At 41.5% G+C, this 72,089-nt stretch overlaps 1 protein-coding gene across 1 annotated transcript; it reads left to right on the forward strand.

Annotated features, from left to right (window-relative positions):
* The first annotated feature begins 5,058 nt into the window (after positions 1-5,058).
* On the forward strand, positions 5,059-31,540 carry phb (prohibitin). The gene is made up of 6 exons (XM_063037965.1): positions 5,059-5,268; positions 8,569-8,730; positions 8,996-9,138; positions 13,549-13,665; positions 20,952-21,047; positions 30,410-31,540. Exons 1-6 carry the CDS (start codon positions 5,181-5,183, stop codon positions 30,623-30,625), a joined length of 822 nt encoding a protein of 273 aa, XP_062894035.1. The 5' UTR covers positions 5,059-5,180; the 3' UTR covers positions 30,626-31,540.
* The last annotated feature ends 40,549 nt before the right edge of the window (positions 31,541-72,089 follow it).

The following is a 72,089-nucleotide window of genomic DNA, read 5'->3' on the forward strand; positions in this document are numbered from 1 at the left end:
AAAGAAAAGATTGGTATGATGGGGAGTCAGTTCATTCTGAGTTCTCCAACTATGGTTCCTTCAGGCATGTTGTTGATGACTTTTTTGGCGTTTGTTGTTGATGTACTGGTCGGGGCTAAAACTACAACCAAGAGATCAGATATGATAAAAGTAGTTGTTGGAGCTGCAAAGAGATTCCTTGATATGAATCAGATTTTGCTGGAAAAATTACATGAGTATATGACAGACAAAGAATCACTGAATACTTCCCAGTTGTCGGGATCAGAGAGTACAGAGGAGCTTTATGTGGGTGAAGAGGCCAAGAATTAGTATTTCGATGTTTTTAATATTACAATGGAATGCAAGAAGTTTAACTGCAAATGGTCAAGAATTAAAAAGATTTGTTGGAACTTTTAAAGACAAGCCTGATTTGATGTGTGTACAGGAGACATGGTTAAAACCTCATTTAGATTTTGTGATCCCTGGATATGATAGATTGAAAGCTGACAGAATGGGTAAATCTGGTGGAGGATGTGCAACTTTCATAAAAACAGGACTCCAGTTTAGAAGACGTTTTTAAATCTAACCTTGAAATTGTGGCTGTGGAGGTTTGGCGCTCTTGTGGTCAAATAACTTTGATTAACTTTTATAATCCAGATAGTACGATGTTATCAGATTTGGATGAAATTATGAATAAAGTAAGATCCCCAGTAATCTGGGTTGGAGATTACAATGCCCATAATCCTAGTCAAAATAAAGATAGTAATGGAGCGGTAATAGAGGAGTTTCTAGATAAATACAACATGGCTAAATGACAGAAGACCTACAAGATTAAATATTGTAAAGAATACTTGTAGTCACTTAGACTTATCTATCACTTCCTTAAACATAGCTAGGGTTGGGGAATGGGATGTTATGGACAGATACACACTAGGAAGTGATCACTATCCTATATTATGGAGATTTGGTAGAAATTCGATAGTAGAAGTTGAGGAGAGGTCTGCTGGGTATAATTTTTCTTTGGCCCATTGAGATGAGTACCAGGAGAAAGCTGTGGATATAATAGAAGAGATTAATAGTGAGGGCTCCATAGACGATTGGAATGAATCCCTCTGTTCTATAATTCATAAAGTTGCTCAGTTGACTATTCCGCTACGGAATGTTCCTAAGGCTCGAGCATTAGTTCCGTGGTGGAATAAAAATTGTGATATAGCAGTAAGAAACAGAAATAGAGCTTACAGGAAATTAAGAAAGTACCCAGTGTTAGATAATGTTATGAAGTATAAAGAGGAAAGAGCAGGAGCAAGAAGAGTAATTAAAAATGCAAAGAGGGATAGTTGGAGAAGATTTTGTGGAACCCTATAAAGCAGCTATGGACGATCATTCACAGAATGTCAGGGATATATAGGAAACCATCTATCCCAGCTTTGCTGGAAGGAGATATTGAAGCTGTAACCAATAAAGAAAAGGCTGATATGTTTGTCGAGGTGTTCCAAGCATTACACAGTTCTGGAGAGCTAGGTGATTTGAGAAAGGGAACTATGTTAAAGGAAAGTTGGAAATTGGACAGGAGTTTGGATGATAATAGCTCCATAAATTTGTTTTTCTCCCTTCAGGAATTGCAGGAAGCTGTCCAATCAGGTTCAAGCACTTCTCCTGGTAGGGATAGACTGTGTCATGCATTGCTTAACCATTTAGATGACTCTGTATTGATCGAAATTCTAGTGTTGTTTAATTCAGCGTGGAAAGAAGGAGAATTACCAGTAGAATGGAAGCATGCGGTGGTAGTTCCAGTTTTAAAGCCAGGTAAGGACACGTCTAGTCCTAGTTCATATTGGCCTATAGCTTTAACGTCAGTGCTTTGTAAAATTATGGAACGAATGGTCACCAACAGACTTGTTTATTTTTTGGAAAATAAGGGACATTTTGCTGCCTATCAAAATGGTTTTAGAACTGGAAGATCAACAATGGAATATGTTGCCCTTTTAGATCATGATATAAAAAAGCATTTCAAAATAGTGAAGTAATGGTAAGTGTATTTCTAGATATTGAAAGAGCGTATGACTCACTATGGAAGGATGGCTTATTAATTAAACTCTATGGTGCGGGAATTAGAGATAGAATGTTTAATTGGATCAAAGGTTTCCTTAAGGAAAGGACAATTCAAGTAAGAATATGCGGAACGAGCTCCAAGTCCGTTAAAATAGGTAATGGTACCCCTCAAGGAAGTGTCATTAGTCCAGTTCTTCTTAATGTCATGATAAATGATATCTTTGATCAGGTAGGAACAGGATTTGGCAAATCATTGTTTACAGACGATGGTGCAATCTGGAAAACAGGAAGAAACGTCAAGTATTTATTAAGGCAGGTACAAAAGGCTTTAAGATCCGTTGAAAACTGGGCTAATAAATGGGGTTTCAGGATCTCTACTTCTAAGTCCAAATACATGATTTTTGGCTTTAGAAGAAAGATTCCCGATTGTGAATTGTGTCTATATGATTCTCCACTAGAGAGAGTCAAGGTATTCAAGTTTTTAGGTGTCTGGTTTGATGAAAGACTTACTTGGAGGGTTCATATAGATAAAACAATTGGAAAGTGTGAGAAAGGTTTAAATGTTATGAGAAGTATTGCTGGATGCGACTGGGGAGCAGGGCGGGAAACTATGTACTTAATATATCTAGCTATGATTAGATCAGTTATAAATTATGGTTGTATTGTTTATGGTTCCGCTGCTACGGCAGTGCTTGGAAAACTAGACACTGTGCAGTCTAAAGCACTTAGACTCTGTTGTGGAGCTTTTAGAACAACATCAGTCCCGGCATTATGTGTGGAGATAGGAGAAGTGCCTCTGCATTTAAGACGAATTCAGTTGGGCCTGCAGTATTGGGTAAAACTGAATGGATTCGATCACAGCTGTCCACCAAAGTGTCTTTTGCAGGGGAAGTCAGAGTGCCAAAGTAAAATTAAAAGATACCCATTTTTAGATTTGGTTAATAACTGGGCTGTGAAGTTGAAACTGACTGAGGAAGACATAGTTGACCAAATTTGCTTGCCTCCCGTCCCTTTTTGCCTCTTGCCAGAACCAGAAGTAGACCTATTCCTCCTTTTTCAGCTTCAAGGAAGCAGAGCAAATTCATCAGCGTTGATCACAAATGAATATTTAAATAATAAATGGGGATCTTATCTGAAGATTTTTACTGATGGCTCAGTGGACCCAGAGAACAGTAGGGCAGGATTTGGGATGTATGTGTCTCAATTTGGAGTTAAGATTGGACACTGGGTTTCAGATGGTGTTTCTGTCTTTGCAACAGAATTATTAGCAATCCTCTGGGCCTTATGGTGGATAGAAGACTCTCGAACATGTGGGGTTATCGTCTGTTCGGATTCTGCTGCTGCCTTAGAGGCTATGAAAGGGAATAAATCAAAAGCTCATCCTGACACAGTTCAAAGTTGCTGGTGAACGCAGCAGGCCAGGCAGCATCTCTAGGAAGAGGTACAGTCGACGTTTCGGGCCGAGACCCTTCATCAGGACTAACTGAAGGAAGAGCTAGTAAGAGATCTGAAAGTGTGAGGGGGAGGGGGAGATCCAAAATGATAGGAGAAGACAGGAGGGGGAGGGATGGAGCCAAGAGCTGGAAAGGTGATTGGCAAAGGGGATATGAGAGGATCATGGGACAGGAGGCCCAGGGAGAAGGAAAAGGGGGAGGGGGGAAAACCCAGAGGATGGGCAAGGGGTATAGTCAGAGGGACAGGGGGAGAAAAAGGAGAGAGAGAGAAAGAATGTGTGTATGTAAATAAATAACGGATGGGGTACGAGGGGAAGGTGGGGCATTAGTGGAAGTTAGAGAAGTCAATGTTCATGCAATCAGGTTGGAGGCTACCCAGACGGAATATAAGGTGTTGTTCCTCCAACCTGAGTGTGGCTTCATCTTTACAGTAGAAGAGGCCGTGGACAGACATATCAGAATGGGAATGGGATGTGGAATTAAAATGTGTGGCCACTGGGAGATCCTGTTTTCTCTGGCTGACAGAGCGTAGGCGTTCAGCAAAACGACCTGACACAGTTATTGAGATTCTCTTAGTGTTGTTTAGAGTAGGGAAGATGGGTTGTAGAGTCAGATTTTCATGGATACCTGGGCATGCTGGGGTGGAGGGAAATGAAATTGTGGATGGCATTGCAAAATCTTCCTTACAGAGCAGGCAAGTAGAAATTAGAGTTCCCCTAGGCAGAGCAGAATTGAGAAGTAGGATTAAAAAAAGGTATTGAGAAGAAGTGGCAGGAGGACTGGAAAAATGAATTAAAGGGCACGCATTATTCTTCTAGTCACCCACTAATTAAAAAGGTCTCAGATTGTTACCTTTTAAATCGTAGAGATATGGTGAAATTAACAAGACTTAGGTTGGGGCATTGTGGGCTAAACTATTATTTAAAGATAATAGGAAAACATCCTACTGGATTATGTGACGATGGTAGATTGATACAAAATTGAAAGAAGCATGTTGTTGAAGAGGCTATCTGGTTTATATGTATTTTGGTTTTCTATTAAATCCTTGTTTGGCCATCAAGAGAACCAACATCTAATTGAAGTGAGTAAGGGATTCAAATCCCTTACTCACTCTTCCTTCAGTTAGTCCTGACGAAGGGTCTCGGCCTGAAATGTCGACTGCGCCTCTTCCTATAGATGCAACTTTGATGTATGTTGCTTGAATTTCCAGCATCTGCAGAATTCCTGTTGTTTGCATCTAATTGAAGAGTTTATTATTCAGTTTATACGTGAGACTAGGTTGTATTCGAGAATTTGAGTTCCTTGAAGTTAATTATACATCCCGCAGAGGACGGTAAAATACCTAAATGCGTCTGAACAGCCGGAAATAGAAGAAGAAGAACCTTCCCAACGTACTGCATAATCACAGAATAACAGATTGCGGTCCGACGTCACGTGTCTGCCCTTGTCGTTGAGCATCCTGGGCGTTGTAGTTCTATTTGCATCATTCAACCTCGTCTTCCAGCAAAAAAGACGACATTTCCCATGATGAGCGAAAATCAACTGCAGTTGCGTTTGCAAAATGAAGATTAGGGGGTTGAGTCTGCGCAGTGGGAGCGTGGAGGTGACCGTGTGGCCTTGGTCATAGCAGCAGCTGGTGAACATTGTCTTATTCGTTTTTTCCTCATTATTTTGGGCCGTTTTCTGAAGCCAGGAATGGCCGCGAAAGTTCTGGAGACCATTGGGAAGTTTGGAATCGGGCTGGCTATTGCTGGAGGGATCGTGAACTCGGCGCTTTACAACGGTGAGCTGTCCCCAGCGTGTGGTTTTTGGCGGGGGCCCATTCCTCGGGCCTGCATTCACCTGCCGGAGCTCGGCTTGTCAGCTCTGGGCTAGGGGCTGTGTATTCGAAGCTCAAGCTGTTTCCCCACGTTGCGTCTCGCCATTATGCAATCTGCAGGTTATTCAAAAATTGCAAACTTATTCTTTCGGGTGTCTAACTTCCAATTTGGGCTGCCGCAGGATAAAGGGAAATTTCGTTTAATAGTTTGGAGTTTGCTGATTTGGAAGATCATGAGTCATTGTCCTGAATTAACATTGTTAACGTTTGATGTTCATCTGCCAAAGTGGCATGTAATAGCAAAATTTATTTAATAAGTAACAATAAAAGTATAAATGTTAAGATATTTCTTTTATGGTGTTGTTACAGCTATGGACCGAAACATCGACTGTTTATTCATTTCCATAGATGTTGCCTGACCTGCTGAGTTCTGAATGCATTTTGAGTGCGTTGCAATGGAGCTCCAGTGTCCTTCCCCTCTCCTCCCTTTTTATTCTGATGTCTCCCCCTTCCTTTCAAGTTCTGAAGAAGGTTCCTCCAGCATTTTGTGTGTATTTTGCTTTGGATTATCAGCATCTGGAGAATTTGTGTGTCATAGTCATACTTTATTGATCCCGGGGGAAATTGGTTTTCGTTACAGTTGCTCCATAAATAATAAATAGTAATAAAACCATAAATAATTAAATAGTAATATGTAAATTATGCCAGGAAATGAGTCCAGGACCAGCCTATTGGCTCAGGGTTTCTGACCCTCCAAGGGAGGAGTTGTAAAGTTTGATGACCACAGGCAGGAATGACTTCCTATGACGCTCTGTGTTGCATCTCGGTGGAATGAGTCTCTGGCTGAATGTACTCCTGTGCCCAACCAGTACATTATGTAGTGGGTGGGAAACATTGACCAAGATGGCATGCAACTTAGACAGCATCCTCTTTTCAGACACCACCGTCAGAGAGTCCAGTTCCATCCCCACAACATCACTGGCCTTATGAATGATATGACGTTTCTTTCTTTCTTTCTTTTTAAATCTTTTTATTGAATAAGTATACAAAAAGGTAAGCCATATAGGCACTAATACACTGTTAGAATATAATAAAATTACAAGAGATATTAATACAAAAAAAAGTGATACAAACAATGTAATTTAAACATAACATACTAAGGTAACATAATAGTATACTAATTTTTATATATATATATCAATAGAGAAAAGGAAACAAAACCCACCGTGCAACTAACTAAAAGCAAAGCAAAGCAATGGGCTAACTTGGAACCAAGCAGAGTTAAAAAACTTAAAATCACGTCCTCAATCCCGACCTCCATTAAAAATAGTAAAAAAAAACAAGAAGCGTATATAAATATGGAGCAAAAAAAGAGAAGAAAAAAAAATTACATTAAATGAAAATATTGAATAAAGATCTCCAGGTCTGTTCAAATTTAAATGAGGAGTCATAAAGATTGCTTCTAATTTTCTCCAAGTTCAAGCATAACATCGTCTGAGAAAACCAAAAAAAGGTAGTTGGAGCATTAAGCTCTTTCCAATGTTGTAAGATACATCTTTTCGCCATTAAAGTAAGAAATGCAATCATTCTACGGGCTGAAGGAGAAAGATTACTGGAAATTTTAGGTAGTCCAAAGATAGCAGTAATAGGGTGAGGAGAGATATCTATATTCAATACCTTGGAGATAATATCAAAAATGTCTCTCCAAAAAGTTTCCAGAGTAGGACAAGACCAAAACATATGAGTTAAAGAGGCTATCTGCCCGGACATTTATCACAAAAAGGATTAATATGAGAATAAAAGCGAGCTAATTTATCTTTGGACATATGTGCTCTATGAACAACTTTAAATTGAATTAGGGAATGTTTAGCACAGATAGAGGAAGTATTGACTAATTGTAAAATCTGCCCCCAGTTATCCACGGAAATGATAGACCCCAATTCCTGTTCCCAATCTACCCTAATCTTATCAAATGGAGCTTTCCGAAGTTTCATAATAATATTATAAATCATAGCCGATGCACCTTTCTGACATGGATTAAGGTTAATTATAGTATCTAAAATGTATGTAGGAGGAAGCATTAGAAAAGAAGAAAGTATAGTACTTAGGAAATTTCTAACTTGTAGATATCTAAAAAAATGTATTCTTGATAAATTATATTTATTAGATAATTGTTCAAAAGACATAAGGGAACCATCTAAAAATAAATCCAAAAACCGTGAAATACCCTTAGTCTTCCAAATTTGAAAAGCACAATCCGTAAAAAATACGTTACCTAAAATAGGAATCACTAGCCCAAATTGGTTAAGATCAAAACATTTTCTGAATTGAAACCAAATACGTAAGGTATATTTAACTATCGGGTTAGATACCTGTTTGAGGCGTTTCAAATCAAAAGGAAGAGAGGAACCTAAAATAGAGCCAAGTGTATAGCCCTGAACAGATTGTAATTCCAATGCTACCCATTTAGGAATGGATAGTATATCCTGGTCAAGTAACCAAAATTTCATATGTCGAATATTAATTGCCCAATAATAGAATCTAAAGTTAGGTAATGCTAAACCTCCATCTCTCTTAGCTTTCTGTAAATGTATTTTACCCAGTCTCGGGTTTTTATTTTGCCAAATAAATGAAGAAATTTTTAAGTCAACTTTATCAAAAAAAGATTTTGGAACAAAGATTGGTAATGCCTGAAATATATATAGAAATTTTGGCAAAAACAAACATCTTAACTGCATTAATACGACCAATCAAAGTTAGATATAAAGGAAACCATTTAGATGAAAGTTGAATAATATGGTCAATTAAGGGTAAAAAGTTAATCTTAAATAAATCTTTGGATATAACATTTATAGTTAATCTGTTAATTGTGGCGGTTTATGAATAATTTTTACTCGTGTTCCGATACCTCTGAATGCTAACTTTCTACAGACTACTTTAATATTGCACTGCAGTATTTTTCTCATTTGTGTTCAAGTCTTGGAGTGGGATTCCAATGTTGCTGAGAGTGCCAACTGAACTTGGTTCTGAGATTTTTTTCCCCCGGTCATTGATTAGAAGTGTTGAGCGTTAAGTCAACTAGAACCCTTGCAACTATAATAGCAGGCTTCCAGCTCGAGGAATGTGGTAATGATCAGATTATTGCATTCAGTGAAGGAGGCCTAAATAAACAATGTTTCTTGGGTGATATATATTAAAAATGCCACTTAAAATGAACCAACAAGCATTTTTAAAAAAAAAAGCTCCTGTCTTTCATTTCCATAGTTGATGCTGGACACAGAGCAGTGATATTTGATCGATTTCGTGGTGTTCAAGAAGTTGTTCGTGGTGAAGGCACACATTTCCTTATTCCATGGGTACAAAGGCCAATCATTTTTGACTGTCGATCACAACCAAGAAATGTTCCAGTTGTCACAGGTAGCAAAGGTCAGTATAAAAATTTTCTTTTTTTTTGGTCAGTGTTAATTGTTAAGAATTTGTGGGAATATACTGAGAATTCGAAGAATTAATGTGCAGTTGAATTGATAAAATGTTAATATAAATTTTTGCTGAGATGAGCAGTTCGACCTCTTCATATTAAATTATAAGATGCCAGCAGTGGAGTATAAAATTGAATGTGTCATACATTACTAAAATGATGAAATTTGGACAAAAGTCTTGAATTACACAACTTTGTTTTCCTGTGTTACAGATTTACAGAATGTAAATATCACACTGCGTATACTGTTCAGACCAGTGACTGACCAATTGCCCAGAATTTACACCACCATTGGTGAAGATTATGATGAAAGAGTTCTGCCATCTATCACAACAGAAATCCTGAAGTCTGTTGTTGTGAGTACCTTAACAGTTTATGATGATGGGGAATAAGGATAAATACTTCAAGAATTAAAAATGCTTGTACACTTATGGCACATTACAAATCTAGCGTTCTTCCATTGGATCTGTTAATGATGGGAATATTTCACCACTAACTCAATATTAAAGCTATATTTTAGCTGCTTTACTGTGCAATAGTTTTTGCCCCTTAAATTTTTTATCACCTACAAGTTGCAGAGCTGGAAACATGCATATTTGTTTCTGCAGTTGGTTATTGCACTTTGTCAACCTGTTTAAAAACAATGTTGTGCGGATCTTTTAACCAAGATCAATCTAACTCTTCCCTCCTACATAACCCTCCATTTTTCTTTTTATCCATGTGCCTGTCTAAGAATTTCTTAAATGCCCTTAATGTATCCCCTCTACCACCACCTCCAGCAATGTGTTCTATGCACTTACCATTCTGTGTGTGTACAAACACCTGTCTCTGATATTCCCCCCCTTCAGTCACCTTAAAAATCTGTCTTCTCATGTTAGCCGTTACTGCCTCTACTCAGAGACCTCCAGACAGAACACGCTTCATCTAGTACCACCCTGCCTTCTGTGGGCAATCCAATTCCAACTCCATGCAACCAAGTTTCCCTGGATCCTATGGCTCCTGACCTTCAAATGAACATGGAGAACCTTGTCATATTCTTAACTAAAATCCATACGCGCTGCATCCAGTACTCTACCTTCATCAGTTTGTTTTGTCATGAACTATCCTTCCCCCATATGCTCAAATGCGCTACAATAGTTTGCCCACCATTGATGTAAGACTTGTTGGTCTATAATACCCAAAATTATCCCTTTTACATTTCTTCAACAAAGGATAGCCATCTTCCAATCTTGTACTACTCCTGTGGCCAGTGAGGACATGAAGATTGTCTAGTGGCACAACAGTCTCCTCCTTCACTTTTTTTTTGTAGTAACCTGGGGCATATCCTGTCCGGCCCTGAGACTTGCCTATCCAAATGTACTTCAAAGTTCCAACACATCATTTTTCTTCACCTTGACATATTCCAGCATATTAGCCTGTACTAAGCTGACCTCATTTGTCAAGGTCCCATTCACTGGTGAATACTGAAGCAATATTCATTAAGGACCTCCCCTACTTCCTCTGAATCCAGGCATGTTTGTTCTTTTATCCCTGATCGGTTCTACTCTCTCTGTAGTTATCCTCGTGTTCTTCACGTACACGCTTAATGCAACTTCCCATGGCCTTCTCATGTCCCCTTCTAGCTGTCCTAAGTCCCTTCTTAAGCACTTTGCTGATTACCTTAATACTCTCAAGAGCACTATCACAAACAAGAGAAAATCTGTAGATGCTGGAAATCCAAGCAAGACACGCAAAATGCTGGAGGAACTCGAGGACTAAACAGTCGATGTTTTGGGCCGAGACCCTTCATCAGGACTGGAGGAAAAAATGAGGTCAGAGTAAGAAGGTGGGGGGAAGAGAGGAAGAAATGCAAGGTGGTAGGTGATAGGTGAAACCAGGAGTGGGGAGAGATGAAGTAAAGAGCTAGGAGGTTGATCGGTGAAAAAGATATAGGGCTGGAGAAGGGGTAATCCTATAGGAGAGGGTGGAAGACCATGGAAGAAAAGGAAGTGGGGGGAGCATCAGAGGGAGGTGATGGGCTGGTAAGGAGATATGGCGAGAGAGGGAAATGGGAATGGTGAGGGGGGAGGAGGATTACCAGAAGTTTGAGAAATCGATGTTCATGCCATCTGGTTGGAGGCTACCCATAAGGTATTGATTCTCCAACCTGAGTGTGGCCTCATCACGGCAGTAGAGAAGACCATGGATTGGCATGTTGGAATGGGAAGTAGAATTAAAATGGGTGGCCACTGGGAGATCCCACTTGTTCTGGCAGGTGGAGCATAGGTGCTCAGCAAAGCGGTCTTTCAATCTACGTTTGGTCTCACCAATTATACAGGGGGCCACACTGGGAGCACCAGACATTGTAGATCCCAACAGATTAACAGGTGAAGTGTTGCCTCACCTAGAAGGACTGTTTGTGGCCCTGAATGTTAGTGAGGGGGCAGGTGTAGCATTTGTTCTGCTAGCAAGGATAAGTACCAAGAGGGAGATCAGTGGGGAGGGACAAATGGGCAAAGGAAATACGTAGGGACTTTCTTCTGGCACTCGTTCTGCTTGCAAAATAAGTGTTACACCTGCCCCTACACTGCCTCCCTTACTACCATTCAGGGCCCCAAATACCCCTTCCTGGTGAGGCGACACTTCACGTGTAAGTCTGTTGGGGTCACCTGAATCTGGTGTCCTTGTGTATTGGTGAGACCCAACATAGAATTGAAACCGCCTCGCCAGGCACCTACGCTCCATCCACCAGAAAAAGTGGGATCTCCCAGTGGCCACCCATTCCAACATGTCACTCCATGGCTGCCTCTTCTGCCATGATGAGGCCACACTCAGGTTGGAGGAGCAACACCTTGTATTCCGTATGGGTGGTCTCCAACCTGATGGCATGAACATCGATTTTTCGAACTTCCTGTAATGCCCCTTGCCCACTCACCACTCCCATTTCCCTCCCACGTTATCTCCTTACCTGCCCATCACCTCTCTGGTTTTCCTCCCCCTTCCCTTTTCCCAATGGTCTTCTAATCTATCAGATTCCTTCTTCTCCAGAACTGCATCTCTTTCACCAATCGACTTCCCAGCTCTTTACTTCAACCCCCCACCCCAGGTTTCACCCACCTTCTTACTGGGATTCCTCATCTTTTTTTCCAGTCCTGATGAAGGGTCTCAGCCCAAAACATAGAATGTTTACTCTTCTCCTTGAGATGCTACCTGGCCTGCTGAGTTCCTCCAGCATTTTGTGTTTGTTTCTCAAGAGTCCTATTTGATTCATGCTTCATAAACCTTAAGTATCCTTCCCCCTTAACTCTTGACTAAATGTTCCACCTCTTGTCAACCATAGCTCCTTCAGCCTACTATTTTTTCCCTGCGTCAGTGGGACAAACCTGCCCAGAACCCCATGCAAGTGCTCCCTAAACAATCTCCATATTTCCCTGAGAATATTTGTTCCCAATTTACACACCCAAGTTTCTGCCTAATAGCATCATAATTCACCCTCTCCAATTAAATATTTCCACATACCATCTGCTCCTGTCCTTATTCAGGTCAACACTAAAGGTCAGGGAGTTGTGGTCTGTCTCCGAAATGTTCACCTGCTGAGAGGTCTGTCCCCTGACCAGGTTCATTGCCTCGTACAGATCCAGTATGATCTCTCCTCTAGTCTGCCTCTCCACGTACTGTGTCAGGAATTCTTCCTGGACACACCTAACAAATTCCACCCCATCTAAACCTCTTGTACTAAGGAGGTATTAATTAATATGAGGGAAATTGAAGTCACCCATAACGAGAACCTTGTTATTTTTGCACCTTTCCAAAATTTGCCTTCCAATCTGTTCCTCATTGTCCCTGTTCCTACTGGAGAGCCTATAGAATACTCCCAATAGTCTGATTACTCCCTTCCTGTTTCTGACATCTGTGCTGACTCAGTGCATCCAAAACAGGTATTGCAAATTGTTCCAATGCCATATAAATGCACTATAACAAAAGGAGATCAGAGGGACAAGATTTTCCCCACACAGAAATGATTATCTGGTATCAGCTGCCAGTGGAAGCAGATGCGATTGCATCTTGAGAGATGTTTAGGCATACTTTATAGGAAAGATGCAGAAGAATATTGATCTTATGCAGGCAAAAAGGATTAGTATAGGTAGGCATTACGTTGGTATCAACAGGGTGGGTTATAATGGCCCATTTCTGTGGTTCTGCTATATGTTCTCTGATATATAGCATACGAAGTTTCACTGACTTTCAGGTAGGTGGAAAGGGTTATGTATTCAGCCTTTTGCAGGATATTGGATTGGGCATTTTAAAATTTGTGCACTAGCCAGATGTGCTTTATTGTTTTCAAATGTCTCCTGAAAAAATTTGTATCTGCTCTTGACATTCCTGTTTATTCCAACAATATTCTAAATCATTTCAACTGTGAAGCTAACATTTCAAAGTCCACCATATAAAAGGACTGATTTAAGTTCTGCACAACAGCAATGTATTGCATCCATATGCAGACAGGCAGGAATGAGTATTAATCATCTGAACAAGTTTTCAAATAGAAATGAGCCATTCAGCCCAACCAGCTACACTGCACTCTTGTTTTTATCCATCAGTTTAAGCCATGTATGTGTTTGTCTTAGATCAGTAGTTTTTCCACATTTTGTCATTGAATTGTAAAATTTTAAATTGGAATCATTTGGATGCATTTATACAGACGACTTCAGAGTTAGCAAGTTTCGTATTGTCATTTCTAATCTATAATTATTTGCCAAGCAAATACAAAATTGTGTATGTTCCAGGCTCGGTTTGATGCTGGTGAGCTAATCACGCAGAGAGAGCTGGTCTCCAGACAGGTTAGCGAGGATTTGACAGAGAGAGCTGCGACTTTTGGACTCATCCTGGATGATGTGTCACTGGTAATATTTGCATTTTCATCTGCTATCTTCCCTGCATTCTTATGGCTTCTTGGGTTATTTAACCTTGATTCAGTATTTTAATTATCCGCATTCTTTAAGAAGAAATTTTAAATTATGGTCCAGTAAAGCTCAGTCTTGCAATTTCTGTGATATATTTTGTTCCGGTAATGAATTTGATTGCTTCTGTTATCTTAGGCATAGCTAAGAGTGGTAGGGAGGTGACAATGACACATGTCTTTGCTGAAAAGCTGCATGAAATATGTATTCCAAGCTTAAAGTCAACAACTTACAGCCATCTATCTTCAGAAAATACCACTGTAATCTGATTTTGTGAAAAATGTCATTATAACACTTAATTTCATTGGAGTCCAGATCTTTTTATGCCAATATAATTTGGTCTGAATTATCAACATTTGAAATAAGGAACAGCAATCTCATAGCTTTCAGTAAGAAACTTTGAGTTAAATGAAAATTTTAAAAATGTGCAAAAGCTGGAAATCTGAAATAAAGACAACTTGTTGGAAAAAAAACACAACAGGTCAGGCAGCAATTGTGAAAAGAGAAACAGCCAACATTTCAGTCACAAACAAGAAAAAACCTGCCAATGCTGGAAATCCAAGCAACACACACAAAATGCTGGAGGAACTCAGCAGGACTGGAGGAAAAAAAGCTGAGGAGTAGATTTGAAAGGTTGGGGGAGAGGAGAGAGAAACACCAGGTGATAGGTGAAACTTGGAGGGGAGACATGAAGCAAAGAGCTGGGAAGTTGGTTAATGAAAGAGACATGGGAGAAAGAAGAAAGGCGGGGGGAGAGGAACACCAGAGGGAGACAATGGGCGGGCAAGGAGATAACATGAGAGAGGGATAAGGGGATAGGACATATTGGAATAAGAAGGAGAATTAAAATGGGTGGCCACTGGGAGATCCCCCTTGTTCTGGCAGATATAGTGTAGATGCTCGACGAAGCCATCTTCCAGTCTATGTCGGGGCTCACCGATATACAGGAGGTCACACTGGGAGCACCAAACACAGTAGATGACTTCAACAGACTCACAGTTGAAGTGTCGCCTCACCTCGAAGGACTGTTTGGGGCCCTGAATGGTCGTGAGGAGGGAGGTGTAGCACTTGTTCCACTTGCAAGGATAAGTGCCAGAAGGGAGATCAGTGTGGAGGGACAAATGGACAAGGGAATCATGTTGGACACGATCCCCATGGAAAGCAGAAAGCGGTTGGGGATGGGGGGGGGGTGTGTTTGCTGGTGGGATCCGGTTGGCGATGGCAGAAGGTGAGGACAAGAGGAATATTCTCCCTGGTAACGTGGCGGGAGGATGGGGTATAGACATGTGTGAAATGGAAGAGGTGTGGTTGAAGGCGGCATTGATGGTGGAGGAAGGGAAGCCCCTTCCTTTGAAAAAGGAGGACATCTCCTTCATTCTAGAATGAAAAGCCTCATCCTGAGAGCAGATGCAGTGGAGTTAGAGGAATTGAGAGAAGGGCATGGCGTTCTTACAAGTAACAGGGTGGGACGAGGTATAGTCCAGGTAGCTGTGAGAGTCCGTGGTTTGTAATAGACATTGGTGGATAAGCTGTCTGCAGAGATAGAGACCGTAAGATCGAGAAAGGGGAAGGAAGTGTTGGAAATGGACCAGGTGAATCCTGAGAGCTAGGTGGAAGTTGGAGGCAAAGTGGATGAAATCAACAAGTTTAGGTCTGTGGTCGTTCATCTGGTTCTGAAGGTGAATGGACTCACCTAAAATATTTATCGTTTCTCTTCACACATGCTGCCTGACACACTAGGTTCTTCCAACATTTTTCTTTTCTAAAGTTCTGTGTTATTTCATCACTGAACTATATTCTGGACCACCCAACAGTCTGCGGGATTTAGAGGAACAAATTCACAGAGATTGTGGACAGTTGCAAGAAACATAAGGTTGTGATAGGTGATTTTAACTTTCCACATATTGACTGGGATACCCATGCTGTAAAAGGAGATTGAAAAGAGTTTGTCAAATGGGTTCAGGAAAGTTCCCTTAATCAGTACACGCAAGTCCCAACGAGAAAGCGTGCAATACTTGATCTGTTAGGGACTGTTTGTGTCAGGGAATACTTTGCATCTAGTGATCATAATTCTATTACTTTCAAGGTGATTATGGAGAAGGATAGGTCCAGTCCTTGGGTTGAGATTCTAAATTGGAGGAAGACCAATTTTGATGGTATCAGAAAGGATCTGGCAAGTGTGGATTGGGACAGATTGTTTTCTGGCAAAGGTGTACTTGATAAAGTGGGGTGCTTTCAGAAGTGAAATTTTGAGAGTATAAAGCCTGTCGGAATAAAAGGTTAAAAATAATAGGTGTAGGGAACCTTGGTTTTTAGTAGTAATGGGGCCCTGGTTAAGAAGAAAGATGAGCAGATGGCTCTTGGGGTTTAAGTTCATAGCTTCCTGAGAGTGGCTACATAAGTTGATAGTGTGGTTAAGAAGGCACAGTCAAGGCATTGAGTTCAAAAGTGAAGAAGCTTAATAACATTTTCGACAGCATCTGGAGTATTGCATACAGTTCAGGTCGCTCCGTTATAGAAAGGATGTCAAAGCTTCGGAGAAGGTACAGAAGAGGTTTACCAGGATATTGCCTGGATTAGAGGGCATGTGCTATCATGAAAGGTTGGAAAAATTTTGGGCTATTCTCTGTGGATTGAAGAAGACTGAGGGAAGATCAGATAGAGCTTTATAAGGTTATGAGAGGCATGGATAGACAATATCTTTTTCTAAGGGTTGAAATGTCTAATGCAAGAGGGCATGCATTTAAAGTGAGAGGGAGTCATTTGAAAGGTGATGTGAGGGGCAAGTTGTTTTTTTTAACCTAGAGTGGTGGGTGCCTAAAATACGCTGCCTGGGGTGGTGGTAGAGGCAGAAACATTAGAAACTTTTAAGAGATGTGTAGATAGGCACATGAATGTGAAGAAAATGCAAGGATATGAATGTTGTGTAGGCAAAAGAGATTAGTTTAGTTAGACATTTGATTGCTGATTTAATTGGCTCAGCACAATATTGTGGGCTGAAGGGCCTGTCCCTGTGCTGTACTGTTCTGTTATATCTGCAGGTGTAGGTTGGGATAGGTTGTTTTCTGGCAAAAGGATACTTGGTAAGTGGGAGGACTTTTAAAATGAAATATTGAGGGTACAGATTTTGCATGTTCTTTTTAGAATAAAAGACAAGGCGAACAGGTTTAGGGATCCTTGGGCTTTGAGGGGTATTGAGGCTCTGGTTAAGGAGGCACATATCAAGTATAGGCAGTTTGGATCAAATAAGTTGCTTGAGGAGTGTAAGAAATGTAAGAGAACATTTGAGAGAAATCAGCAGAGCTAAAAGAGAACACTTTGCTCTGGAGATGTGAATGAGGATCCCAAGGGCTTCTATAGCTATATTAAGTGCAAAAGGATATTAAGGGACAAAATTGGTCCTCTGGAAGATTGGAATGGTGAACTATGCATGGAGCCAAAATGGGAGGAATCTTAAATGGATTGATTAGGGATAGTCATCATGGCTTTGTGTGTGGCAGATCGTGTCTAACCAATCTTAGTTTTCTCAGGATGTTACCAGGAAAGTTGATGAAGGTAAGGCAGTGGATATTATCTACATGGACCTCAGCAAGGCATTCCACAAGGTCCCACATGGGACGTTAATCAAGAAGGTTCAGTCACTTGGCATTCTGGATGAGGTGGTAAATTGAAGCAGATGTTGGCTTTGCAAGAGACGCCAGAGAGTGGTAGGTAGTAGATGGTTGTTTCTCTGACTGGAGGCCTGTGACTAGTGGAGTGCCGCAGGGCTTGGTGCTAGATTGTTCGTCATCTGTATTAACAATCTGGATGATAATGCAGTTAACTGGATCAGAAAGTTTGGGGATAGCACCAAGATTGGGTGTATAGTGGACAGCGAGGAAGACTATGAAAAGTTGCTGCAGGATCTGGACTGGTTGGAAAAATGGCAGATGGAGTTTAATGCAGACAAGTGTGAGATGTTGCACATTGAGAGGACCAACAACGGTAGGCACATGGTGAGAGGACAGGCAATGAGGAGTGTGGTAGGTCAAAGGGATCTGGGAATACAGGTTCATAATTCATAGGGTTGTAAAAAAAAGCTTTTGGTGCATTGGCCTTCATAAATCAAAGTATTGAGTACAGGAAATAGGATGTTATTTTGAAGTTGTTTAAGACATTGGTGAGGCCTAATTTGGGGTATTGTATGTTGTTTTGGTCACTTACCTACAGGAAAGATGTAAATAAAGTTAAAAGAGAATGTAGAAAAAGTACAAGGATGTTGCCAGGACTGAAGGACCTAAGTGATATGGAAAGATTGAATAGGTTTGAATTTTATTCCTTGAAACTTAAAAGATTGAGAGGAGATTTGATAGAGGTATACAAAATTATGAGGGGTATAGATAGGGTAAATGCAAGCAGGCTTTTTCCGCAGAAGTTGGGTGAGACTACAACTGGAGGTCATGGGATAAAGGTGAAAAGTTTTAAGGGGAACATGAGGGGAAACCTTTTCAGTCAGAAGATGGGGAGAGTTTGGAACAAGCTGCCAGCACAAGTGGTGCATGCGAGCTTGATTTCAATGTTTAAGGAAAATTTGGATAGGTACATGAATGGTAGGGGTATGGATGGCAGATCAATGGAACTAGTCAGTTTAAATGGTTTGACATGGACTAGATGCGCCAAGAGGTTTGTTTCTGTGCCGTAGTTTTCTCTGACTCTTTAATTATAAGAAATTCGCAGAACAGAGAAGTGGTACTGGAGCTCCCATGCTCTGGAGGTGGTGTTTAGCTGCTTGATTAAGCCACTCAGCAGTAGTACAGGTTGACCACCACAAATCTGGAATGATTGGGACCTGTGGATTAGTGATTTTGCTGAATCACAAGTGGTTAGGTTAGGATTAAATAGATAAACACCTCTAACCCACTTGATGATCACCTCAACCTTGGATATTACAGAAAAAAGAAATGATAAGTGAAAAGCAATTTTTTCACTGGTCTGTCTGTCAACTGCACTTAGTAGCCACTTCATAAACAGGGAGCGATATTTAGCCTTCAAAGATACCATAAACATTATTCTTTACCAAGAGTTCTGTTTTTGGGTGCACAGAGTGGTTATCTAAAATCAGCATCCTCTGTAGTCAGTGTTCATCTTGGAGTACAGTGTTGGTTTCGTCCACAATGCTTGGGACTTAAATTTTCATCAGAAACTAACTTACTTGACGAACTCAGCAGCCACTTCCTTGTCTGCTGACAGTTTTTCACCATAGACTGCACGAAATTTTATGCCATGTCGCACTCATCACACTCGTAATCCAGTCCTAATTCTTTATGAAATAATTTTGCTTGTTCCTTCATCATCACTTCTGACAGTTCTACACCTTTGCTGATGTGAAGTTTAAACCACTTTATGATAACTTTGTCAATTTGTAAACATCTTCCATCTTTCATTGTTTTCCTTATGCGCATCTGTTTTTCTGATTCACTATCAGCAAAGAACTGGCACAATTTTTCTTTCTATTTCTTTATATCATAAACTGTGGAAGAGCAAGTGTTACACAAATGCTTTTCACAAACACACCGCTGTTGAGTTTTTCAGAACTTCCACCTTGTCTGCTATAGACAACGAATAGTGTTTGCACTTTACACCACGAGAAGTACTTCCCTTATTCAATGAAGATGTGACTGGGGCTAGATAAGCACAGGTTATAAAAGTAAATGTAGAATAACAAAGGAATGACTTGCTTCTTTTAAAGACAGTGCCAACAGCTGATTTTGTTAATAGCGCCACCAAAACAGTGGTGACGAGTTGGCACAGCGATGCGGGAAATTAGGCTGGCGAAAATTATGTTCGAACCAGCGGTGGAACTGGATTACTGAATGTCAGAGTTGAAGTGGTCGACCTGTATTATAATATGCTTCTCTTAAGATCCCCCACGCAGTAAATTTTGATTATGAACAGCTGTTTTGGTTTTCATATTTATTAAGGCGATAACACTAATCAGTACTAAAAGCTATTTTTAATTCCATTGTGTTTTTATTTCTCAGTTAATTCTGCAGTTTGTCTCATTTGAAAGTTACCATCACCAGAAATGCTCCTTGTCTTATTGTGATTTGATGCTATTGTTAAAACAGTCCAATATTAATCCTACTTATCCATGTTCTCTTTCCCATCCTGTATTTATCCAGTTTTCTCTTGAAAGTTGTAATAATCTTGTGTCTGGTGTCAGTATCCCTCAGCTCTCTAGTACTTTCAATTTGGATTGTATCCAGGTTTAGCAGAACTTGATCTCTCAATTTTCTATCACAAGGTTGAAGTAATAAAAAAAGTCCATCAAAGATCAGTAGCCTCGACTTGCACATATTCTGATGATTGTTACAATAATATTGAAATAAAGAGAGGTTTGTTATATTACAATAGCAATGCCACAGATGCATTGGGGAGGAAGGAACGTAGATTGAATTACTTCAAACGCTGCAGACTTGGAAAAGAGTGAGTGAAAAGTGCCTAAAGTCAGTGAAAAACATTTTAGCATTTGGGCTAATGAAGGCTGCTTTACTGAGCTTTCACTTTAGCTTGTTCTGGTGAAAATGGAAATTTTCAGAACCTGCATTTAGCTGACCTTTTAGATCAGAGTTACTTCAAATGCCGATTACTCATTGACAGCTATTGGTGCAAATTTTTTGACAAATGGAGTTGCGTATACGTGACTGTGTAATTGATCCATTACATGTATATAAGAAAGCTTACAGAGAAAAAAAAAACAATGTTGGTATTTTTGAAGTATTTAGCTAACCTAATATTGGGGTGTGTATGGTAATACATAATTATACCTTGGTTATGCAGTCTGATTCTCTGGTGAAAAAGTCTGATCAGTACAAGAAAATGTTTGACAATTCTATTTTGTGAGATTGTACCAATAGGGAAAAATGGTGAGAGTTTAAAAACTTAAATTTGAGAATGTTGAGTTTGAGATTCTAGTTCCTAAAATTCTATACCCCAGTAAATATATCATGACCAGCTACTACTTACCATTGTGACCATGAGCTCACAGTCTCTGCAAGAATTTTTCATTTAAAACTGCAGGATGAAAATGCATAAAGCAAATCCTCCTTCCCTCATTGTTGATCAACTGTGAATTCCAGCAATTACACATTCTGAAATTTCCCAGACTTGGTACAATTGGTTTGCTAGCAGTGTTTGATTATTCATTTTGTATTTTTGATCTTGATATACCTACCTTTTTTTCCCTACAGACTCATTTGACCTTTGGCAAAGAGTTTACAGAGGCTGTGGAGCTGAAGCAGGTTGCACAACAGGAAGCTGAGCGAGCCAGATTTATTGTAGAAAAAGTGAGTACTGGGTTGCAATACTAGTTACCTATTTGCAATCCAAACAAGAAAACAAATAGTTTATGAATGAAAAGTAAATCTAGTAAGAAGTTTAAAGCTCATTTGAAGTTGGTCAACCTGGACAATCATTCCCTCTAATCTTACAAATTCTAGCAGCTTGCTCCAACACAGTGGTTCTCAACATGGGCCAAAGGACCATGCTGCAAGTAAAAAAACAAAAAACTTGGAGCCATAGGGGTTTTTGGCCATTTTAATGAAATATTATTAAAATATATAAATAAATTGCATATTTTTTTTAATTGGAACCCTGAATGAACTCAATGGGAAAATATGTTAGATGATGCAAATGAGGCAGCAAAGCGGATTAGCCTGTGTGTGGGTGGAAGGAGGGGGTGCGGCATGTCAATATTATCTCTACTTCGGCTTGACCATGCACCAATCACCATTCACACCCTGCGGGACAGCCTGCTGAGCCCTGCTCCACATCCACCCCCAATCACAAACTGCACTTTGGGCAGGGCAAGGCCAATCAGTGAGTATGCAGCAAGATGCTGATTCTGTTCCACTGACCTGTGCGTGTTATAATACTTACAGAGCATGGCATAGAGGCAGTGGGGTCATCTGCCAGAAATGGCTAAACTGCAGAGAGGCAAGAATGTATGAAACACTATCTACCATTACAGCTTCCATTAAATCCCTGATGCTTGGCATATTTTGAAAGGAAGCTCAGTTCACTTTTCTTGATAGTATTGCAGCATTTCTAAGTGGGAAGATCACATCAGCAAACAACACAACCAGCGGCAACATCCTGCAGATATTTCACAAAAATTCTTTTGTATCTCCTTTCAAATATGATTCTACTATTAAGCTGCATGCAATTGGAACCTGTGAGTTACATTTTGATGGTGTGTAATTGGGCCAATTGAGCAATCTGGTGTTTTGATGTCTCCGAGGGAGTTCAGTGAGGTTTGGACTGGAGAGTGTAGCCTGGAAGCTTGGAGACCATTTTCGACTCCATTGCTCCCCTCCAATTGAGGGGTCAAGCAAGTTTGAAGTTGATGAGAACGAGAGTGGAGGATGGAAGGGTGTTTGCCATCTGCCTGCATTTGACCGGTCTTAATTTCCTTCTCACTGGCTGCTGTCGGAGGAAAGTTCAAGCCTTGGGTTCCGTGCTGCAAGGATTGATTGGCGAGGCTGTGGACTTGTTTTGGGGGGGATTTTGAAGATCGTGTTGCATGTATTTCTGGATTCTGGTTACTCTTTTTGTCGCTGTTTTTGAGCAGTTTGATCGATCAGGACTGGGGCACTTCACTGCTTTGTCTGACATTTTATCTGTCAGAAATACTTGAAAAACCAAATTTATTAAAGTTACAAGAAAAAAACTGCAATCTCATAATATGCAAAGAGGCTATTACTGCTTTCCTTAGAAACTGCAAGCTTTTCAGCAGCAATACTGAACCTTGCGAGTTTAAGTAATTTCCTTCACCGTCCACTCTTAAAATAGACAATAGGTGCAGGAGTAGGCCATTCAGCCCTTTGAGCCAGCACCACCATTCACTGTGATCATGGCTGATCATCCACAATCAGTATCCAGTTCTTGCCTCATCCCCATAATGTTTGATTCCACTATCTTTAAGAGCTCTATCCATCTCTTTCTTGAAAGCATCCAGAGACTTGGCCTCCACAGCCTTCTGGGGCAGAGCATTCCATATATCCACCACTCTCTGTGTGAAAAAGTTTTTCCTCAACTCCGTTCTAAATGGCCTACCCCTTATTCTTAAACTGTGGCCTCTGGTTCTGGACTCACCCATCAGCGGGAACATGCTTCCTGCCTGCAGCGTGTCCAATCCCTTAATAATCTTATATGTTTCAATAAGATCCCCTCTCAGCCTTCTAAATTCCAGAGTATACAAGCCCAGTCACTCCAATCTTTCGACATATGACAGTCCCGCCATCCCGGGAATTAACCTTGTGAACCTACGCTGCACTCCCTCAATGGCAAGAATGTCCTTCCTCAAATTTGGAGACCAAAACTGCACACAGTACTCCAGGTGTGGTCTCACCAGGGCCCTGTACAGCTGCAGAAGGACCTCTTTGCTCTTATACTCAATTCCTCTTGTTATGAAGGCCAGCATGCCATTAGCTTTCTTCACTGCCTGCTGTACTTGCATGCTTGCTTTCAGTGACTGATGTACAAGAACACCTAGATCTCGTTGTGCTTCCCCTTTTCCTAACTTGACTCCATTTAGATAATAATCTGCCTTCCTGTTCTTACCACCAAAGTGGATAACCTCACATTTATCCACATTAAACTGCATCTGCCCACTTACCCAGCCTGTCCAAGTTGCCCTGCATTCTCACAAAACATCCTCCTCACATTTTACACTGCCACCCAGCTTTGTGTCATCAGTAAATTTGCTAATGTTACTTTTAATTTCCTCATCTAAATCATTAATATATATTGTAAACAGCTGCAGTCCCAGCACTGAACCCTGCGGTACCTCACTGGTCACCGCCTGCCATTCCGAAAGGGACCCGTTAATCGCTGCTCTTTGTTTTCTGTCAGCCAGCCAATTTTCAATCCATGTCAGTACTCTGTCCCCAATACCATGTGCCCTAACTTTGCCCACTAATCTCCTATGTGGGAATTTATGAAACATAGAAACATAGAAACATAGAAAATAGGTGCAGGAGTAGGCCATTCGGCCCTTCGAGCCTGCACCGCCATTTATTATGATCATGGCTGATCATCCAACTCAGAACCCAGCCTTCCCTCCATACCCCCTGACCCCTGTAGCCACAAGGGCCATATCTAACTTCCTTTTAAACATAGCTAATGAACTGGCCTCAACAGTTTGCTGTGGCAAAGAATTCCACAGATTCACCACACTCTGTGTGAAGAAGTTTTTCCTAACCTCGGTCCTAAAAGGCTTCCCCTCTATCCTCAAACTGTGACCCCTCGTTCTAGACCTCCCCAACATCGGGAACAATCTTCCCGCATCTAGCCTGTCCAATCCCTTTAGGATCTTATACGTTTCAATCAGATCCCCCCTCAATCTTCTAAATTCCAACGAGTACAAGCCCAGTTCATCCAGTCTTTCTTCATATGAAAGACCTGCCATCCCAGGAATCAATCTGGTGAACCTTCTTTGTACTCCCTCTATGGCAAGGATGTCTTTCCTCAGATTAGGGGACCAAAACTGCACACAATACTCCAGGTGTGGTCTCACCAAGGCCTTGTACAAGTGCAAGTAGTACCTCCCTGCTCCTGTACTCGAATCGTCTCGCTATAAATGCCAGCATACCGTTCGCCTTTTTCACCGCCTGCTGTACCTGCATGCCCACTTTCAATGACTGGTGTATAATGACACCCAGGTCTCGTTGCACCTCCCCTTTTCCTAATCGGCCACCATTCAGATAATAATCTGTTTTCCTATTTTTGCCACCAAAGTGGATAACTTCACATTTATCCACATTAAATTGCATCTGCCATGAGTTTGCCCACTCACCCAACCTATCCAAGTCACCCTGCATCCTCTTAGCATCCTCCTCACTGCTAACACTGCCACCCAGCTTTGTGTCATCCGCAAACTTGGAGATGCTGCATTTAATTCCCTCATCCAAGTCATTAATATATATTGTAAACAACTGGGGTCCCAGCACTGAGCCTTGCGGTACCCCACTAGTCACCGCCTGCCATTCTGAAAAGGTCCCGTTTATTCCCACTCTTTGCTTCCTGTCTGCTAACCAATTCTCCACCCACACCAATACCTTACCCCCAATACCGTGTGCTTTAAGTTTGCACACTAATCTCCTGTGTGGGACCTTGTCAAAAGCCTTTTGAAAATCCAAATATACCACATCCACTGGTTCTCCCCTATCCACTCTACTAGTTACATCCTCAAAAAATTCTATGAGATTCGTCAGACATGATTTTCCTTTCACAAATCCATGCTGACTTTGTCCGGTCATTTCACCGCTTTCCAAATGTGCTGTTATCACATCCTTGATAACTGACTCCAGCAGTTTCCCCACCACCGACGTTAGGCTAACCGGCCTATAATTCCCCGGTTTCTCTCTCCCTCCTTTTTTAAAAAGTGGGGTTACATTAGCCACCCTCCAATCCTCAGGAACTAGTCCAGAATCTAACGAGTTTTGAAAAATTATCACTAATGCATCCACTATTTCTTGGGCCACTTCCTTAAGCACTCTGGGATGCAGACCATCTGGCCTGAAAGACTTTAAGTCCAGGTACACTACATCCACTGACTCTCCCTTGTCCATTTTCATAGTTACATCCTCAAAAAATTCCAGAAGATATAGTCAAGCACAATTTCCCCTTCATAAATCCATGTTGACTTGGACCAATCCTGTTACTGCTATCCAGATATGTGGTAATTTCATCTTTTATAATTGACTCCAGCATCTTTCCCACCACCGATGTCAGGCTAACCGGTCTATAATTCCCTGTTTTCTCTCTTCCTCCTTTCTTGGAGAGGGACAACATTAGCCACCCTCCAGTCCACAGGAACTGATCCTGGATCTACAGAACATTGGAAAATGATTACCAATGCATCCACGATTTCTAAAGCCACCTCCTTAAGTACCCTGGGATGCAGACCATCAGGTCCCAGGGACTTATCAGCCTTCAAACCCAACAGCCTATCCAACACCATTTCCTGCCTAATATAAATTTCCTTCAATTCATCCATTACCCTAGGTCCTTTGGCCACTATTATATTTGGGAGATTGTTTGTGTCTTCCCGAGTGAAGACAGATCCAAAGTACCTGTTCAACTCGTCTGCCATTTCCTTGTTCCCCATAATAAATTCACCTGCTTCTGTCTTCAAGGGCCCAATTTTGGTCTTAACTATTTTTTACCTTTTCACATACCTAAAGAAGCTTTTACTATCCTCCTTTATATTCTTGGCTAGTTTACATTCATACCTCAGTTTTTCTCTGCGTATTGCCTTTTTAGTTACCTTCTGTTGCTCTTTAAAAGTTTCCCAATCCTCCGGCTTCCCACTCGTCTTTGCTATGTTATACTTCTTTTATTTTTATACTGTCCATTACTTCCCTTGTCAGCCACGGCCTCCCCTTACGCCCCTTAGGATCTTTCTTCCTCTTTGGAACGAACTGATCCTGCACCTTCCGCATTATTCCCAGAAACACTTGCCATTGCTGTTCCACTGTCATCCCTGCTAGGGTATTGTTCCATTGAACTTTGGCCAGCTCCTCCCTCATAGCACCATAGTTCCCTTTGTTCAACTGTAATACTGACACTTCCGAGTTTCCCTTCTCCCTCTCAAATTGTAGATTAAAACTTGTCATATTATGGTCACTACCTCCTAATGGCTCCTTTACCTCGAGGTCCCTGATCGAATCCGGTTCATTGCACAACACTAGATCTAGAATTGCGTTCTCTCTGGTAGGCTCCAGTACAAGCTGTTCTAAGTAGCCATCTCGGAGGGACTCCACAAACTCCCTTTCTTGTGGTCCAGTACCAACCTGATTCCTCCAGTCGACCTGCCTGTTGAAGTCCCCCATAACAACTGTAGCATTACCTTTGCGACATGCCAATTTTAACTCTTGATTCAACTTACACCCTACATCCAGACTACTGTTTGGGGGCCTGTAGATAACTCCCATTAGGGTCTTTCTAGCCTTAGAATTTCTCAGTTCTATCCATACTGACTCTACGTTTCCTGATTCTATGTCCCCCCTCGCAAGGGACTGAATATCATTCCTTACCAACAGAGCCACCCCACCCCCTCTGCCCATCAGTCTGTCCTTTCGATAGGATGTATACCCTTGAATATTCATTTCCCAGCCCCTGTCCACTTGAAGCCATGTCTCTGTTATTCCCACAACATCATACTTACCAATTTCCAATAAAGCTCATCCACTTTATTTCTTATACTCCGTGCATTCATATACAATACTTATAATTCATTACTCCCCTCACCTCCCATATCAATTCCTATTTCACTTGGCCATACTGTACGATCCCTTCTTGAGCTTTCTGCTCTGTTGATTCTGCTTTTTTTCTTTTCTTATTCTCACTTTCCCTTTATCTCCATCCTTATATTTCCAGTTCGTCCCCTCCCTCCCCCCCACTACTTAGTTTAAACACACCGGTGTTGCAGAGGCAAACCTGCCTGCCAGAATGCTGGTGTCCCGCTTATTAAGGTGCAACCCGTCCCTTTTGTACAATTCATTCTTACCCCGAAACATACCCCAATGGTCCAAGAATGTAAATCCTTGCTTCCTGCACCAGTTCCTCAGCCACACATTCAGATCCATTATCTCCCTGTTCTTGACCACTCCAGCACGAGGAACAGGAAGCAAAACCGGAGATTAGGTACAGAAGTAGACCATTCGGCCCTTCGAGCCTGCACCGCCATTCTGAGATCATGGCTGATCATCTACTATCAATACCCGGTTCCTGCCTCGTCCCCATAACCCTTGATTCCCCTATCCATAAGATACCTATCTAGCTCCTTCTTGAAAGCATCCAGAGAATTGGCCTCCACTGCCTTCTGAGGCAGCGCGTTCCACACCTCCACAACTCTCTGGGAGAAGAAGTTCCTCCTCAACTCTGTCCTAAATGACCTACCCCTTATTCTTAAACCATGCCCTCTGGTACTGGACTCTCCCAGCATCTGGAACATATTTCCTGCCTCTATCTTGTCCAATCCCTTAATAATCTTATATGTCTCAATCAGATCCCCCCTCAATCTCCTTAATTCCAGCGTCTACAAACTGGAGATAACCACCCTGGGAGTCCTGCTTTTCAGCCTTCTTCCGAGTTCTCTGAAGTCACGCTGTAGCATGTCTTTCCTCTTCTTTCCCACGTCATTTCTACCGACATGTACCACCACTTCCGGATGTTCACCTTCACTCTTGAGGATTCCCTGCAATCGGTCTGTGACATCCTGGATCCTGGTACCAGGGAGGCAACACACCATCCTTAAATCTCGCCTGTTGCCACAGAAACCCCTTTCTGTACCTCTCACTATGGAGTCCCCTACTACCACGGCTCTGCCTGACGTCTGTCTCCTCGGCTTTGCTTCAGCACCAGTTGTTGACTCGCAGACTGGCACTGCCTTCTGTCCCGACAGCTTCCAAGAGGGAGAACCTGTTTACGAGAGGCACATCTCCCGGGGTCTCCTGTACTTCAGGCATCCTTTCCTTGCTCATCGTCGTCCCCCTTCTCTCTTCCGGTATCCTGGGTGTAACAACCTCACTGTAGGTCCTGTCCAGAAAACTCTCGTTCTCCCGGATGAACCTAACGTCATCCAGTTGCCTCTCTAGTGCTGCAACAGGGTCCTTCAGAAGCTGAATCTGGACACATTTTCCACAGGTGTAGGATCCAGAGGCACCATCAGTGTCCCTGACCTCCCACATCATGCACGCAGCACACTGAATCAGCACAGCGGTTATCTCCTCATCACCTCTCACCCTCTCCAACTGTGGTGTAGTCTCCTCTCTCAGCCTCCTCGCCAAAGATTCGCACTTTTCTGACAAGGCACTTCCCTCGACAAGGCCGCTCCCCTAGAGCGAGCCTTGCTTATATTAGCTGATAGTTTGAGTAATTAGCTTCACCTGCCGCGCCTCCTCTGACCTAGAATTGTAAGATGATCAAATTGTGTATCTTGATTATTTGAAACAACTGCACACTGATAATGGAATTTCGGTCCAGAGACCGGCTGGAGATGCATATTCCAGATTGGCTGGTGGAGCCATTTGGGGTGAATGTGAATGATGTCGACACCACATTGCAAGAATGTCTTATTGAGCTGAAGAGTGATATAACAGCTCAAGCGAAATTCAAACATGGCAAGGAAAATTTCTAAATAACCGGTGATATTCAAAATAAGTTTCCACAGCTTTGGGAGAAAGCCAAGTTGTTTTTAATTGGATTTCCCACCTCTTATCTAGTTGAATGTGGTTTTAGTCAAGCTCTTCACCTGCTATCAAAAGCTTGTAACTGTCTTGATATGAAAAGAGGAGATCTTTGATAATCTTTAACCAAGTTGCAACCAGATATTCAAAACCACGGTACTTTGCATCAGTCACAAGGATCCCATAAATACCCAAAGTAAAAATGTTATGTATTTTTTTGTTGGTTGGAAGAAAATTTTATATAATAAATGAAGTATCCTATTCAGAGTTTTAACATAGTTTTTATATACACCTGCGGTGCCGATGGTTGGCATCCGTTTGTCTCAAAGGACAATGCGTGATGATCATCACAAGTCTGGCTGGAAGGTATGGAGATTCTGAGATGCCCAGTCATCAAGATCCTCTTGGCCTCACCAGTGTAGTCCAAAGGAAAGCTTATATAGCAATACGTTTGGCAGCAGCTTGGCTGCAGGAGCTGACGGAAGGATGTTCATTGATGTCCAGCCTCCATAGGGGCTCTACTCCGGATTTGCTGTCTGGGTTCACTCCCGTAACCTTCGTCTCTCCCGACGCTGCCCACAAGGCAGTGGGGCAATTTACCCATAGCTAGGGATCTGGTTCACGAGCACCAGGGCGCGTCCACACACCAGTGGGCCTGCGTGCTACATGTGGGCCAGACCTCCTCCCTGTCCTCTGTAATTCAGCCTAAGTCTGAAAGGAGTTCAGTTTCCATGTGTCGCCAGCGAGGAGGCACTACATGAGGCTTGCTGTTGGAGAGGCTGTGTACTGGCAGGGAAAGACTTGCAAGTCGCGAGACCGCTAGCCAGTGGTGGAAGCTGAAACTGAGAGCAACACGCAGTGCCCACTACATTACTATAGTGGGCACATCACAACAACCATTTTGACACCTGTAACATAATATAATATCTCAACCTGTTAAAATATAAATATTGACTGAATAAGAATAATCAGTACAGTTGATCAAAAAAAATCTTAAGCATCTAATGGAGACTATAGAAGGTGGGAACCACAGAGGTAAATTGAAGTCACAAGTGGGCCACAAACAAAGGTTGAGAGTCACTGTTGCAGTTAATTGCCCAGTTAAATAACTACCTTGCAGAAAGGTAGTAGTAGATTTTCATGATAAGCATAAATTACAACAAATGTTAATGAAACCATGGGAGTTTTTTTTGAGGCGCTGCTCATGTTTTGAAGCATCTTTAACTTGAAGAATTTGGGTTAAATTTCTGTAGCCACAGTGGTTTGAATATGGAATTAGCTGCCAAATGGTGTAATTAAAATGAATAACAGATGCTTTTCGGGGAAGTTGAATAAATTTGTTGGGGAGAAGGGAATAGAACATGCTGATATAAACCGTTGTGGGAGAACGGTGTGCAGATTAGGCAGAGAAGTAATTTTCATTCTGTAACACATTGCAACATTGTTTTGTTGAATAGGCTGAACAACAGAAGAAAGCAGCTGTTATTGCTGCAGAAGGGGACTCCAAAGCTGCAGAACTCATCGCTAATTCCCTGTCACAAGTCGGGGATGGTTTGATTGAACTGAGAAAACTGGAAGCTGCTGAAGATATCGCTTTCCAACTCTCAAGGTCCCGCAATGTAACCTATTTACCATCTGGTCAGTCAACATTACTCCAGCTGCCCCCACATTAACAAAGAACTTTGTCACAATACATTGTGTGTCCAGAATAGCAAAATCTTATGTATGTCCTATCCCTCAATACCATCTTTGGTACCAAAAGTTTCATTAGTTGACCATTAGAAAGAATTACAAAAGGAAAAATTATCAATAATTTGTTCAATGTTTAATTTTTTAAGCATTCTTTCCTAATGCTGTAGTGTGACTTATTCTTGCTCTGCTGCAGGAATTGCCAAAATTTAAAATATACAAATAACCAAGATCCAAAGTTATGTTATTAGAGTTCTTGGAAAAGTAATGTTCCAGCAAGATGATATGCAATTTGTGATTAAAGCATGATGTAAAATTGAAATGTGGATTAAAATCAATGACAGCATTGTATTGATTGTTCTTTAAATGCAAACTATAGAAAATTCTGTATTCGTTCTGCTTTGAATACTCAGTATAGAAAATTATATTTAATGACTGTCATAATGGATGCGCAAGTAATTTTTTAATTCAATAAATGTACTGAAGTCATTAATATTTTGTACTCATCATTTAATTTTAATTGTTGTGGTCTACTGCTTTATAAATTGAATGTGCAGCTATGGAACTGAGTAGATGCAAATGTGCAGTGCCACAGTGAGATGGATTTAATGCTGATTTCTTTACCACCAAGTTCCTTTGTGGGGATGGTGAAGAAGATAGTTAAGATGAACATTTTAATTGTTCCTAGACGTGAAGGAGCCAAAATATCGTCCCAAAGATTCTTAACACTAGTAGCTGATTTAGAACAATAGTTCTGGACATGTAAAACCTGCCACTTGGTTGCCAATTATATCCTAGTGCATGGGTGGTAAACTTTGGCATACATAGGGATGGCATGCGCAAGGATTCTGTTGGCCCATAGTATGCAGTTCCGTCTTTTGATTCTGTAAGCCCAATTCTTAATAAAAAGATATATAATGATTATCTTCACTGCCAAACAAAGCAGAAAATTATTTTACAACTTAAGAGCAATCAGATGTTTTCACAGTAAATCTCTCATGCAGGAGTGTGATGTTGGATGATACATTTTGAAATGCTTGCAGAATGGGTGTACACATCAGTAAGCTGTTATAATAACAATACTATTTAGAAATGATGTTATTTTAAAAATCTTTTTAAAAGATTAATCATTTTTAACAGGTTTTCTAAAATTAATTTATTTCAAACTGTTATATTAGTACATATAAATGAGCAATGACTTGTCCTTCTTCCTTAACTTTCATAATTATTGTTGCTAATTCATCAATGATAATCTGTACTAAAATTGTCCTGGCACACAAGAATTTTCAGGTGATAGCCAATTTGGTCCCGCTCCTGTCCTTGGGATTGTGCAAGAAATCGTAAGAGGAATAGGCCGCTTTGCTATTCAACAAGATCATTGCCATCTTTAATCCTTATACTGTATATAATTTATCCCTATATCCCTTAATTAGTCTGAATTTTCAGAGATCTATGTATCTTAGTTTTGAATGCAATTCTTGACTGAGCCCACACAGCCCTCTGGAATATGGAATTTCAAAGATCCACCACCCTCCCAAGTAAAGGCGTTCTTCCTCCTTTCAGTATTAAATGACCTCTTATTTTTAAAATTGTATCTGAGTTCTCAGTGATTTGTTCAAAGAACATCTACCCATTGAGGTACATTTTAAAGGTCACTTCTTATCCTTGAAAATAGTAGCATGGTTGCCTCAATTTCTCCTAATTACGAAGCAGCAGTCCTAGGGAACCCCCTTGGTGAATCTTCATCATACTCCTAAAGCAAATAGATCTTTTTATGTTACGGTTATGGATCCCGCAACCCATCTTGGTCATAGGGGCCCTGAACAGATGAGCACTGTATCAGTTGCCTCCATCTTTCATGGTTGTGGGCGAGTGCCTGGGTTGTGGCAAAGCACTCTCCAGTCTACTCTGCAATGATATCTGTCCATTTCTTCCTTTGTCTGCCCCTTCTGTCTTTTTCCCCTGCACTGTTCCCTGAAGAATGGTCTTTGAAAGACAACTTGATCTTGTTATGTGGCCATATCATCTCAGTTTCCTTTTTACTGTGGACAGTAGATCTTCGTAGTGTCTCGTGCTGGATGATGGTTCTTCGTACTTCAACGTTTGAGACATGGTCTGTATAAGAGACATTGAGGAGCCGTCTGAAACATCACATTTCTACTACTGGGATCTTCTGTAATGCCCTGGTTCATATTTTTACTGTTATGCTGTATGTATTTCATTTAGCAGCTTTGTAAGAGCAGTCTGTTCTGTTTCCAGGCTGTTTGGGTTATTGTTAAAGATAAGAGATGAGAAATGTGTGCCATCCATTTAGGATGGTTGAATTTAGAGGAGGTTTCTCTGATGAGGGACACTAAGGTTGGGCTTGGGGCTTTTATTCAGCGGGAGATGAAGAGAGAAGATGCTGGGGAGAACCGGTCGTAGCATACGATCCAGTGGAAGACCGGTTTGTTCGAGGTGGATTGCGAGTGATGGTCAGAAGGTGGTGTGGGCCTTCACGCTGCCCAAGGAGCCCAGCGCGTGAGTGACAGAGAAGTTCAAGATGAGCTCCAACTTGTGCACATTTGACTGTTTAATTAGAATGGGCCCTTTTTGTTATTCTTTACTAACCCTTTAGTTAAGATTGATAAATATAATTCCTTTAATCGTATGCAGTGTACTGTCTGTTATTTCATGACACTGAGTTGTAACGGGGTAGCAAATTACACAGCATCCACACAAATGGGGATTTGGGGTGGGACGAGCCATCTCAATCTTACAAGTTTGGGCGGTTCTTGTGTGTGTCTTCCCTAGACTTACACAGCCAAGGAATCCAGGGTGTATCACTTCTTTTGCAGTTCTGCTGTCAAAGTCCATGATTTGTGTGCATACAAGAAGATGGAGAGTACAAGTGCATGCAGGAGTTTCAACCTGGATTTGAGAGCGATGTTATTGCCTCTACAGATTGGTTTTAGTTTAGCCAGGGTTGCTGTTGTTTGAGCTGTCTATCCAAGGACTTCAGGCTTTAATCCTTGGTTGATAATGGTACCAAGATACTTGAACCATTTGACAGTCTCTAGTTCTTGTTCATTGACTGTGATTTTTGTCGTAATTGGCTCCTCACTGTTTCTCATTATTTGGTCCAGGAAAATATTGAACAGCGTGGGTGAAAGGAGGCAGCCTTGTCGGACTCCAACTGATGTGTGGACCCACTCTCCAACTGTGCCTTGAGCAAGTACTAGCTTTGGTGTAGAGCTGCTTGCTGGTTTGGACCAGCTTCTGGCCCATGTTGTATCTCTTCATTGTGGCCCAGTGTGTATCACACCCTATCAAAGGTGAAGTTTAATGTCAGAGAAATGTATACAATGTACATCCTGAAATGCTTTTCCTTCACAAATATCCATGAAAACAGAGAAGTGCCCCAAAGAATGAACGATAGTTAAATATGAGAACCCCAAAGCCCCTCCCCCCATGCATAGGTGGCGGTGAGCAACGATCCCCCCTTCCCCCACCAGCAAAAATAAACGCACATCGGTGCAATCACCAAGCCCAAGTGTGTGCTAAACAATAGCAAAGACACAGACCAAAGTTACCCCAAAAGCTTTGCATTTCATCCAAAATTCGACAACCCACAGGTTCTCTCTCTCCCTGGCAAGGGAGAGGGAGATGTCCCCCATTTTTCACAGCGAGCAGGAGGCATAACAACAACCCGCTGGTTTAGGATGTTAAAAGTCTGTATGGTCGCTTTTTTCGAACTCTGTGTCCGAAGATCACAAAGATCTCGGGTCTTTGGGCCCACAGCGAAAGATTTTCCGGTCTCCCCAACGACACACGAGTCTCCTACCATGACACTGACCCTCGATCTGCCCATCTCCAAAGCCCTGAGATCTTGGGCTTCCGAATTCGAGCTGGACTCTCAGGCCAAACCCTTGGCTTGCCGAACAACAACGGCTGGTCCTGAAACCCCGAGAATGGGTCCCATTTACGCAAAGAATCGAAGTCTGCGTGTAACTCCAGGTCACGGTCTTCAAAAGTACCCCGAAAGGGAGAAATAAAGATATTAAAGGTAGAAATAGTACCTTCTTGAAGTCTATAAACACATAGAAAATACCCTGTTGGTTTTGGTTGTATTTCTCGCACAGTACTCAAAGGCCGAATATCTGTTCTGTTGTACTTCTTCCACTTCTGAATCAAGCCTGCTCTTTGGCGATTATTTCTTCTGCCTGTGGTTTCAGTCATCACTTCGCTTTCAGGGCTGATAAGACCTGTGGTTCTAAAATTCTGGCACTGCTGTAAGTTGCCTTTCTTGGTGAGAGTGATAATGAGTGATTTTGTCCATGGGTGTTGACCCTTCCCCAGTCTGCCAGATTTTGTTGCAGATATTGGTGAGGAAATATCTGCGAAAATCTTTTTTATGTACAGAGATCAAAGTTGTACGTAATACTTAATCTGTAGTTTCACTAAGACCCTACATAGTGGTAGAAATTTGGTTTTGTACTCTTGCAATAAAGACTAACGTGTCATTTGCCTCCAAGTTTCCTGCTGCATCTGTATGCTAGCTTTCAATGACTTGCATGTGAGGATGCCTGGTTTCTTTTGGATCAGGTGAGAGGTGTGTTGGAATATAAGGCAGAAGTGATCTAGTCTGAAATGATTAGTAGAGGGAAAATGAATAATGTTCCAAGGATCACTCTGCTCTGCACAAGCAAATTATTCCTCTACATCAGTAAGACCCGACACACATTGGAGGACAGCTTTGTCGAACAGATTCACTCTGTCTGCTATAAAAGGTAGGATCTCCCAATGGCTACCCATTTCAATTTGACTTCCCATTCCCATTCTGACATATCTGTCCACTACTGCCATGATGAGGCCAAACTCAGAATGGAGGAGCAACTGCTCATTCCAACTGCATAGCCTCTAAACTGATGGTACAAGCTTTGATTTCTCTAACTTCCAGTAACTTCTTCCCCCTCTCTCTTTTTCCATTCCCCATTCTGGTTGCCCTCTCCTCACCTTCGTATCACCTCACACTAGTTCCTTTCCTCCTTCCCCTTCTTCCATAGTCCACTATCCTCTCCTATTCCTCCTTCAGCCCTTTACTACTTCTACCTGTCACCTCCTAGCTACTGGCTTCATCCTCCTTCCACATCCATCTTCTTGTCAATTTGTCCCACCAATCACCTGCCATCTTGTACTTCTTCCCCTCCCCCCCCACCTTCTTACTCTGCTTTCTGACCCCTCCCTTTCCAGTCCTGATTAAGGGTCTCAGCTTGAAAAACGTCAACTGTTTATTCCCCACCATAGGTGCTGCCTAACTTACTGAGTTCCATCAGGATTTTTATGTGTTACTCAAGATCTCCAAAAACTGGAGAATGTTCTGTGTTTATTCCTTGCCTTTGTTGGCATTTTCTTTGGGCTAACCCAGGAAGTGAGGTTTTGCAAGAACTTGTGATCTAGTAATTACATAAGTTTATTCAGTAGGTTTTGAACTTGTCACTACAGTAAGTAGAATTTCAAGTAACTGTGCGATAGGGGCCTATTATTTTTCTCTGTTAGGTAACCAACAAAGGTGGAGGGGATGTGCTGGAGGCTCAGCTTGAACATCAGAGCCTTGAGTATAATCACAATCCAAGATGAGCTTTAATTTGTTGCTGAACTTGTTTATAAAGATCAGGAACTCAATTAACTTATGCAAGCAATAGTTTGTTTTGATAAGATGTAGTGAAGGTTTTGTAGAATTCTGGGAATTCTTTACTTGGTTATGCCTGTTGAATATTTACGCAGTGCTTTTGTTTCACCACACAGTGGCACCAGAGGTTTGAAAATGAAAAGTAGTTGCGTTCCTTGCTTGGGAATATATGTATGAATGCCCACTGTTAATATTTTAGAAGAACCATTCCATTTCAAAGAACCATTTCAAAGTTATTTGAAATAAGCAAATATATGAAAGTAAGCCCCAACCGATTGTGTAATCTCTAATCCAGAATGCAGTGACATTGGTGCCTGTTCTGGCTAATTTGGAGAAATCATCATATTCCAGATTCAATGAGTTTTTGAATGTAATAAGAATCACAATTATAGGGGATCCACTGGGTGGAGCCAGCCACCTTGTATATTGCTTCTTTTAAGAGATGGAAAGTCTGTGATTTTTAAAGTTCTAACAACTTATTCTGATCCCTTTTGTTAACATTCATGCGGAAGACAATATTTCTCCATTTGAATCGATTCTCATAAGGGTTGAAGGATCACGTGGTATGCAAATGTTCTAATTTATGTATTTATTGAGATGCAACACGGAAAAGGCCCTTCCGGTCCTTCGATCCTTAGCCTAATCATGGGACAATTTACAATGGTCAACTAACTTACCAACCAGTACGTCTTTACACTGTGGGACGAAACCAGAGCACCCAGAGGAAACCACACGGTCACTGATACTATGTTACTATGCCGCCCCAATTTTGACTTGTGACTGGTTGCAATCTGACTGCTGCCCTTGAATGCACGAGATCATTTAACTAATTCCATTACTATTCTTCCTCATCTATATTTATACAGTTTCTTCTTCTATCTTAAAGATGCACAGGTGGGTGAGGTTAATTGGTGGCTGACAGGTGTGTCAATGGAGAGTGGGGTGGGGTAATTGATTGGTATGTGCAAGCGAAAAAATCCTTCTTCTTAAGGCCATCATCCCTACTGGGGCGTAGGCCGCCAACAGCAGCTTGCCAGAATCCTCTGTCCTGGGCCGACAGAGGGTTGATCAGCCCTGTGGCTATCGCTTTCAACACATGACTTCAATATGTCTTCTTGGCGAAGATCCTTCCTCTCCCAGGGATAAGATCTTCAGAGCTTCTATTGACATTTCTGTAGCACTGGATTTTTACAAGATGAGGCTGTTAACATTTCACAGCCTGGCTTCGGACTGTCCACGGTGCAACTGAAAGTGTAATTTTTCACAAATAAAATGTCATAGCAACTCATTTTGAACACCAACAAACTGAATGCAAAACCTTTTATTTAATTACATCATCAGGTCAGACCAGCCTCTTAAAGTGAACCCCAACTTTAACCCCGGTTGTGAATCCTGTACATTTACACCAATTACATTACACAACACAGGCACCCCCTTTCCCCTAGAATTCACTAAAACCAGCATTGTGAACCTGTCTGGAGCTCAGACGAGCCACCTGGCTCGCATCCTGTGTTCCATGGGTGAAGGAAGAGCAGGTCCCTCCTGCTTTTCCAGAGGTGTGTTGACACGCTCCTCATCATGTCTTGACGGCGGGGCATAGGAGTGGAACCTTTGAATCTTGGTGGGCCAGTTTAAGGCAATCTAGCGAAATACATTCAGGTTTACCCCTCTTATCTATGATAAAAGTATTTTCTCCCCATTCCAAATCATGGAACAGTCCATCATAAGGGGGCCTAAGGGTTTGTCAGTGTGTGGCATGATGGATGGTCAGTCAACAGGAACCCAAGAGTGCTGTATGCCATGATGGGAGGTTGGGATTGGTGAAAAGGAATTGAATTTGCTGAGGATGGTAGAATGCTCTTGAGAGGACGACTCAGGCATTTGTGGCATCAGGAATGAAATCACTGGGCACTTGTAACAGCTGCCCGTATACTAACTCAACCACAGATGACTGCAAGTCCTCCTTTTAAGCTGTTATGAGCCACAGCAGGACCCACAGGGGACAATCATGCCTGCCTCCAGTTTGATGGCACAGTGGGGCAAGGGCACAACATCCGGTTGAGACATCGCACAACAGAGAAATCCCAGCTTCCCTGAGCTTAATGTCAGCCAACCACAGGCCTGTGACTGCTATTCAGTAAGCCTGGACCTCTGGGTCAGTAGCTTCGTCAGTTGCCATGCCAGCATAGTCAACGCTGATGTGGATGGCCTCAATGGCTGGTCGTGAGAGGCAATCAGCTACGGCATTATTTTTCCCCCTTAATGAATTGTATATCTGTTGTGAACTCTAATATGTAGGCCAGTTGGCGTTGCTGGCGTGCAGACCAAGAGTCTGCTATTTTGGCTATCGTGCTTACGAAGGGCTTGTGGTCAACGAACACTGTGAAATGGTGACCCTCTAGAAGAAAATGGAAATAGCGTACAGCCAGATAGAGACTGAGAAACTCACCGTTAAATATACCGTACTTCCTTTCGGGGGGTCGGAGCTGCTGGCTGAAGAAGATGAGTGGCTGCCACATGCCTCCGACCAACTGTTCATGCTCAGCACCCACAGAATAGTCAGAAGCATCAGTAGTAATGGCTATGAGTACAATGGGGACCGGGTGTACCAGTAGGGTTGCATTGGAAAGAGCTCGTTTGGTATCACCAAATGCCCTGGTTGTGTCCACAGACCAGTCAAACACTTGATTAGGGATATTGCCTTTGAGCGCACTATACAGGGGGAGCATAAGTTCAGCAGCTCGCGGAATGAAGCCGTGATAGAAATTCACCATGTCTAAAAATTCATGTAGCTTTTTTGTAGTGTGAGGTGGTGGGAAATCCATAATAGCAGCTACTTTCGATGGGAGGGGGTTCTCACCTTTTGTGGGGATGCAATAGCTGAGAAAGACAATGGTTGACAACACAAACTGCCACTTAGCAGGGTTAATGATCAACCCATGTTGGCTTAAATGCTCGAAAAGTGTGCAGAAATGAGATACGTGTTTGGATTTGGACGCACTGGTGACAAGTATGTCATCTAGGTAAATAAAAATAAAATCTAAGTCTTTTCCTACAGAGTCCATCAACCATTGGAAAGTCTGTGCTGCATGTTTCAGCCCAAATGGCTTGCACAAAAGCTCAAAGAGGCCAAACAGGGTTATCACAGCTGTTCTGGGAATGTCCTCCAAGCACATGGGCACCTAATGTTAGCCCCACGTTGGAAAATATTAATTTTCTGGCTAAATCTGCTGAAAAGTCTTGGATGCATGGACCGGGTAAAGATCGGGGGTGGTGGCCTCGTTAAGGTGTTGGTAATCACCATGTGGGCAGCAACCACCATTGGACTTGGGGGCAATATGGAGGGGTAAAGCCCAGGGGCCATTCAACCAGCATACAATGCCAAGTCTTTCCATGTTGGCAAACTCAGCCTTCATGGTTGCCAGCTTTTCTGAGTCCAGTCTAAGCCCGGATATGGACTAGCAGGCCAGTTGTGGAAATGTGGTGCTTGACTCCATGTCTTGTGACTGTAGTGGAGAATGTGGGCTTGGTGAGGTTTGGGAATTCACCCCGGTGGTCGAATAAACTCACATGCGGAGGTGCATGTGACTCACAGAGTCATTGTGGAGAGCTTACTGGGGGAGCAGGGTAACGACCCAAAGTCCTTGACATCCACAAGCCATGTCCTTGGGTACACAGGAAATCTTCATTGAACAGAATTCCCATGTCCCATGTGTAACATCGCCCACCGAAGCAGAGTGTCATCCATCATGACTCGTAAATCTGGATCCTGCTGCCATTGATGGCCTCCAGCGAGATTTCATCGCTCTTTACCTTCTGATCAACAGGCGATGCTGACAGCACACTCACTTGAGCACCCGTGTCATACAGGGAGCGTCGCCCTGAAAGGGTGTCTGTAATGAACAGTAGATGACCCTGGCAGCTGGAACCCATGGTGTTCATAGGCCTCTGATGTCCCAATGCACTGGCACTGTCACAGCTGCAAGGCGGTCAGCATTTCCGAGCATTCATACCAAAGCAAGTGTAGTAAGAACACAGGCCCAGTGTCATCTGTTTCTCAGCTGCAGGCATCCTTATGTTGGGGGCCTTGCTGACCTGGCTTATTGAGGTAGAGAAAGGAAGAGGAATGATGCATAGTCTACACTCAGCCAGGTAGCTATCAGCCATTTTAGCAAGCTCCCTAGAGTCATTCATGGGTACACTAGCAAGGGCTATGTGAACTTGTTCAGGCATCAACTGCATGAAGAGTTCTTTAAAAATAAAACAAGGATGGTGATTTCGCAGGAGAGACAGCATGTGGTCCATTAGCACCAAAGGCCTACCATCAGCGAGGCCAGGAAAGGAGAGCAACTGTTTGGCGTACTCAGTCTCCTGTAGTCCAAAATTCTGTAAAAGGTAAGTTTCCAGCGATCGGTATTTATTGGGTTCAGGCTGGTGTTCTAGTAGGCTCACTGCTCTTGCAGCCATAGAATTACTGAGCAACGCAACCACATAAAAGTATTTGGTGTCGTCAGCAGTGATTTCTTGTAGAGTAAAGTGGGCCTCGGCTTGTACAAACCAAGCAATGGCATTTTGCTCCCAAAACTCCAGCAGTTTCAAAGCAACTGTGTTGGCCAACATGCTCAATAACTCCAGAATCATCCGGGAATATCAGGGTCACCAATATAATTTTTCACAAATAAAATAGCAGAGGCAATTTATGTTGAGGAAAACTGTAGCAACTCATTCACCGAACACTAAAAAACTGAACATAAAGCCTTCTAAAACCCTTTACATAATAATGTCATCATGTCAGACCAGCCTCTTAAAGTGAGACCCCAACTCAATGTCAGTGGTTGTGACTTATTACCAATTATGATACCCTACAAGAGAAAAGTTTGCAGGGAAAGTAAGTGGGGGACAGGTTTTGGAACCATGATCAACTTGATGGGCTTAATGAACTATATTGCAGGACTATAAGACCATAAGATATACTGTAGGAGCAGAATTAGGCCATTCGGCCTGTCGAGTCTGCTCTGCCATTTCATCATGGCTGGTTTATTATCCCTCAACCCCATTCTCCCACCTTCTCCACATAACCTTTGACACCCTTACTAATCACGAACCTATCAACCTCTGCTTTAAATATACATAATGACTTGTCCTCCTCAGCCATCTGGGACAGAGGCCACAATAAACCACCAATGGCACTTGCCTCTTGGAGATTATGGCTGCAAGCCTCATCCTGTGATTAACATGCAGTCAATTACAGCTCAATTACAGTATAGGTCGAGCAGCAGTGTCAGAGATGATATCTTATCAATCAACTTTTGACTTCAATCCTTTCTAGAAATGTTTGTAGGATTATGCAGCATCTTTGATAAAGTAGGGTGATAATATTCTTAATCAATAGCTAATTGGGCTCAGTGAACAAACAAGGAAGATGATGTTGAGTTGGGCTGATGGTATAGGTGTGCTTCTCTGTTAGTGCTACTGATGAACAGGAAATCAAAGGTCTGATGGTATGAAATGTAAGTGGTATTTAATGAGAGGGGATCTGATTGAAACGTATAAGATCCTAAAGGGATTGGACAGGCTAGATGCGGGAAGATTGTTCCCGATGTTGGGGAGGTCCAGAACGAGGGGTCACAGTTTGAGGATAGAGGGGAAGCCTTTTAGGACCGAGATTAGGAAAAACTTCTTCACACAGAGAGTGGTGAATCTGTGGAATTCTCTGCCACAGCAAACTGTTGAGGCCAGTTCATTGGCTATATTTAAGAGGGAGTTAGATATGGCCCTTGTGGCTACAGGGGTCAGGGGGTATGGAGGGAAGGCTGGGTTCTGAGTTGGATGATCAGCCATGATCATAATAAATGGCGGTGCAGGCTCGAAGGGCCGAATGGCCTACTCCTGCACCTATTTTCTATGTTTCTATGTTTCTATGACAAAAGACATGAGAGTCCATTTCAAAAGTTAATGGTGATGATACACCCTAACAAGCAGGTGAATGTGGAGAACTTTAAAAAGGCTAAAGTTTATACAAAAGAAATAGTGCTCATAATTTGTAACAGTGAGTAGCTCTTTTTGAAATGCAATGGCAATTGTATCTTTAAACTTTTGTAATGCATACCTTCTTGGGTAGTAAATTCCTTCTGCACTTTGCACTACTCATTCGACATAAGTTTGATGGTGGTATGTAGCAACAGACTAATTTGTTGGATCTGATGGTGTGCATATTATCAGGCATACTTAAGCTGATAAGACACAGAGTCACTACATTGGTTGTCATTTGTTTTGGGGATGTCCTGAAATCAAAGAGTTGCTGTATAAATACACCCAGGCAACAAAACTGCAAATACACTTCCACAGATTAGGGTAAGCCATCCAATCTTACTGCTGCAGGAAGTTTTTCTGAATTCCAATCAGACTGATTCAGAGCATTTTATCAAAACCATAGCAGCTATCAGAGCTGGGTTCTGGCATAGAGTGTAACACTATCAGCTGGGATTATCAAACACGTGCCAGTTCAAATTTCAGCAACAAATTGGTAATTAGAACTGTAACACACAAAATGTCATCGATGAAAATGCACTCCTGACACCTACAGGTTTCTTCAAACAAGCTTTGCCTTGGGAAGTGTAAAGCTATTGTGTAAGGTTGTAAAGTTGTAATGTTCTGGGTTCATGGGATTGTATTTTAAATGTTGCAATGATTGTAACCAAACTAGTTAAATGAAGCCTTTAACGAGGTGTTTGCTGATGAAGTAGAAGTAGACTGAGCTTGAACTGTGGTTTGGGTCTTAAAAGGAATTATGTATTTGGCAAGAGTATGCACGTGAAATAGTTTCTCTTTCATTTGTGACTGTTATTACTAATTGTGAAGCTAATGCTAAGTGCTTCATAGCAAATTGACAGAGTGGAATTAACTTAAATCCATATAGTTATCAGGGTTGTACAACTCCATATGAAGATTACAGCACAATGTGCAAATTTCATTTCTTTAGCTGTGGTCAAGATTTTTGGTATCATGAAATATCAAGTAATGAAAGTTTCTTGAAAGTGGTTGTATAACAGAGATTTTGTGTGATTACAACAGACTTTATATTATGACACAAATCCCAGATTGTATTCATTGCTTGTAATGTGCAATTCACAATGTAACTTTTCTTAAGATATTCCATAGCATAATAAACCAACAACCATATTCAAGGCTTCTCAAAACTAAGAAGAAAAGGACCAAATTACAAATCTATGAAATGCTGAAAAGATAAACAATAATTTTAAAATTGCTGGATAGATGGAGACATTTATTTTATATGTTTGAGTTAGTTTAGCAATGTAAATTTATCTTTCAACATGTACTTTGTTTACACTGAGTAATTAAGTCAAACAAATTGGAGAATTTTAAATGGAATGGTGTGTAAATTGTGCAGTTGCTATAATTGATGTTTTGATTTTGAATGCTCACCTGGTGTTAGTTCTGATACATTGTGTTTTTCTAATTAGAATTCTGCAACAGTGTAGCTAATCTTAGAACTGAAATAAGTCACGTTGCAGTCATCTGCCTTTTAATAACACCCAGGACAGTTCATAATTGCTTCTTTGTTCCTTTGTATTGTTACCGTAATGAACCAGCAATAACTTGAAGAAGAGTCCAGTTATAGGACATAAGTTATCTAAATCACTGTTTCACATTGCCAGAATCATTTTGAATCAGTAAAAAGTCAGTGACATCTGATACCAGACCAGTTCTTTAAGTCCATGAAGTGAATACATGTGAGTGGGTTTGCACCAAGAGCACAAGAACAACAGATGGCCTTTGTTGGTCTGCTTCCTTGCTGCAACACTTCATTGCTAATCATCCAAGCACAAAGAGGATTCCAAAGGGAAAACATTCAGCATCAAACTTACTGCATACCATTTAATAAAAATCCCCATCTGGTCCAAGTTCCCCTCAAACTAGGCTTTGTATTTATATTGCTTTCCTTCACTAAGGGGCTCTTTTCCTATCAGGAGTCTTCAACAATTTGTCTTCAACCTAACTTTATTAGTCAATGGCCGTGCCCCCAACCTTTTGGTTGCAGGTTCCCTTCTTGCCATAAAAATTAGAAAAAGACAGAGTAAACATGGTGTTTGATAGTGGGAATGAGTCACAGTATTTACAAAGTACCTAAATGGGTGAGGCAGTTAGCTTGATTGATATGCTTCTTATCGCTTGATAAATATCCATGTTTACGTCATGTTACCACCAGAATACATTGGATTGTCTCTGAAACAGTGTGCGGTCATAAATGATATTTCACAAGTTCAGTAAGTACTGAAAACAAAAATAGCATTTAGAACATAAATTTCTGTATGTCAAAACATTTACTGTACTACTCGCATGGGTCCCAGCTGTGCCAGTCTTTCTTTCCGCTATGTGGAACGATCTATGTTTCAAGCCTACAACGTTGTCACTCCCCAACTTTTCCTCCACTACATTGACGACTGCATTGGTGCTGCTTCATACAAACATGCGGAGTTCATCAACTTCATTAACTTTGCCTCCAACTTCCACCCTGCCCTCAAATTTACCTAGTCCGTTTCTGACACCTCCCTTCCCTTTCTCAATCTCACTGTCCCTATCTCTGGAGACAGCTTATCCACTGATGTCTAGTACAAACCCATGAACTCTCACAGCTAGCTTGAAAGACTGCTTCGCCGAGCACCTACGTTCCATCTGCCAGAGAAAGCAGGATCTCCCAGTGGCCACACATTTTAATTCCTCTTCCCATTCCCATTCTGATATGTCCATCCATGTCCTCCTCTGCTGTCACAATGAGGCCACACTCAGGTTGGAGGAGCAACACCTTATATTCCATCTGGGTAGCCTCCAACCTGATGGCATGAACATTGATTTTTTGAACTTCTGGTAATGCGCCCATCCCCCCCCCCCGCCATTCCCCATCTCCTTTTCCCTTTCTCATCTTATCTCCTTGCCTGCTCATTGCTTTACTCTGGTGCTCATCCCCCCTTTTCTTTCTTCCATGGTCTTCTGTACTCTCCTATTAGATTCCCCCTTCTCCAGCCCTGAACCTCTTTCACCAATCAACTTCCCAGCTCTTTACTTCACCTCTCCTCCCTCCCGATTTCACCTATCACCTTGTGCTTCTTTCTCCCCTCCCCCCACCTTCTAGCTCTGACTCCTCATCTTTTGTTCACCAGTCCTGCTGAAGAGTCTCGGCCTGAAACGTCGACTGTACTCTTTTCCATAGATGCTGCCTGGCCTGCTGAGTTCCTCCAGCACTTTGTGTGTGTTGCTTGGATTTCCAGCATCTGCAGATCTTCTCTAGCTTGTGAGAAGTCAAGATGAAGAAGGCAGCCAAGTGAATTTTTGAACACAAGCTCAATCCATAACTCTGTAAGGGCCTATGTGTCAAATTCTGCACTATAATGCAGAGCTACAGCAGAGAATGACAAGCTATAGTGTGCCTATATATCCTTGAAAATACATGGGCTACCTCAGGGGTGAGGAGAAGGGAAGGGCGTGGGTGATGGAGAAATGGTGTCAAGCAGCTTTAGGGAATTTGTGAGTGCTGGTAACTAGATGGGATGGCAGATGCTGTTGCTTGGGGTTGGAACTGCACCCAGATGCCACAATATCGGAGCAGCTTCTTTGAAGGTTCCAAGATTTACATATCCTAGTTTTGGATAAAAGTTTGAGGTAAAGTCTTATCCCAAGTCCATGGATCCTTAGTTTGGCTGTGATTGTGCTGAGTGGGGTGATAACTCTCTCTTGGTTTAGTGGCAATTCCAGTGGCTAAACTTAAAGAATCACTGGGGCATATGGGCTAATAAATTAAAAGGGTGGATTGTTTGGGCACTATTAAAATGTTCTGGAAGTTTGCACGTTTTCCCTGTGACTGCATGGGTTTCTTCTCACATAACAAAAGAGTGTAGGTCAGCAGGTAAATTGGCCACTGTGAATTGCCTCAATTGTGGATGAGATGGAAAATTTGGGGGCATAGGGGTAAGGTAATGTGTAGGTGGGAAGAACAAAAGAGAATAGGGTAGGATTAGACATAAGACATAAGACAAAGGAGCAGAAGTCGGCCATTCGGCCCATCAAGTCTGCTCCGCCATTTTATCATGAACTGATCCATTCTCCCATTTAGTCCCACTCCCCCGCCTTCTCACCATAACCTTTGATGCCCTGGCTACTCAGATACCTATCAATCTCTGCCTTAAGTACACCCAATGACTAGGCCTCCACTGCTGCCCGTGGCAAGAAATTCCATAGATTCACCAACCTCTGACTAAAAAAAATTTCTTAGCATTCCTGTTCTGAATGGGCGCCCTTCAATCCTTAAGTCATGCCCTCTTGTACTAGACTCCCCCATCATGGGAAACACCTTTGCCACATCCACTCTGTCCATGCCTTTCAACATTCAAAATGTTTCTATGAGGTCTCCCCTCATTTTTCTAAACTCCAAGGAATACAGTCCAAGAGCGGACAAACATCCCTCATATGTTAACCCTCTCATTCCCAGAATCATTCTAGTGAATCTTCTCTGTACCCTCTCCAACGGCAGCACATCCTTTCTTAAATAAGGAGACCAAAACTGCCCATAGTACTCCAAGTGAGGTCTCACCAGCACCTTATAGAGCCTCAACATCACATCCCTGTTCTTATAGTCTATTCCTCTAGAAATGAATGCCAACATTGCATTCACCTTCTTCACTACTGACTCAACCTGGAGGTTAACCTTAAGGGTATCCTGTACGAGGACTCCCAAGTCCCGTTGCATCTCAGAACTTTGAATTCTTTCCCCATTTAATTAATAGTCTGTCCGTTTATTTCTTCTGCCAAAGTGCATAACCATACACTTTCCAACATTGTATCTCATTTGCCACTTCTTTGCCCATTCTTCCAATCTATCCAAGTCTCCCTGCAGACTCTCCGTTTCCTCAGCACTACCGGCCCCTCCACCTATCTTCGTATCGTCAGCAAACTTAGCCACAAAGCCATCTATTCCATAATCCAAATTGTTGATGTACAATGTAAAAAGAAGCGGACCCAACACGGACCCCTGTGGAACACCACTAGTAACCGGCAGCCAACCAGAATAGGATCGCTTTATTCCCAGTCTCTGTTTCCTGCCAATCAGCCAACGCTCTATCCACGTATGTAACTTTCCTGTAATTCCATGGGCTCTTATCTTGTAAAGTAGCACCTTGTCAAAGGCCTTCTGAAAGTCCAAATATACAACATCCATGCATCTCCCTTGTCTAGCCTACTGGTAATTTCCTCAAAAAATTGCAATAGGATTGTCAGGCAGGATTTTCCTTTAAGGAATCCATGCTGAGTTCTGCATATCTTGTCATATACCTCCAGGTACTCTGTAACCTCATCCTTGACAATCGACTCCAACAACTTCCCAACCACCGATGTCAAGCTAACAGGTCTATAATTTCCTTTTTGCTTCCTTGCCCCCTTCTTAAATAGCAAAGTGACATTTGCAATATTCCAGTCCTCCAGAACCATGCCAGAATCTATCGACTTTTGAAAGATCATCCCTAATGCCTCCGCAATCTCCACAGCTACTTCCTTCAGAACACGAGGGTGCATTCCATCTGGTCCGGGAGATTTATCTACCTTTAGACTATTCAGCTTCCTGGGTACTTTCTCTGTCGTAATTGTGACTATGCACACTTCTCTTCCCTGCCACCCTTGAGTGTCCGGTATACTGCTGATGTCTTCCTCAGTGAAGACTGATGCAAAATACTCGTTCAGTTCCTCTGCCATCTCCTTATCTCCCATTACAATTTCTCCAGCACCATTTTCTATCAGTCCTATATCTACTCTCACCTGTCTTTTACTCTTTATATACTTGAAAAAGCTTTTAGTATCCTATTTGATATTATTTGCTAGCTTCCTTTCATAGTTAATCTTTTCCCTCTTAATGACCTTTTTGGTTTCCTTTTCTAAGCTTTTAAAAACTTCCCAATCCTCTGTCTTCCCACTAATTTTTGCTTCCTTGTATGCCCTCTCCTAATGTAAAAATGAATGCTGATGGTCAGTACGAGCTCAACGGGTTGATGAGCCTGTTTCTAAGCTGTATCTCTTCATGACTAAGTCTCTATAAATGGGATTTCCAGTAGTATCCGCACCTTAAGAAATGGTGGAATTCTCAAGCTTCAATTCCATCATATTTTAAATTGTTAAAATAATAAAATAATGTTGGAGCCAATTTTTACCCTCATCTCTCAGATTAAGACTAATTTATTGTTATATACACATATATTACAGAGTAAACAGTATACTGTACATAATAATAAATACAATGACAAGTGCAAACTGAAATAGTGCAAAAAGAAATGCTAAAGTAATAATAATGAAATAAGTGAGAGAGGTAACATGAAGTATATTAGAACATTGAGAAGGGATTGAGAATGGGATTCAGAAGTCTGACAGTAGAGGAAAGAAGCTGTTCTAAGTCTTCTTTTCCCTAAAGACTACTGATGCTGACAATACAACACCAATTTGAAAATGAAACTAAAGGATGTTCAACACAACGTCTAAGGTCAACACTACACAAAGACAAAGAACAACCCACAACTTGTTCATTCTCCTGCAGAAATGACAGAGTGAGCAGAAAGTGAAAAATTACTTAGACCATAAGACCATACGATATAGGAGCAGAATTAGGCCATTTGGTCCATCGAGTCTGCTCCACCATTTCATCATGGCTGATCCATTGCCCTCTCAGCCCAACCTTCTGCCTTCCACCCGTATCCCTTCATGCCCTGACCAATCAAGAATCTGTCAACCTCTGCCTTAAATATACATAAAGACTTGGCTTCCACAGCGGCCTATGGCAAAGAATTCCACAGATTCACCACTCTCTGGCTGAAGAAATTCCTCCTCATCTCCATCCTAAAGGACGTCCCTCTATTCTGAGGCTGTGTCCTCTGGTCCTAGACCCTACCACCATAGGAAACATCCTTCCCACACCCACTCTTTCCATATATGTATGAAATTCTTGTGACCGAGTAAACTATACCTTTTCACTAAGTCATCTGATTCTGCTAGTTCAATCAAATATACAAAACAGCTAAAGTAGTTACTTGTGGAGGGTGAACATTGCCCCCTTGTCTTTGGCATGTTTTGTGCAGTTAATTATTTCTGGGTTATTATTACACTTTAATAAGTTCCGTATTGCATATCTTCCCATCAAAGATGCTGTTTTCCATATTACAAGTCAGTACTAAAAAGACTTCTGAGCTGTATTTCATCTGTGAAGTTCAGATTTGTGGAAATCTGGATCATATTTTTAACGCGTTTGATTTAAGAACTACAATATAGTTTGTAGTTGGGTATCACTTTGCAGTTGGGTATCACTTTGCTTTTCCACGTAAATGCTGCGGTTTGTAAGTGCTGAAACCAATAAAGACCTCTTATCGTAATTCAAGCTTAGTAATACTCAGAATTTTCCAACTCTCTGAAGCCACTTCCTGCATCAGCAATTTCTGAAAGCTGCTGAAAGGAAGTTTAAGTGTTTTTATCAAAGGAAAGAGGGCAGCACTTTGCCACAAGAGAGGTTAGAGATGTGCACATTTCATGCCTCTTGAGGACTATCTCACAAAGCTGAAAATCACTTCAATAATGAAGATCATTATTCTTAAACTGTTTTGTTGTGATCCAGTGTTGTAACCCCTTCATCTGTTTCTCAACAGCTTTTGTGAACTCAGTCTTGTGATAGTTTACAAAATCTGAATCAGCCATTATTGTTACAGACAGAGGGCACATTCTGTGCTCCCTTGAACTGGATGAAAGAAAAGTTATCACAATCCTCTTACTGCTCAAAACCATAGAGTTGCTTAGATCAGTATTTTCTTCCTCTAAAAGTTTGCAGGCTTAATGTTAGTACCACATTTATTCCCTCGTAGATTTCTGTTCAAAATATAATTTCATTCAGTTACAGAATGAGGCCAACAGTCATTGCTCACCTCTCACTCCTTTGAGAAGGTGATAGTTAACAGCCTTATTGAAGCATCATTTTGTAAGTATCATCCCGATTTCACAACTGGAAGGTTTCAAAAGGAAAAATTATTAAGGCAAGCCTTATTCTTGAGTTCTGACTTCATTGATGTGGAGTATTCTCTGTCTCAAATGTAGAACACACAGAAGCTTCCATGACTTTTCACCATGTATTCTCTCGAGCCATTTATTTCAATAGTTGTATTTGTCACAGAACAAAAACATAACATGCTCATGGAATCAGGCACAGGATGTGACAAACATTTCTGCTTTTATTTCAGATTTCCACCATCAACATTATTTTAATTTGAATTCTACTTGTGCCATATTCAGATTTACATAATCTTACATATTTAAGTCAGTTAATAGATAGAAATTTCCATTGACTGCGTGTAAACAAGGGCAGTGCATCTAACCCCTGCAACTATGCAATGCATAGAAGAAGAAGAATATCCTTATTGTCATTGTTGTGGAGCAATGAAACAGTTTAGCAGCTCAACGTTTTGCAGCATGACAAAGAATATATACATAAAATAAACTCTAAAACCTCAGGAGTGCGTCCAAAATTAATAATATATGGATGGGGGGTAGGACTATTGCACACCTGCCATTCCTGGAAGTGTGATGCATTTAGCTGCCGCCGTCTTAGGAAGGGGGCAGGAGAAGGAAGGTGGTGTTATACATTTCACTGCTTGTGGGTAGAAGCTGTTAAGGAGTCTCTTTGTTTTCGTCCTTAATGCTCTGTATCTCTTCCCAGAAGGTAGAGGGGAAAACAGGTGATGTCCAGGATGAGTGGGATCCTTTGAAATACAAGTAGCCTTCTTTTGAAGTCTGCCAGTATAAATGTCTCTGAGGGAGGGTAATGTTGTGCCAATAACCCACTCTGCTACCCTCACCACCCGCTGCAAATCCTTCCTGTTCTGTTATGTGCAGCTGGCAAACCACACTGCACAGCAATACGTCAGGAGGCTCTCTATAGTTGTCCGATAGAAGTTGATCAGCAGGTGATGAGGGAGGAGAGCGTGCTTTAGCTTCCTTAGGAAGTAGAGCCTCTGTTGGGCCTTCCCCACCTGATAAGAGATATGGGCAGTCCAGGTGAGGTCAGCCGAGATGTGAACGCTGAGGAACTTGAAACTCTCTACTCTCTCCACCTCTTTCCCGTATATGTGCAGAGCAGAGTGCTTGACGCGCTTTGATTTCCTGAAGTCTACTATCAGCTCCTTGGTTTTTGTGATGTTCAAGTCCAGGTTATTATGACAACACCATTCTGTCAAATGCTGTACCTCCTCCCTATAGGCTGTCTCATCACAATCTGATATGATACCTATTAGGGTGGTATCGTCAGCAAATTCGACAATGGTGTTGGTGGAGTGAATGGTAGAGCAGTCATGGGTGAAAAGAGAATAGAGGATGGGGCTGAGAGCACACCCCTGTGGAGTACCGGTGTTCAGGATGAGAGTAGATGATGTGTGTTCTCCCATCCTGACCCTTTGGGGTCTGTTACTCAGAAAATCCAGTATCCATGAGCACAGTGAACTGCCGAGGCCCAGGTTGCTCAATTTCTGCTCCAGTTTGTAGGGGATGACTGTATTAAAAGTTGAGCTGTAGTCCACAATCAGCATTCTTACACAGGTGTTACCCTGATCCAGGTTTGTAAGGGCTGTGTGGAGAGCTGTGATGACTGCATCCTCTGTCGATCTGTTTGCACGATACGCAAACTGGTACTTATCAAGGTCAGCAGGTATGGCAGATTTAATATAAGACAGTATGAGTCTCTCAAAACATTTCGTGATGATAGGAGTTAGAGCAACTGGGCGATAGTCATGAAGGCAGTTCACTGTACTGTTCTTTGGTATGGGTATTATTGTGGCTGACTTAGGGCAGGTGGGGACTACAGACTGTAGTAGCGAGAGATTGCAGATGGTAGAAAACACTCCCGCTAGTTGATCTGCGCAGTCCTTAAGAATCCTCCCAGTGACTCCATTTGGGCCAGCTGCTTTCCTCGCATTGACTCCGGGCAGGGCGGATCTGACCTGGTGTTGGTGTAATTGTATAGGGTCATCCTTCTCTGTTAGTGCTGACTGGATGCCAACTTCTCCATTCTGGCTGTCAAAGCGAGAAATGAACTGGTTCAGAGTGTCTGGCAGTGTCCTGTCTGAGGAGTTTGTGACTGTATAGCATATGTAATAAGGGCAGCAACATGCGATCTTAGCTTCAGATTAGGTATCTGGGATGTGCTATCCACAGAAAAATATAGACAGCTTACATTGATTCAAACAGGTCTAGTAAAGTTTGGAAAAAACTAACAAAAGGATGGCTCCAGGCACTGCAATACACTGTAAACTGCAGTTACACCAATACTTCCTCATTGGTATTCCAGGTGACAAGAATATCAGTACAGAATCAGGTTTGTTATCATTGATATATGTCATGAAATCTATTGTTTGCTGCAACAGTACAGTACAAGACATAAAAGTTATAATAAGTTACAAAAAATAGTGCTCCTAAATGGAAAGAATCTATTTTCCAGTTGGAAATTAGCAATGGTCTTTTGATTAAAATAATTGACTTTTATTTGCTGAATCCTACATTATATTGAATTTTGCATGAATCCATTTTTGTTAATTTTACTGAATAAAGACTTTTTTTACTTGCTAGTTGGCATGTGGCCAAGTGGTTAAGGCATTCGTCTAGTGATTTGAAGGTCGCTAGTTCGAGCCTTGGCTGAGGCAGCATGTGGGTCCTTGAGCAAGCCACTTAACCACACATTGCTCTGCGACGACACCGGTGCCAAGCTGTATGGGTCTTAATGCACTTCCCTTGGACAACATCGGTGGCGTGGAGAGGGGAGATATGCAGCATGGGCAACTGCTGGTCTTCCATACAACCTTGCCCAGGCCTGTGCCCTGGAAACCTTCCAAGGCGCAAATCCATGGTCTCATGGGACTAACGGATGCCTATAACTTGCTAGTGTCAAGCTCTTTTTCTTTATTTTAAAATGCTTTTCAATAATTCGTTATTGAAGTTGAGAAGTTACTTTCATTTTGAAAAAACAACTGAATATCAAGATGGAATTTAACTTCCTATTGAGTATATTCTTCCATTGTTTCTTTCTCTTATATCCACGGAGTAATCTGGTGGAATTTGAGATTGGTTAAGGGACATGTTGCTCTGCCACTAAACTGGTTTATTTTGGTTATATTTCAAACTTAGTAAAATTTGTCATCTTACAAATGAGGAAAATGTGAAAACTGTACTTCAAACAGTATAAGCAGGTTTCTCATTGAGTTGGGAGTCTTTCGAACACTGTCTTTCAAAAGATAGTGAAAATTAAGTCTATGAATAATTTAAAGGTAGAAGCAGACAGATTCTTAATGAGCAAGGGGGTGAAAGGCTACCAGGGTAGATGGGAATGCAGAGTTGAGGTTACAATATTCCTTGGTCCAGGTGTGAGTGCTGGATTGGTTTAATCCAGCTTCTCTGTGTGTTTGTGAGTCACCATGTTAATGAAAGTTACTGTGATAATTTGCTATCCCATACAGTCAAATCCATCCTAAAAGGGCACTCCAGACACAATTAATAGATATACCGAGCAACTCTTCAATCAACTGCTTTATCCACAGCACCTTTCTTTTCTATCCCAGTTCACTTTGACCTTATTTCTCCTCTTTCAGTTCATCATCCCTGTTTACTAATTCTCAGATACTCTCTTCAATGGCTCTGACTGCAGTTCCACTTTTGCCTTGAGCCTGATGCTCAAGCATCAGTTGGCTTCTCAAGCTCCATTGTCCCATTCCTTTCTTCACCTCAATATCCAACACACACAAATAATGGCTTCAAGCTTCTCATTCCCTGAGGCACAACTCTTAAGCCCTGAAGTGCCCCTGATTGCCATATCCCATAAGCAACAATGGCTTGAAGACTTGAAATCACGCTTGTAGTGTGTGGTAGCTCCAAGTGTTCTAAATGGTAGCAGTTCATGGATAGGTCCTTCAGCCCACTGAGTCCATGCCATCCCATATATTTATATAGGTCCTACATTAAGATCTTTGTTTATTCTTCCTGCATTGTACTGCATCTAAATATGACATGTACACGATATATGATGCGCACACATGTGTTACAGGCTTGTTGGTACAAGGAGAATAGCCAAGAAGCAGAAATTTAATCAATTTTCTATGTTTCTTAGTGATTCATTATATTCCCAGTAGAAACCAGAGATTGTTGGCATAGTTAAAATCAGATGGAGTTTGCTGATCTGCCAAACAAGGACCGGATTTTTGGCCTACACCCACCTCTGGGCTCAGCAGAGGCATATTTAGAATCTACAAATCATGTATTGATCAAAATTGAGTCCTTAATTGGTGCAGAATGGTTGTTCTAAATGAAGAGATCAGCATCTTTAGGGGATATTAATGAGACTTTCCTCAACTAAATTTGACTTGTTTTTAAATGTCTCTTATCTGGACTTTGGGAAGCATACAAGGTAAACAGAGGTAGGAATAAGTGGATATTTAAACATGGATGATTGATTTGATTAAAGCCTCAACTCTCTGACACTTGATAGATGGTTTCTGTGATAAGATAGCTTTGCCTCACCCAATCAGGTACTTCCAAACAAATCTACTATTTTTATTAATTCCTTTTTAGTTGACTCTGGAATTTTAGAAGTTCGGAGGTTTTCTCATCCTAATGATAAAGAGTTCTCATTCTTTTCTCATGTTTATCACAATTACTCTAGAATTGATAACTTTTTTATTGTCTCTCGATTAATTTTGGTCTGTTACTGCCTGTGAGTTCGATGTAATCACTGTCTCTGATCATGCACCCTTGAAACTTTCAATCAAATTAACTGATGTAACTTTCAGCACTAGACATTGGCGGTTCAATTCTACTCTGCTTCAGGACTTAAACTTTGTTAACTTTATTAAAGAACAGATTGCCTTTTTCTTTTCAACTAACTTTACGGAAGAAATTTCCAGTGGGATAATATGGGATACTTTCAAAGTATATATCCGTGGGCAAATTATTTCATATTCTGCTGGATTGTAAAAAACGAATTATTAATGAAATATCTACATTGGTTGATAAGATTAAAGAAATTGATAAAAAAAAATATTCTGCTGTTCCTAATCTGGTGCTTCATAAAAAGAGAGTTGAATTTCAGATGCAACACAGTTTGTTATTAACATCCCCGATTGAAAATCAATTACTTAAAACTAAGAGTCAATTTTATATACATGGTGATAAATTGTGTAAATTACTCACCAATCAATTGAAAGCTGCTTCGGCTAAACATCAGATTATTAAAGTTCGTAAACGGGATGGTATTTTGATAGTTGACCACGATGAAATGAATAAATCTTTTCAAAAATTCTATACCTCTTTTTACCAATCAGAATTTCCTGACAATTCTACCATAATGCATGAATTATTAAGGAAATTGAATATTCCAAAATTACCACTTAATGAATGTTTAACACTAGATGCACCCATTACGGAAGAAGAAATAATGAAAGTAACTTCCTCGATGAATTCTGGTAAAGCACCCGGTCTGGATGGGTATACAGTAGAATTTTTAAAATCTTTTTCAAATCTACTTTCTCCTTGGTTATGTAGAATCTTTAAGGATGCCTTATTTGTAGGTAAATTACCACAGTCCTTTTATGAAGCATCTATTTCTTTAATTCCTAAAATAGATAAAGACCCCACTGAATGTGCATCATATAGACTTATATCCATGTTGAATGTGAACTCCAAAATCTTTTCCAAAATATTAGCAATTAGATTGGAAAATGTATTGCCACAAATTGTCTCTGATGACCAGACAGGATTTATTAAAAATCGTTATTCGTATTTTAATGTTAGGAGGTTAATGAACATTGTATATACTTATGTCTCCCCTTCCCCCACCACCACTCTGCAACCCCGTCTCCCTCAGATCCCACCGTCAGCTCCTGGGCCCTCAGAGGCTCCATCTTCCTCTCACCCGAACCATCCCCTCTCCACTGACACCCCCAGCCTCCCCCTCCCCCCTCTGATCCGAGCTCTCAAGATTCCAGCCTTGAACTCCAGGCCGGGTCTTTATGTGCTGCTATTGTGACTCCCGTCTCCCCTTCCCCCACCAATACTCTGCAATCCCATCTCCTTCAGATCCCACCATCAGCTCCTGGGTCCTCAGAGGCTCCATCTTCCTCTCACCCCAACCCTCCCCTCTCTATTGACACCCCCAGCTTCCCCCCTCCCCCCTCTGATCCCAGCTCTCATCTGTGCCGGGTCTTTACCATCCCCTCCGACCTTCAACTGTCGGAGGCAGAACGCTCTGTCCTCAGTAAGGGCCTCACCTTTGCCCCCCTTTGCCCACACCTCAGCGAGTTCCGCATTCGCCATGATGCGGAACTTTTCTTCCGCCATCTCCGTCTCCGAGCCTACTTCTTCGGCAAGGACTCTTCCACCCCCACCGATGACCCCTTCTCCCGTCTTCAACCCTCCTCTTCTTCATGGACACCCCGCTCTGGTCTTCTGCCTGCTCTGGATCTCTTTATCGCTAACTGCCGACGAGACATCAACCGTCTCGACTTCACCGCACCTTGTCCCCATTCCAACCTCACTCCTTCGGAACGCTCTGCTCTCCACTCCCTCCGCACTAATCCTAACATTATTATTAAACCCGCTGATAAAGGGGGTGCTGTTGTAGTCTGGCGTACTGACCTCTACCTTGCCGAGGCACAGCGACAACTCGCGGATACCTCCTCTTATTTACCCCTCGATCGTGACCCCACTAAGGAGCAGCAGGCCATTGTCTCCCACACCATCACCGACTTTATCCGCTCAGGGGATCTCCCATCCACTGCTACCAACCTTATAGTTCACACACCTCGCACTTCCCGTTTCTATCTCCTACCCAAGATCCACAAACCTGCCTGTCCTGGCTGACCTATTGTCTCAGCTTGCTCCTGCCCCACCGAACTCATTTCTGCATACCTCGACACGGTTTTATCCCCCCCTTGTTCAATCCCTTCCTACCTATGTTCGTGACACTTCTCACGCTCTTAAACTTTTCGATGATTTTAAGTTCCCTGGCCCCCACCGCTTTATTTTCACCATGGATGTCCAGTCCTTATATACTTCCATCCCCCATCAGGAAGGTCTCAAAGCTCTACGCTTCTTTTTGGATTCCAGACCTAATCAGTTCCCCTCTACCACCACTCTGCTCCGTCTAGCGGAATTAGTCCTTACTCTTAATAATTTCTCCTTTTGCTCCTCCCATTTCCTCCAAACTAAAGGTGTAGCTATGGGCACCCGTATGGGTCCTAGCTATGCCTGCCTTTTTGTTGGCTTTGTGGAACAATCTATGTTCCGTGCCTATTCTGGTATCTGTCCCCCACTTTCCCTTCACTACATCGACGACTGCATTGGCGCTGCTTCCTGCACGCATGCAGAGCTCGTTGACTTTATTAACTTTGCCTCCAACTTTCACCCTGCCCTCAAGTTTACCTGGTCCATTTCTGACACCTCCCTCCCCTTTCTAGATCTTTCTGTCTCTGTCTCTGGAGACAGCTTATCCACTGATGTCTACTATAAGCCTACTGACTCTCACAGCTATCTGGACTATTCCTCTTCTCACCCTGCCTCTTGCAAAAATGCCATCCCCTTCTCGCAATTCCTCCGTCTCCGCCGCATCTGCTCTCAGGATGAGGCTTTTCATTCTAGGACGAGGGAGATGTCTTCCTTTTTTAAAGAAAGGGGCTTCCCTTCCTCTACTATCAACTCTGCTCTTAAACGCATCTCCCCCATTTCACGTACATCTGCTCTCACTCCATCCTCCCGCCACCCCACTAGGGATAGGGTTCCCCTGGTCCTCACCTACCACCCCACCAGCCTCCGGGTCCAACATATTATTCTCCGTAACTTCCGCCACCTCCAACGGGATCCCACCACTAAGCACATCTTTCCCTCCCCCTCTCTCTCTGCATTCCGCAGGGATCGCTCCCTACACAACTCCCTTGTCCATTCGTCCTCCCCATCCCTCCCCACTGATCTCCCTCCTGGCACTTATCCGTGTAAGCGGAACAAGTGCTACACATGCCCTTACACTTCCTCCCTTACCACCATTCAGGGCCCCAAACAGTCCTTCCAGGTGAGGCAACACTTCACCTGTGAGTCGGCTGGGGTGATATACTGCGTCCGGTGCTCCCGATGTGGCCTTTTATATATTGGCGAGACCCGACGCAGACTGGGAGACCGCTTTGCTGAACACCTACGCTCTGTCCTCCAGAGAAAGCAGGATCTCCCAGTGGCCACACATTTTAATTCCACATCCCATTCCCATTCTGACATGTCTATCCACGGCCTCCTCTACTGTAAAGATGAAGCCACACTCAGGTTGGAGGAACAACACCTTATATTCCGTCTGGGTAGCCTCCAACCTGATGGCATGAACATCGACTTCTCTAACTTCCGCTAATGCCCCACCTCCCCCTCGTACCCCATCTGTTACTTATTTTTATACACACATTCTTTCTCTCACTCTCCTTTTTCTCCCTCTGTCCCTCTGAATATACCCCTTGCCCATCCTCTGCGTCCCCCCACCCCCCCGACCTCTTTGTCTTTCTTCCCGGACCTCCTGTCCCATGATCCTCTCGTATCCCTTTTGCCTATCACCTGTCCAGCTCTTGACTTCATCCCTCCCCCTCCTGTCTTCTCCTATCATTTTGGATCTCCCCCTTCCCCCAACTTTCAAATCCCTTACTCACTCTTCCTTCAGTTAGTCCTGACGAAGGGTCTCGGCCTGAAACGTCGACTGCACCTCTTCCTAGAGATGCTGCCTGGCCTGCTGCGTTCACCAGCAACTTTTATGTGTGTTGCTTGAATTTCCAGCATCTGCAGAATTCCTGTTGATTGTATATACTTCTTCATCTAAAACTCCAGAATGTGTTATTTCGCTTGACGCCAAGAAGGCGTTTGATAGAGTTGAATGGGAATATTTATTTAACACGCTTGAGAAATTTAATTTTAGCCCAAAATTCATATCTTGGATTAAATTGATATATCATACACCTTTGACTTCTGTACTTACCAATAATCAGAGATTCCCCCTTTTTTAGGCTTTTTCGATGTCCTTTAAGCCCTTTACTATTTGATATTGCTTTGGAGCTCTTGGCAATCGCTCTTCATGATTCACCCAATATATTTGACATTATTTGTGGGAATGGAACGCATAAGGTATCACTATATGAAGATAACTTGTTACTATATATCTCTAACCCAGAGAAATCCATCCCTGCAGTAATATCAGTTTAGTAGTTTTTCTGGTTATAAATTGAAACTTAATAAGAGCGAGTTTTTCCCATTAAATATGCAAATTCCACTCTATAGACAATCACTATTTAGACTGGTTACTGATTATTTTACTTATTTGGGTGTTAAAATTACTAAGAAACATAAGGATCTATTTAAAATAAACTTTTTACCCTTAATTGATCATGTTAAACAACTGCTTACTAAATGGTCCCCATTGTCCTTATCATTGATTGGTCGAATCAATGCTGTTAAGATCATTATTATACCTAAATTTCTGTGTCTATTTCAGGCAGTATCAATCTTCATCTCTAAATCCTTTTTTGATATTATTGATTCTAAAATTTCTTCATATATATGGCAGAATAAAAATCCTAGGTTAAGTAAGAAATATTTACAGAAATCAAAAAAGGATGGCGGTTTGGCATCGCTGAACTTTAGATTCGATTATTGGGCAATTAGTATTCAATATCTATTGTTCTGGACACAAGAGTTGTATGAAATTCAATGTCCACGATGGGTGAACCTCGAGTGTAAGTCCGTACAGGGGTTCTTATTGGCTTCTATTTTAGGGGCTCTGCTTCCCTTTGCACTTACTAAACTGAATAAACAAATGATTAATCCAATAACTAAACATACAATATGATTATGGTTTCAATTTCGTAAATTTTTTGGATTGAATAAATTTATCCTATCAAGTCCTATTATATCCAATTTTTTCTTCCAACCATCCAGAACTGATCAAGCTTTTCTTTTGTGGAAAATGAAGGGAATAACATGTTTTTGTGATTTTTTCGTGGATAATTAATTGTCTCATGTCTTTTGAACAGTTGTCTAATAAATATAATTTGCCTAGAACACATTTTTCCAGATATTTACAGATTAGAAACTTTTTGAATGTTATTTTACCTACTTTTCAGATACCACATCAAACTCAAATTACAGAAAAAAAATTTAGGATTAAATCCCTATCAGAAGAGTTTAATAGCAATTATTTATGATTTAATTATGAAAATACATCTCAGTATTTCTGATAAAATTAAGAATGAATGGGAAAAAGAACTTCAGACATAGAGAAATGGGAGAAAATTCTCCAACTAGTTAACACTTTTTCAATGTGTGCTAGACACGCTTTGATACAATTTAAGGTGGTTCATAGAGCCCATATGTCCAAGGATAAGTTAGCTCATTTTTATTGCCGTATAAATCCGGTCTGTGACAGATGTAATTCTGAGGTAGCTTCCTTGACACATATGTTCTGGTCTTCCCTCTTTTAGAAAAATATTGGAAAGACATTTTTGATATTATTTCTGATGAAGGGTCTCGGCCCAAAATGTCGACTGTACCTCTTCTTAGAGATGCTGCCTGGCCTGCTGTGTTCACCAGCAACTTTGATGTGTGTTGTTTGAATTTCCAGCATCTGCAGAAATCCTCGTGTTTACGTTTGATATTATTTCAGTGGTTTTGCGTATTGATTTACAACCTCATCCTATTACTGCAATTTTTGGATTAGCAGTGATGGACTCTAGTCATTTATCCCCTTCAGCTTGTCATTTGATTGCACTTGTTATCTTAATAGCCAGACAATCCATTTAATTTAAATGGAAAGATTCTAATCACCCTACTACATTTCAATGGTTTTCCCAAACTATAACATGTTTAAACTTGGAAAAAAATAGGAGTGGTACTGTCGATCCTTCAGTTAAATTTGAAGAAACTTGAAGGCCATTTATTCAACATTTTCATATGATGTAAGCTGACCTTTTCCAAATCCTTTTCAATAACTTTTTGTTTGTGCATAGAGGAGTGAGCTAATGACAAATAATGATTTTAACCGATGAAACATGCCAGCCCAGCCTTTGTTTTGTTTTTTTTAAGTGCAGGGGGACTTTTTCTTGTATAAAATTTTTTGAATCTTTTTCATGTTCAGTTATTAAGAGATTGGGAGGCTTAAATTACATATGTTATTTGGAGTCTGTGTCTGTATACGTTAACCGCCATCAATGTAATCCCTACCTTTTTGTATCATTATTATTGCTATGTTTATCAATTCGAAACTTAACAAAAAAGATTGACCTTTAAACATTGTAGCCTTTCAAACAAGATCAGCATAGATTTAACTGACAGCAAATCATATGGCTCTGCTGCCATGACAATGGTCAGGATAAACAGACACCTAGATTTGCCTCTTTTGTTGGAGTATCAGCAATATTAAAGACCAATCAATCAGAGTCAGCATTTGGAGCAGTTTATAAAAATACAATTAGTATGCATCCACTCAAAGAAGTTCGTGCAGGTATATATAAGGTACCCTGGAATAGCTTTGATCCACACATATCTAACATTCCCAACCCTCTTCCTTCCAAGAAAGGCTGTTTATTAGAAGACAAGAGCCGCTTTCAGGCAGGGTTCATAACACTGTGAGGTACCCCAACAATGAGGTACATAAGTATTAATGGAAATACTTGGGAAGTCCGGCTACATGTGTAGGTAGTGAAAAATCAATACTTCAGGTCAGAGGCCATTTGTCAGAACTGAAAAGAAGCTTTTTGCAAATCCTGTATAATTTGTCCATGCCCTCACTTTCTTAACTGCTCCCATTCACCCAGTGACCTGATAATCTGGTCTGCAGTTCATGGTTCCTTTAAGTTCTGACAAAGCATCTCCAACACGAAAAGATGACTCTCGGGTGTTCCTCTTCCCATAGTTGCAGCCAGACCTGCTGAGTATTTCATTTTTAGATTTTAGATTTTCAATATCTACAGTTCTTTTTGATTTTCATATACAATTCCAATTAAGGTAGAAATGTTTCCATGCAGATGGAGGTAGGGGATATGCTCACCATAGACCACAAGACATAGGAGCAGAATTAGGCCATTCAGCCCATCGAGTCTGCTTCGCCATTCCATCTTGGCTGATCCTGGATCCCAGTCAACACAATCAGGAAATTATCAACTTCCGCCTTAAACATACATAGAAAAACATAGAAACACAGAAAACTTACAGCACAATACAAACACTTCAGCCCACAAAGCTGTGCTGAACATGTCTTTACCTTAGAAATTACCTAGGGTTACCCATAGCTCTCTATTTTTCTGAGTTCCATGTACCTGTCCAGGAATCTCTTAAAATACACTATTGTATCCGCCTCCACCACCATTGCTGGCAGCCCATTCCACGCTCTCACCACTCTCTGCGTAAAAAACTTACCCCTGACATCTCCTCTGTACCTACTTCCAAGTACCTTAAAACTTTGCCCTCTTGTGCTAGCCATTTCAGCCCTGGGAAAAAGCCTCTGACTATCCACACAATCAATTCCTGTCATCATCTTGTACACCTCTATCAGGTCATCTCTCATCCTCCTTCACTCCAAGGAGAAAAGGCCGAGTTCACTCAACCTATTCTCATAGTTCAGGCAACATCCTTGTAAATCTCCTCTGTACCCTTTCTATGTTTTCCACATCCTTCCTGTAGTGAGACGACCAGAACTGAGCACAGTACTCCAAGTGGGGTCTGACCAGGGTCCTATATAGCTGCAACATTACCTCTCGGCTCTTAAACTCAATCCCATGAAGGCCAATGCACCGTACGCCTTCTTAACCACAGAGTCAACCTGCGCAGCAGCTTTGAGTGTCCTATGGACTCGGACCCCAAGATCCCTCTGATCCTCCACACTGCCAAGAGTCTTACCATAAATACTGGAGAATTTTATAAGGCTTTTTTCTTATTGATTATACCTCATTTATATTCAGTCCTTTCGGACTCCTTAAAGTCGGGTAGGTTGCCATAATCTTTTCATGAAGCTTCTATTTCGCTTATTCTTAAAAAGAATAAGAATCCAACTGAATGCTCTTCATATAAACCGATCTCCTTACTTAATGTTGACACTAAAATCCTATCTAAAGTTCTGGCTCGTAGGATTGAAAATATCTTACCTTCTATCATTTCTGACGATCAGACTGGATTTATTAAAAATCGATATTCCCATTTTAATATTCATCATTTATTAAATGTTATTTATTCTCCTTCTAAAGAGATTTCGGAATGTGTGATATCCTTAGACGCTAAGAAAGCTTTTGATCGGGTTGAATGGAATTATTTATTTAAAACCTTAGAAAAGCTTGATTTTGGGCCCGATTATATTCAATGGATTAAATTACTTTATTTATCTCCTTCTGCTCGGGTTCTTACTAACTCTCAGAATTCCAAACCATTTAAACTTCAACGTGGAATTAGACAAGGTTGTTCTTTGAGCCCTTTGCTTTTTAATCTGGCCTTAGAACCCTTAGCTATTGCTTTCCGAGAATCTAATGATATCACTTGTATTTTAAGGAAAGGTATTATTCGCAAAGTTTCGCTTTATGCTGATAACCTATTCCTTTATATTTCTAATGTTGAGACTTCAGTACCTTCTATACTTTCCTTACTCTCCTGTTTTAGTCAGTTTCTAGGATATAAACTAAATTTTCATAAGAGTGAACTTTGTCCTTTGAATAATTTGGTATCAATTAATACTAACCTTCCTTTTAAGATTGTAAGAAATTAATTTACTTATTTGGGTGCAACAATTACAAAGAATTATAAACACTTACTGAAAGAAAAATTTTTTATGCTATTGAGTTATGTAAAAAGGGCACTATCAAATGGTTGCCCCTTTAAATATCATTGATTGGCTGAATTAAATCTATTAAAATGAATATCTTGCCTAAATTTTTACACCTTTTTCAGGCCCTACCCATTTTTATTCCTAAATCCTTCTTTGATTCTATTGATTCCATCATATCTTCATATATATAGAGACCATAGAAACCATTAAAAAAACTACAGCAAAGAAACAGGCCTTTTGGCCCTTCTTGGCTGTGCCGAACCATTTTCTGCCTAGTCCCACTGACCTGCACACGGATCATATCCCTCCATACACCTCCCATCCATGTATCTGTCCAATTTATTCTTAAATGATAAAAAAGTACCCGCATTTACCACCTCGTCTGGCAACTCATTCCACACTCCCACCATTCTCTGTGTGAAGAAGCCCCCCCACTAATGTTCCCTATAAACTTCTCCCCCCTCACCCTTAACCCATGTCCTCCGTTTTTTTTCTCCCATGCCTCAGTGGTAAAAGCCTGCTTGCATTCACTCTATCTATACCCATCATAATTTTATATACCTCTATCAAATCTCCCCTCATTCTTCTACGCTCCAGGGAATAAAGTCCTAACCTAATCAACCTTTCTATGTAACTGATTTTCTCAAGTCCCAGCAACATCCTCGTAAACCTTCTCTGCACTCTTTCAACCTTGTGAATATCCTTCCTGTAATTTGATGACCAAAACTGAACACAATCCTCAAGATTCGGCCTCACCAATGCCTTATACAACCTCATCATAACATTCCAGCTCTTATACTCAATACTTTGATTAATAAAGGCCAATGTACCAAAAGCTCTCTTTACGACCCTATCTACCTGTGATGCCACTTTTAGGGAATTTTGTATCTGTATTCCCAGATCCCTCTGTTCCACTGCACTCCTCAATGCCTTACCATTTACCCTGTATGTTCTATCTTGGTTTGTCCTTCCAAAGTGCAATACCTCACACTTGTCTGTATTATACTCCATCTGCCATTTTTCAGCCCATTTTTCCAGCTGGTCCAAATCCCTCTGCAAGCTTTGAAAACCTTTCTCACTGTCTACTACACCTCCAATCTTTGTATCATCAGCAAATTTGCTGATCCAATTTACCACATTATCATCCAGATTATTGATATAGATGACAAATAACAATGGACCCAGCACTGATCCCTGTGGCACACCGCTAGTCACAGGCCTCCACTCTGAAAAGCAATCCTCTACTACCACTCTTTGGCTTCTTCCATTGAGCCAATGTCTAATCCAATTTACCATCTCTCCATGTATAGCTAGCGACTGAATTTTCCTAACTAACCTCCCATGCGGGACCTTGTCAAAGGCCTTACTGAGATCCATGTAGACAACATCCACTGCCTTCCCTTCATCCACTTTCCTGGTAACCTCCTCGAAAAACTCCAATAGATTGGTCAAACATGACCTACCACGCACAAAGCCATGTTGACTCTCCCTACTAAGTCCCTGTCTATCCAAATGCTTGTAGATTCTGTCTCTTAGTACTCCCTCCAATAACTTACCCGCTACCGATGTCAAACTTACCAGCCTACAATTTCCCAGGTTACTTTTCGATCCTTTTTTAAACATCAATGAACAACATGAGCTACCCTCCAATCCTCCGGCACCTCACCCGTAGACACAGACATTTTAAATATATCTGCCAGGGCCCCTGCAATTTCAAGACTAGTCTCCTTCAAGGTCCGAGGGAATACCCTGTCAGGTCCTGGGGATTTATCCACTTTAATTTGCCTCAAGATAGCAAGCACCTCCTCCTTTCCAATCTGTACAGTTTCCATGATCTCACTACTTGTTTCCCTTAATTCCATAAACTTCATGCCAGTTTCCTTAGTAAATACAGACGCAAAAAAACCATTTCTTTTGGTTCCACACATATCTGACCACTCTGATCTTCAAGAGGACCAATTTTATCCCTTACAATCCTTTTACTCTTAATATACCTGTAAAAGCTCTTTAGATTATCCTTCACTTTGACTGCCAAGGCAACCTCATGTCTTCCTTAGCCCTCCTGATTTCCTTCTTAAGTATTTTCTTGCACTTTTTATACTCCTCAAGCACCTTATTTACTCCCTGTTTGCTATACATGTCATACAACTCTCTCTTCTTCTTTATCAGAGTTGCAATATCCCTTGAGAACCGAGGTTCCTTATTTTATTCACTTTGCTTTTAATCCTGACAGGAACATACAAGCTCTGCACTCTCAAAATTTCTCCTTTGAAGGCTTCCCACTTACTGATCACATCTTTGCCAGAGAACATCCTGTCCCAATCCTCGCTTTTTAGATCCTTTCTAATTTCTTCAAATTTGGCCTTCTTCCAGTTTGAGAACCTCAACCCTAGGACTAGGGCTATCTTTATCCATGATCAAGTTGAAACTAATGGTGTTATGTTCACTGGAACCAAAGTGCTTCCCTACACACACTTCCGTCACTTGTCCTAACTCGTTTCCTAATAGGAGATCTAATATTGCATCCCCTCTAGTTGGTACCTCTATATATTGATTTAGAAAACTTTCCTGAACACATTTTACAAACTCTAAACCATCTAGACCCCTAACAGTATGGTAGTCCCAATCAATAAATGGAAAATTAAAATCCCCTACCACCACAACTTTATGTTTCCTGCAGTTGCCTGCTATCTCTCTGCAGATTTGTTCCTCCAATTCTCACTGACTATTGGGTGGTCTGTAATACAACCCCACTAATGTGGCCATACCTTTCCTGTTTCTCAGCTCCACCCATAAGGACTCAGTAGACAAGCCCTCTAATCTGTCCTGCCTGAGCACTGCTGTAATATTTTCCCTGACAAGCTATGTTACACCCCCACCTTTCATTCCTCTGCCTCTAGCACATCTGAAATATCGGAACCCTGGAATATTAAGCTGCCAGTCCTGCCCCTCCTGTAGCCAAGTTTCACTAATTGCTATAACGTCATAATTCCCCGTGTCAATCCACGCCCTCAACTCGTCCGCCTTCCCCGCAATACTCCTAGCATTGAAATATATACACCTCAGAAGATTTTTACCACCACTCACAACCTTTCTATTTGCGGCTTTGCTTGAACTTTTAACATAATTTATTTTCACCCCAGCCACACTGTCAGCTCTGGCACTCTGGTTCCCATCCCCCTGCAAATCTAGTTTAAAGCCTTCCCAATAGCACTAACAAACCTCCCTGAAAGGATATTGGTCCCCTTTTAGTTCAAGTAGTTTAATATGGTAAAATAAACTTTCTTGACTAAATAAAGTTCATCTTCAAAAACCTAAAAAGAATGGAGGTTTAGCTTTACCAAATTTTAGGTTTTATTACTGGGCAGTCAATATACGGAACCTCATGTTTTGGTTATATTATATTAACCGAGAGGACTGTCTGGTTTAGGTTACTTTAGAAGCTAACTCTGTTAATAAATTTTCTATTATCTCTCTGCTCAGATTCTCAATTCCTTCATTTTTAAGTAAACTATCTGATAGTTTTGTAGTTAAACATACTTCAAGGATTTGGGTACAATTTAGAAAATATTTTGATTTATTAAGATTTTCTCTTTCAAGTCCCATTTTCTCTAACTATTTTTTTTTCAACCTTCTTTGACTGATGTAGTTTTTAAAGAGTGGGATAGACTGGGTATTAAATGCTTCCAGGATTTATTTGTTGGAGGAATTCTCTTTTCATTTGAGCAGATGTGAGTTAAATATAGCTTACCAAAAACCCACATTTTTCGATATTTACAAATTAGAGACTTTCTGTGATCGCAATTACATACATTTCCTAAAAGTCTCAATAAAAATTTATTAGATATAATTTTTAATTTAAAACCTTTTCATAATGGATCAATATCTAATTTTTATGCTATGTTGTTGGGAATGATAAACGTTCCTTTAGACAAAATTAAAAATCTCTGGGAACCAGACTTACACACTTCAGTTTCTGAGGAAACTTGGAATGAAATTTTTAAATTGGTTAATACCTCATCGTTATGTGCCCATCACTCCCTCCAACAATTTAAAGTGGTTCATAGGGCCCATATGACTAAAGATAAGCTGTCTCGTTTTTATTCAGATATATCTCCTTATTGTGACAGATGTAACAATGGAGAAGCTTTACTAATTCATATGTTTTGGACATGTCCGAGTCTTGAAAAATATTGGAAGGAAGTATTCCAAACTTTTTCTGTACTTTTTCAGGTAAACTTTAAACCTAACTCTTCGACTGCCTTATTCAGTATTGTTGGAGGAAAAGATATTATTTTGGAGACATCTGATTTGCACATTTTGGCTTTTATTTCTCTTATAGCCAGGAGGGCGATCTTGTTTAGGTGGAAGGATGTTGCTCCGCCTACTCATGCTCAATGGTTAAATGATGCTATGTCATGCTTAAATTTAGAGAAGGTTCGTTGTTCAATTTCTGAATCAAGGCAAGACTTTCTAACATTGTGGGTACCATTTTTGAATTATTTTCGGAATCTTTGGTTTATTATTAAGTACGGATGTTCGCTAATAATATGTTTTACTACATGATAAGGATTGTTTTCTTTTTTTCTTTCTTTACCAGTTTTTTTTGGTAGTGGCCTTAGATTTTTTTGTATAATAAAATTATGATTTTTCAATATTACAATTCAATTTCATTTACATGAATATAGGGTTTTGAGACTATAAGTGTGATTCTAATATATTGTATGCTGTACTCTGTATTCTTTTTATGTAAGAAATCAATAAAAATATTGAAAGAGAAATACTATATTCTGCCATCATATTTGACCTACCAAAATGAACCACCTCACACTTATCTGGGTTGAACTCCATCTGCCACTTCTCAGCCCAGTTTTGCATCCTATCAATGTCCCGCTGTAACCTCTGACAGCTCTCCACACTGTCCACAACACCCCCAACCTTTGTATCATCAGCAAATTTACGAACCCATCCCTCCACTTCTTCATCCAGGTCATTTATAAAAATCATGAAGAGTAGGGGTCCCAGAACAGATCCCTGAGGCACACCAGCTGGTCACCGACCTCCATGCAGAATATGACCCATCTACAACCACTCTTTTCCTTCTGTGTGCAAGCCAGTTCTGGATCCACAAAGCAACGTCCCCTTGGATCCCATGCCTCCTTACTTTTTCAATAAGCCTTGCATGGGGTAACTTATCAAATGCCTTGCTGAAATCCATATACACTACATCTGTGGCTCTACCTTCATCAATGTGTTTCGTCTCATCCTCAAAAAATTCAATCAAGCTCATAAGGCACGACCTGCCTTTGACGAAGCCAAGCTAACTATTCCTAATCATATTACGCCTCTCCAAATGTTCATAATCCTGCCTCTCAAGATCTTCTCCACCAACTTACCAACCACTGAAGTAAGATTCACTGGACTATAATTTCCTGGGCTTCTCCCTTTCTTGAATAAGGGAACAACATCCGCAACCCTCCAATCCTCCAGTACCTCTCCCGTCTTCATTGATGATGCAAATATCATCGCCAGAGGCTCAGCAATATCCTCCCTGGCCTCCCACAGTAGCCTGAGGTACATCTCATCTGGTCCCAGTGACTTATCCAACTTGATGCTTTACAAAAGCTCCAGCACATCCTCTTACTTAATATCTACATGCTCAAGCTTTTCAGTCCACTGTAAGTCATCCCGACAATCGTCAAGATTCTTTTCCATAGTGAATACTGAAGCAAAGTACTCATTAAGTATCTCTGCCATCTCCTCCAGTTCCATACACACTTTTCCACTGTCACATTTGATTGGGCCTATTCTCTCACGTCTTATCCTCTTGCTCTTCACATACTTGTAGAATGCCTTGAGGTTTTCCTTAATCCTGTCCACCAAGGCCTTCTCATGGCCCCTTCTGGCCCTCCTAATTTCATTCTTAAGCTCCTTCCTGCTAGCCTTATAATCATCTGGATCTCTATCATTACCGAGTTTATTGAACCTTTTTATAAGCTCTGCTTTTCTTCTTGACCAGATTTACAACAGCCTTTATACACCATGGTTCCTGTGCCCGACCATTCTTACCCTGTCTCATTGGAACGTACCTATGCAGAAACCCACTCAAATATCCCCTGAACATTTGCCACAATCTCTTCCGTACATTTCTCTGAGAACATCTGTTTCCAATTTATGCTTCCAAGTTCCTGCCTGATAGCCTCATATTTCCCCTCACTCCAATTAAACACCTTCCTAACTTGTCTGTTCCTATCCCTCTCCAATCCTATGGTAAAGGAGATAGAATTGTGATCACTATCTCCAAAGTGCTCTCCCACTGAGAGATCTGACACATGACCAGGTTCATTTCCCAATACCAGATCAAGTACAGCCTCTCCTCTTATAGGCTTATCTGCATATTGTGTCAGGAAACTTTCCTGAACACACTTAACAAACTCCAGCCTATCTAAACTCCTTGCTCCAGGGAGATGCCAATCGATATTTGGGAAATTAAAATCTCCCACGACAACAACCCTGTTATTATTACACCTTCCCAGAATCTGTCTCCCTATGTGCTCCTTGATGTCCCTGTTACTATTGGGTGGTCTATGAAAACATCCAGTAGAATTATTGACCCTCTTCCTGTTCCTAACGTCCACTCACAGAGACTCCGTAGACAATCCCTCCATAACTTCCTCCTTTTCTGCAGCCGTGACATTATCTCTGATCTACAGTACCACGCCCCACCCCTCCCTGTCCTTTCTGAAACATCTAAAGCCTGGCACTCGAAGTAACCATTCCTGCCCCTGAGCCATCCAAGTCTCTGTAATGGCCACAACATCATAGCTCCAATTAATGATCCACGCTCTAAGCTCATCAGCTTTGATCATAACACTCCTTGCATTAAAATAGACACATCTCAAACCATCAATCTGAGCGCGTCCCTTCTCTATCACCTGCCTATCCTCCCTCTCACATTGTCTCCAGGCTTTCTCTATTTGTGAGCCAACTGCCTCTTCCTTCGTCACTTCAGTTTGGTTCCCAGCCCCCAGCAATTTCAGCTTAAACTCTCCCAAATAGCCTTAGCAAACCTCGCCGCCAGTATATTGGTCCCCTTGGGATTCAAGTGAAATCCATCCTTTTTGTACAGGTCACACCTGCCCCAAAAGAGGTCCCAATGATCCAGAAATCTGATCCCTGCCCTCTGCTCCAATTCTTCAGCCACTCATTTATCCTCCACCTCATTCTATTCCTATACAGTACTCACTGTCATGTGGCACAGGTAGTAATCCCGAGATTACTACCTTTGAAGTCCTGCTTCTCAACTTCCTTCCCAACTCCCTGTAGTCTGTTTTCAGGACCTCCTCCCTTTTCCTACCTATGTCGTTGGTACCAATATGTACCACAACCTCTGGCTGTTCTCCTTCCCACTTCAGGATATCTTGGACGCGATCAGAAACATCCCGGAGCCTGGCACCTGGGAGGCAAACTTCCATCCGTGTTTCTTTCCTGCATCCACTGAATTGCCTGTCTGACCCCCTAACTATAGAGTCCCCTATCACTGCTGCCATCCTCTTCCTTTCCCCACCCTTCCGAGCCACAGGGCCAGACTCTGTGCCAGAGGCGTGGCCGCTGTTGCTTCCCCCAGGTAGGCCATCTTCCCCCAACAGTACTCAAACCCAGGTATTTGGCCTACACCACAGTCTGTGGCAGAGCATTCCACAGATTCACCACTTTTTGGCTAAAGAAATTCCTCCTTACCTCTGTCCAAAGGTTTGTCCCTCAATTTTGTGGCTGTGCCCACCACACGAAACATCCTTTCCACATCCACCCTATCTAGTTCTTTCAATATTCAATAGGTTTCAATGAGATTCCACACCACCCGCCCCCCCCA

Source organism: Mobula hypostoma, chromosome X1, assembly GCF_963921235.1.
Source record: "Mobula hypostoma chromosome X1, sMobHyp1.1, whole genome shotgun sequence".
Lineage (NCBI taxonomy): Eukaryota > Metazoa > Chordata > Chondrichthyes > Myliobatiformes > Myliobatidae > Mobula > Mobula hypostoma.

Excerpts from the sequence above, each read along its gene's own strand:
- phb (XM_063037965.1), top strand. The coding sequence starts at position 5,181 with ATGGCCGCGAAAGTTCTGGAGACCATTGGGAAGTTTGGAATCGGGCTG. Across the intron at positions 13,666-20,951 it reads TCCTGGATGATGTGTCACTG|ACTCATTTGACCTTTGGCAA; the intron begins GTAATATTTGCA and ends TTTTCCCTACAG. Across the intron at positions 21,048-30,409 it reads CCAGATTTATTGTAGAAAAA|GCTGAACAACAGAAGAAAGC; the intron begins GTGAGTACTGGG and ends TTTGTTGAATAG.